The 71654-nt window shown below is 43.2% G+C and overlaps 2 protein-coding genes across 3 annotated transcripts in view; both read right to left on the minus strand.

Moving 5' to 3' along the window:
- RAB29 (RAB29, member RAS oncogene family) overlaps positions 1 to 8066 on the minus strand; it is a 9043-nt gene extending 977 nt beyond the window's left edge. Inside the window, exons 1-6 of one of the 2 annotated variants that reach the window (XM_074308963.1) lie at positions 7858 to 8066; positions 7468 to 7704; positions 2605 to 2676; positions 1972 to 2153; positions 877 to 998; positions 1 to 574 (exon numbers count right to left, since the gene is read on the minus strand). The exon at positions 1 to 574 is cut by the window's left edge and continues 977 nt beyond it. In XM_074308963.1, the coding sequence (XP_074165064.1) occupies positions 460 to 574; positions 877 to 998; positions 1972 to 2153; positions 2605 to 2676; positions 7468 to 7591 (615 nt within the window). In that variant the 5' untranslated portion in view covers positions 7592 to 7704; positions 7858 to 8066 and the 3' untranslated portion in view covers positions 1 to 459. Of the gene's footprint in view, positions 575 to 876; positions 999 to 1971; positions 2154 to 2604; positions 2677 to 6803; positions 6929 to 7467; positions 7705 to 7857 lie in introns of those variants that run through there. The other variant, XM_074308964.1, reaches the window with a different exon arrangement.
- Positions 8067 to 19478: 11412 nt separating this feature from the next.
- On the minus strand, positions 19479 to 54986 carry SLC41A1 (solute carrier family 41 member 1). The gene is made up of 11 exons (XM_074308972.1): positions 54759 to 54986; positions 52420 to 53498; positions 38302 to 38409; positions 36082 to 36153; positions 32383 to 32527; positions 32153 to 32299; positions 30994 to 31141; positions 30572 to 30651; positions 29588 to 29722; positions 28962 to 29110; positions 19479 to 21909 (listed from the first exon to the last, which is right to left on the minus strand). The coding sequence occupies exons 2-11, from the start codon at positions 52792 to 52794 to the stop codon at positions 21724 to 21726; spliced, it is 1545 nt and encodes a 514-aa protein (XP_074165073.1). The 5' UTR covers positions 52795 to 53498; positions 54759 to 54986; the 3' UTR covers positions 19479 to 21723.
- Between the last annotated feature and the right edge of the window lie 16668 nt (positions 54987 to 71654).

The raw sequence follows: 71654 nt of genomic DNA on the forward strand, positions 1-71654 counted from the left end.
AGAACAACAACAGTAATTATCCACAGAAGAGGTCAGCAGGAGAGTATCTTGATCTTTGTTCTCTTGGTCTGAAGTCAGGATTGCCATCATGGAATGAGAGTTTGAAGAACAGTTGGGATTATAATGAAAAGTGCGCTGTCTGCCATCTACACTTACTCCAATAACATTCCAGCCAAGTCTTAGGAGAAGGAGAGCAGAGGGCCCTATGGGCCCCACAGCCTGTGCCACGGGAGTAACTCAGACATCCATCAGCAAAAATATACACAAAAACTTACAGGTGCTGTCTGAGAATGGGAGACCCCCTGCTGGCCAGAAGAAAGTGCTCTAACGGAACAAGGCTGCTGTTTTTGGTAGAAGATGGATCACAAGTTCTTAGTCAGGTAGCCCTGTGGGTCGGGAAGGAAAATCAAGACTCGGTCTGACCTTCCTTGTCCAAAGTAAGGAGAAAGCTGCACACCACTAACAGCAGGTCCAGCCAGGCGTGGAGACTGTTTGCAGGTTGATGTAGTCACCTTGCGTGGACAGAGATGTGCTGCCTTCCCTGGTATTGGCCATCATCTGTTCAATAAGGACTCTAGGAAATAAAGTAGAAATCAGACTAAGGAGCAGAATGAAGCAGAAAAGGAGAAAAATCATCCAAATCATTTTTTTAAAATCATCATGACTGTCCAGAAAAAAAGGCAAGATGTCTTCTAGGTGATAGGAACCCTATGGAAAAAAGACAGAGACCCTGATCTTGAGAAGCTATTTTTCTAATGTGTTCCTCTCATCCCTGTCTTGCAGAGTACCCTGGCACAAGGGAAGCACAGAGCTGGTGGGGATGAGGGGAAACAGCATGCCTAAGTAAGAAATGGGAAAGAATTGGTATCCACTTACCTCATAGCTTCATTAACGTTTTTGTTCTCTTTGACTGACGTTTCAGTCCAGCCAGTGAAACCGTTCTCTTTGCTGAACCGGTCAATCTGGTCCCTAGTAACTGCCCACGGGGATAAGTCACTCTGTGGAAGGGAAGGAAGACATGGGGTTTAGTTAGAAAAACATTACTCAAATGATGACATTAATTCCGCCATGGACTCAACACTCAGAATGCACCTACATCTTCTAGGGAAACTCTCTTCTTCACTTGAAAGGTTCCTAGGACCAGAATAGCAAATTTTAGAATCAGGATTACAGAAGCCATCTAATCTGACCTGTGTGGGGGAAGGAGCATCCCCTAGAATACGCCTGACAGTCACTTGCCCTTTCTTTCCCCAAGAGACTTCCTCAAAGCCTCCCAAGACAGCCCATTCTGGTCAGATCTAACCATGAGGGAAATGTCTGGACAGCAGTGACCTAAATTTGCCTCTGTGACTGCTATCCCTTCCTCCTGATTTCTGCCTCCAGATAAAAAGAGCAGATGTCATCTGTCGCCTATATGACAATCTTTCAAACACTTGAAGGCAGCTTTCTCCAGGCTAAGTAGTCCCAATTTCTTCTCTATTCCTCACATGGATTCAAGGCCCTTTATGTCACTGGCATTTCCTCTGAACATTCCCACTATCAACATCCTTCCTAAATTGTTATCTAGAACAGAATATGGGAGGGTATTAGGTGGCACCAGAGTGCCCAGAGTGCTGGGCCTGGAGTCAGGGAGACTCATCTTCATGGGTTCAAATATGGCCTCAGATACTGACTAGGTAGGTGACCCTGGGCAAGTCACCTAACATGATTATTTCCAAAAAATAAAGAGATAATGTAAACTTCTCTTTCTGTCTCTCTTCTCTCTGTGTGTGTCTCTCTCTGTTTGTCTGTCTCTTTTTCTTTGTGTGTGTGTCTCTGTGCCTCTCTCTCCTTTCTCTCACCTCTCTCTCTTCCTCCCTCCCTTCCCTCTCTGTCTGTCTCTCTGTCTCTGTCTCTATCTCTCTGTGTCTTTCTTTCTGCCTCTGTCTCTCTCTGTTTCTCTCTGTCTCTCTCTCTCTCACACACACACACCTTGTTGGCTAATAACAGGCAGGGCACAGGCTCCCCACTGGGCAGTGTGAGCTTACAATCCAAGTCTTGTTTCCACCTCTGGCTGTTGCTAAAGGTGGTGGCGTTGGTGACATCAAACATGATGACACAGGCTGAGGCATCCCGATAATACAGACGGGTCATGGAGGTGAAGCGCTCCTGGCCTAGTAGGAAGCAAGAGAATCATGGTTATCAAAGGAGCGGTGCTTGAGACCATCTTGGGGCCTCTACTTCCCCTCCTAAATCCATTTCCACTGGGGCACACAGCTGCTCATAGCAATTCTGCCTTGTTTTTCCCCTCTGACAGATGAAAAACCAGGAGAGGGAGTATTTCCTTCATTACTGCAGAGGCAGCCAGACTGCTGTGATAAGGATACTCACTTGCCTAATTGGATCTTACTTAGTCACAGAAATAAAGGTCAGCGCAGTCATTTCAGAGATAAAGTCTCCAATTTCACAAGTCTTTGAGTTTCTAAAAATTCTCCTCCACTGCTTTTCAGTTTTAAAAAATTGTTCCTGGTTTTTGCCATCAGGCTCATTCCCAATGAAGATACCCAAGTAAAACAGATTTCTTCCTCAATCCCTACTCTCAACGGTACTGTTTTCCTTACTCACCTGCAATATCCCATAGTTGGAGTCGCACCATTTCTGAATCAGACCACTGGACAACCTTCAGAGCAAAGTCCACTGCAAAATCCCAATAAAAAATTAAAATCTCAGGGACTAGGGGGTGTTTGTGTGTGTATGTGTGTAATGTAAAAGAGAGAACATGTGTGAGAGAGAAGTATAGAAATATATACACAAAGAAGTATACACACACACACACACACACACACACACACACACACACACACACACATATATATATGTATATATATATACATAAACACACACACACACACACACACACACAGAGACAGAGAGAGGAAGGAATCAGGCCTTCAAAAATATATGAGATTATTGGATAATAAGAGAGGAGAGGGGAAATGTGGGATAATTACTGAGTGGTATTCAGTCAGATGCCACCAACTGCCCCCTGGGCATCTGTACCTGAATTTCCCATAAGCACCCCAAACTCATTATCTTTCATATACAAAACTCACCCTTCTCCAATCTCCTCCATTTGTGTTGTGGGTGCTGCCATCCTTCTAACCCCCCAGGTTCACAACCTTGGGGTCATTTCCATCTCTTCCTTCTCCCATGCCCCTCTGGTCAATCAGTAACCAAGCCCCATCCCCTTTCCCAGCGTCCCTTGTCCCTGCCCTCTTCTCCCCACTCAGTCACCGTCCCTTTACCACTTTTGGCCAGGACCACCGGCAGAGCTTTCTTTAGCCTGATCAGTCTCTTTTCTAATCAGTCTTTTGCACAGAAGCCAAACTGAGATACCCAGAAGTAGAGGTTTCATCATATCCCTTCCTTGGTGAGAAGATTCAATGGCTCCCAGTTTCCTCTCAGATTACAAACTCCTCTCACTGGCATTTTAAACCTTCAGAAAATGACTCCATCCTCTCCTTACAGATTGATGTTATTTACCCTGCTCTCTAGGGCCAAACTGGCCTCAATCCTGCTGCCTGTCCAGGATCTTTTGTTCCCCCCCACTTCTACTTCTAAGATCCCCAACTTCCCTTCAATAATTGGCCCTCATTGCTTCTTACAAAAGACATTTCCTAATGCCCTCCTGGTAACCCACCAAAAATCACTTTCTGTCTTCTAATCTGTTTACACTTTGGTCCCCTGCTCCAGAAAGGAAGCTCCCAGACGGCAGTGTTATGTGTTTGTAATCCCAGCACATAGCAGGTGTCTAATAAGTGCTTACTGAATTGAATTGCTGAATATGGATAGTGTAGTGCAGTGGAAAGAGAGCCAGATTTGAAGTCTGAGACCTGGGTTTGAACACCAAACTTCTGTTGCTTACTTTTCTTATGCTCTTGGGCATTACTTCTCTCTTGACCTCGGTTTTCTCATCTGTAAATTTAGGGGATTAAATGGTGTCTGAGGTCCCTTCCGGCTCTCTAAATATATGAACTATATTTTCTGGTTGAGTAAAAATTGGAGCAACCACTAATTATTATTATCTGTATTCTTCAATTAAGAACCAGGAAACCTAGGACTGGAACTATAATGGGATGGGAAAAATGTCCATGGGATTGCCAAAAATTGATGCAGATGAAACTTGTTTGGCCCCTGGCTTGCTTTTCTTTGCCATCCCTTTAAAGCAGGCACTTCGGGCAATGATACCTAATCAATCAAAATTAAAATACTCAAATACTTCATATTAGAAATAGATCAGTACAGGGCAGCTGAGTGGCTCAATGGCTAACTATATGACCCTGGATAGGTTACTTAACCCTGCTTCAGAAGAGCTGTTTGGTTCAGAATCAGAGTAAGAAAATTTGCACAGGCTTTCTCTCTCTCTCCTCTCCTCCTCTCTTTTCTTCTTCTACTTTCTTTCTTTCTCTCTCGCTGCTTTCTTCTTCTCCCTCTCGTCTCTCCCTCTCCCTCTCCCTCTCCCTCTCCCTCTCCCTCTCCTCTCCTCTCCTCTCCTCTCCTCTCCTCTCTCTCTCTCTCTCTCTCTCTCTCTCTCTCTCTCTCTCTCTCTCTCTCTCTCTCTCTCTCTCTCTCTCTCTCTCTCTCTCTCTCTCTCTCTCTCTCTCACAATTGAGGTTCAGTGGCTTGCCCAGGGTCACACAGCTAGGAAATGGTAAGTGTTTGAGACCAGATTTGAACTCAGAGGGGCTTTAAGTCAAAGCTTTATTTCACCAAAGTGGCAGTCCAAATAACATGGGTAACTAACTGGCAATTAGAATCAGAAGGAAGAAAGCTTTATATACCATCATTTTGGCTCTAAGCGGCAAAAAACAAAACAAAACAAAAAAAAACTTTTCTTTTTTTAAGACAATAGTTTAGCCACAGAGTCTGTTTATTTTAGTGTTTTATGTTAGTACTTTTCATAAACAAGGCTAAGGTCCAGGGTTAGGGCCTGTTCTCTACAACCCCAATTTTAAAAGAAAGAAAAAAGCCAGCTAAGTGAGATTGGCAGAACCAGAATCCTGTACATATTGACAACAATATATATGGAAGAGACATCATGAAATAGAGGATAAAAATCCAGCCTTGTCAGAAATCTTCTCTGGCAGTTTCAGTTCAGTTTCTGACATCCTCTACCTGTTATTTCATGCTCTAGGCAATCTTCTGCAAAATGACAGGTAAGAATTCAAATTCTTTCCAAGTAGGGACTATTTCATCCAGAAAGTCACTAAATAAATGTTTGTTGATTGGTTAGTTAGTAGCTGATATGCACTGGGAAGAAACCCCTGTCCAGAAATGTGTATTTGTTTTAATGTGATTAAAATTAAATTATATTTTAATAATAATATGAGGTAATATGATATAGTGTAGAAGTGTCAAACTCAGAGGCTGCAAGACTCCCAGTGCATTAAAACTAGATTAAAATGTAATTGGGAAATGTTTAAAAAATACAATATAGATCATGTTAATTTTTTTTATTTTCTAAGACAATATGCAGCTCACAGGATCAGTTTCTATTTGAAGTTGATAACTATAATGGATAAAGAGCTAGTATAGTAGCTAGAAAGCTGGTCTCAAATCCAGGAAAATCTGGGTTCAAGATCTATTTCTGATATATACTGTCTATGCTACAGTGGGCAGGTCACTTAGCCTTGAGTTTCCTGACCTGAAAGTTTCTTATCCCAGTGAAACCACAGGTTTGCTTCCTGTCCCAAATAACAATATGTGACCACTCCAATTTTACTTGATAACTGTGTTTATCTTCAGAGCAGTTAGAGGCTGCGGTGGATAAAGCGGTGGCCCTGGAATCATAAGTCCTGAGTTCAAATCCAGCCTCAGACACTTAAAACTAGCTTGTGACTCTGGGCAAGTCACTGAACCCCAATTATCTCTGAGAGAGACACAGACATAGGGTCAGAAACTAAGACTGCGTGGTTATTTTCAAACTGGGGTTCATCAGGGAACTCATGTACACTTTTGGTATGGAAACTCCTTTAAAAATGTATTATTTCACACATGTAAGTAAATGTTTAACAAACAAAGCTAAGGGCAGCTGGATTTCAAGGTTCTAGAGTCAGGGAGACTTCTCTTCCCAAGTTCAAATCCAGCCTCAGACACTTAGGAGCTCTGTGACCCTGGGCAACTCACTTTACCCTGTTTCTCTCACTTTCCTCATCTGTAAAATGAGCTGGAGAAGGAAATGGACAACCAGTCCAGTATCTCTGCCAAGAAAACCCCAAAGGGGGTCACGAGGAGTCAGACACAACTAAACAACAAGAAGAAGCAAAGCTAAGAGACACTTGCTAAGCTAGAAAATCACCCAGAGCAAATGAAAATTTATGCTCAGTTTGCTTGCTTCTACTTTGAAAACATACAAAGTTCTACCAAGATTTTATTCTGAATGATTTATTCATGATTTTTTAAAATTAGTGTAAAAAAGTCCCTCAACAGAAACAACATTCTAAGAAATGCCTCCTTTTCTGCCTGTTCCATACACGTATTTTTTCCCATTAAAAAAAAAAAAAAAGACTGACATCAGTGTCACAACTCGAGTCCACAGGCTCTAGGGAGAAGGAGATTAACCGCCTGGGAGTGTTCACTCTATTCCTGTCCTCCTCTTCTGAGAGTTGTATCTCTCTCCAACAAGCCCTGTCCTATATCCTGGACAATACCCGGCTAAACCCCACTTGCCAAATTGTGACTGGAATTGGAGGCTCCGTGGGGGGGGGGAAGGGTGGTTCATTACGTCATGACTGATCCCTATAGCAAAGGCACTGGTCCCTCACCTCTTGAGAGCCTTTCTAGGAATGCTACACGTCTGCTCGGTCTCCTTGGCTCCCTCCAGTTCTCTGACCGTCCCCATTTCCGCGGGAGATTCTCTCCGATGCTCCCGGAGGACCAGAGACGGCAGCCCGGGCTGGGAAAAGACGTTTCGGGGAAGTGGAAAGAATATACTGGCTTTGGAATCGAGTTTTGGTCCTAACTTCAGGACATGGATAAGCATTTGACCTCCGTCTTCCTTGTCGGTAAAACGGGGATACCACTATGTATATTACCTACTCTTATGTATATTACCTTCTAGTGCGAGAAAGACGCTATCTAAAAGTATGCTGCTCTTGCTATTAGTTTGCCAGTCTTTCCCAAAGCAGCTCGGCGGTCCTGTTCATTCCCTGATAGAAATTAATAAAGCGGTCTGGCCCCGAAAACTGGAGAGGACCCCAGGAAAAGCCTGGGCCCGGAGGTAAAGTCAGACGCAAAAAGGTAGCCTCTGCTCTGAGCCGCCCCCCCTCCCCCCTCCAATTTCTCCTCGGAGGTTCACCTTCATCAGCCGAGCTGAGGGGAGCAGTCTCCCCCCCCCCATCCCCACCTCGGTCCTGGGACCCTGCCCTTCCCCCGCCCCGGCGCGGAGCCGGGGGCTGCGGCGGCTGGCCCCGCCCGGCCGGCTCTCACCTCCCACGGTGGACTTGTAGTGTTTGCTGAAGCTGTCCTGGGAGTACCTCTGCACCAGAGACGTCTTGCCCACGGCGGCGTCGCCCACCACCAGCACCTTGAACAGGTAGTCGCGGCTGCCCATGGCCGGCCCGAGGGAAAGATGTGACGGGAAATCACGGGGGTGAGGGCGGGAGGGAAAGTCCGCAAGTTACGCGATCTCCTCGGACTTGGCCGCTCACCGCGCCGGGGCTCCCACTGAGGGGAAAGCGAAAAAAGGGAAACTTTCAGTCATTCACAGACGCTTCCTGGGTGGGGCGCGGAGGGCAGAGGCTCCCCGGCTGACCCCTCCTTTCTACACCATCCCGCCCCCGACCCGGCCCGCGGGCCAAGGAGGATGCTCCGACTCACCCCACCCCCGCGGGGCTTCCCCGGAGTCCCCCAAGTCAAGGGCCGAACCCTGGCTAACTCCGGGTCCCCACGGAAGCGCGGGGCATGGATTTCCCGTGACCCGCGGTGATCCGAACGCAGAAGGGAAGTGACCAGCTTCCAGAAACCCAAGTCCCAATCCAAGTCTTAAGTTTTACAAACCCTTTCTCCTGCCCCCCCGCCCGTCACGTGCGAGAGAGCTCTTAGGACTATATTTCCCAGCACCCCCGTGGCATAGAAAATAAGCAACAAAGGAGCTGCTGGCCCGAATGGCCTCTTGGGAAATGTAGTCTTGTGCTGAAGGTTCCTAGCGGCCTGGGTCACTAAATTCCTACACTGTGCTTCTCCGGGAACGCCGGAGCGTTTGTGCAAAATTACATTCCAGAGTGTTTGGATGTTAAGTGCAAAATAACGTAGCGAAAGTGAAGAGAGCATCGGTCCCCACGCCGTTAAGTTCTCGTTTACTCCCATACGCTCGTAGAACTTCTTTGGGGTCTGTATGTCTAGTACCAAAGCCTGGAGCTTTTAATGAGAGCCGGGGAGGGTCCGTAAACTCGAATGGGGGCGGGGAAGATGGAGCTTTTATTTTCACTGAACTCAGCCGAAATGACCACTTCCTTTAACACGGATTTTCTGAGGAGTCAGTAGTCAGAGAGGGGACAGACCAGGGAGTTCTGTCACCCCCACGGTCTCTATTCTAATGAAAGCGCAGCGTCTCTCCTGGAAAGGGCTTGCACCTCGTGAGACACACTTCTGTCCATCCCAGACCTCTGAGAAGAGAAAGCGCATGACTGAACGGATTCTGCTTAGAGGATGCGAGCCCCAAAGCCGCGGTGAAACCGACTCTAAAGATAATCATTGTTTTTTACAGCCTACTAAATTACTATTTACTCTGGATAAGTCCGTCCTGAGTCAGCTCCCTAAATTAGACAGACTGTGTCATCTCCTTCCCTTTCAAACGGCCCTTTTCCCGTGCTCACTCTCCTTGACCTTTCTTAGATACTCGATACCTTGACCGTCCTCCCTGGAAACCTTTTCCTCTCGCCTTTCATGACTCCATCCTTTTTGCCTTCCAGTTGTTCCTTTTCTTCGTTTCCTCTTGCTTATCCAATCTCCTAACTATGAGTATCCCCAGAGTCCTTAGTGAAGGAGTCCCGCGCTTTCCACAGTCACCTCTGTGTGAATCGGTTTCCTTGTGGAGATGCCCTAGGGCCTCGCTGCTGTTGCTTGTCCTCCATCCTCAAAGATGGCCTTCGAATAAGGGAGGCGACAAGCAAGGGAATGGGATGTAAGTGAGGGCGAGTCACCTGCCTCCTTTCCTTCCAGAGCCATCTGGGGCCAGGGGCCAGAAAGGAAGGAAAAAAGAAAAAAAGAGAAAGAGCAGAGTGAAGAATACTGGTTATGGGTCAGAAAGCTTACTAACTCTGTGGGCATGATATCACCTGATCTTTGAGTTACTATTTGTTAATAAAGCATTCTAATAACATTTCATTGTTAAAAAACTTTATTAACAGCAGACATGGAAATAATGTTAAAGGTTTAAAAATTCATCCCCGAATAAATACATTTTCCCTTTCTCATTCTCTCTGGCCCACTAATATGGAAACTACACATAACATCTGCCTTGACAGTTTCTTGCATTCATCACATTAAATCCCAAGCTAATGCAACCTCTTTAGCCACCTCTGTCCCTGGTCCAAAGCTGAGGAACCCAATTTTGTCTTTGGCCCAGGCTAAATGTGTTCATTCATTTGTTTATTAAGCCTTTATTACATATGATCAGTGTATAGATAACAGGGGTTCTCAAACTATGAACCTGCTGAGGATGTTTATACACCTGCAGGGGTTCTGGAAAATGGGCTGAGGGGCGGAGACAGAGTGTGAGGTTTTGTTTTTACTGTAGTCCCGCCCTCCCACAGTCTGAGGGACTGTGAACTGGCCCCCTGTTTAAAAAGTCTGAGGACCACTGTAATAGAATATTGTGCCAAGCATGAGAAAAAAGCACAAAAATTAGATAATATAATTTTTATTTTCAAGGAGCATACATCTAGTAGGAGAATAAATCATAATCCTTAATAGATAAAATACACGTTCTATAAGTAGAATTTTCTCTGGGGCCCACTACCACACCAGCTCCTTATTTCTCAAATCCAATCTGATCTGCTTCCTTTCCATTATTCAGTGCTAGATCCAGTTCATGGTTGTTCTGTTGGGGGAAGTCAATATATAAAAGGTAGCTGAAAAGCAGAGGGAAACAATGTAACCACAAGGGTTACATGGAAGGTGATGAAATCCAAAGAATAAGAAGTATAGCCAAGAGAGCAATGGAGCATGACCAGTCTGAGAGAGACCCTATGACATTAAGAGAGCAGTGATGGATTTCAGTGGCATCTCTGATTTTTGCTACTTACTTGGTCATGATCAAGACTTAAGTTTTGAATGGATTTTGATCATTAGTGGAAGGAGTTCTTATTATTAAATATAAATCTATATCTCCAACTGTCTATGGGATAGCTCCACTTGAATGTTCTACCATAAACTAAAACTTAACATTTCCCAAATGGAATTCATAATATCCCTTCCAGCTAACTCTTGTCACTGGTAAGAGTGCGCTCCCTTTAGATTGGAGCAGAATTGAGGATCATAAAGGATAAAGATAGGAACAATGAAAGGTGATTTTCCTTACCTCCTCTTTTTCTATTCATCTTTGTACATGGGAATGGTCTGTGTAATTTGTCAAGTTCAGAATAATAATAAAAAGTTTTTAATTACTGACAAAAATAAATATTAGCATGATGCCATTTTGGTATAAATCAGATATGTGTATCTGAGTCTTTGATGAGCTCATAAAAAAAAAGGCAGCAACTTTTTTCTCAGGGCAAAGAACTGGAAATTGAGGGATACCCATCAATTGGGGAATGGCTGAATAAATTGTGATATGTGATTGTGATGGAATATTGTTGTTCTTTGGGAAATAATGAGCAGGATGCTCTCAGAAAAACCTGGAAAATTCTCCATGACCTCAAGCAAAGTGAAATGTATTATGTACCAAGTAATAATAATGTTGTTTAATGAGTCAAGATTACTCTGAAGGATTTATGATGAAAAATTTTTCTGCATATCCTGAGAAAGAACTCTTTGTATCTGAATACAGATTGAAGCATAGTTAAAAACAAAAAACAAACAACAAAAAAAAAACCACCTTTATTTTTCTTGAGTTTTTTTTGGGGGAGGGGAGAAAAGCTATGTTTTCTTTCATAATATGACTTTTATAGAACTGTTTTGTATAATTTCACATGTGCCTTATCAGTGGGGAGTGGGAGTAGGGGGAAGAGAGAGAATTTGGAACTCAAAGTTTTAAAAACAAATGTGAAAAAATTGTTTTACATGTAACTGGGGAAAATAAAAATGTTAAATAAATAAACAGAAATTTCTTTTTTTAAAAAGAGCACTACAGACAATGAACTTAGTCTCCTCTTCTCCAAGAAACGCTCATTACCTTTGTCTTCAGCCAACTTACTTATGTAAGAACAGACAGGAATGGGAGAGATGTGCTGGTATAATTACCTTCAGTGAGGATGAGTTCCCTCCCCAGCCCTGAATCAGGAAGAATTGTTAAGAAGATGAAAAGCTCTCTATCTCTTACCCCCTGTCTGGGAGATGTCAAATCGTCAGAGCTGAGGCCCTTAGGGAGCAAGCCTGGAAAGGCTTCTGACAGTCCTACACAAAGAATTCCTGCTCTTTCTGAAAGAACACAGTAGGACTCCAGCTGAGCCTGAGGCTGGATGTGATGGGATATAACAGTTTTTATCAAAGAGTGAGTCTGTGGAGTCCAATTGAATCAACATGCCACCGATGTCACACTGTGTAAGGAGCCAGCTCAGGAGTGGTAAGAGTTTTCTGGTTCAGCCCAACAGCAGACTCATCCTGCAGGAATGCTATGCCCTGTGAGGAACAGGCCCAGATAAATCACAGTCCATCTCATGTCCCAAACTTTGTGAGCATTCTCTGGAGGGAGAAAGGACTACATAGTCCCATAATTCCATAATTATGAATTGTGTTCCACATATATTCCCCATGCAGGTATCTTGCTACCACTGTAAATTTGTTCCCCCTGCCCAAGGATTCTGTGGCTATTTGTAAAATATGCCCCAGGTGGTCTTTGTATCCTTTTCTTCTTTTCATTTTTATTAAATTCATTTTCTAAGAGCTAATTGTATTTACTAATTGTTAATAGGAAAATACATTGTTGAGAATTTGTCAGCTATGTTGTTTGGGTTGTGCTTGGTAGTTTTTGGTGTCAAAAAGTACCAAGCATAATCACACACGGAGTTATCACTAGCACTTGAGATGATAGCATTTGCCCCTTTAGAAACTTGACTTTCCAGAGCTGCAGGAGTAAGTGTGGTGAGATCCACAATTTCATTCTAGTGAATACTCCTTTCACCAGTACAAAATGAATTCTTTAGGGTAGTACATTCTTGTTCTGCCTTTCGGTAAATCACTCACCAATAAGTTTTTCATTAATTCTAGCCAGCTTCTTGGCTTTTCCTTCATTGTTTGTCTTGACTACAACCACATCCATGCCAGATAAATGTTTGGACAGAGTTCCAACCCCGAGTGAATTAATTCTCCTAGGGAGCAGGGGATGGTCTCAGGAAGCCCTTTGGACTCATCCTTCCTGCCTTATCCCATCCTACTCCATCCCTTCAGTGAAATACTAATTATAAAGCACACAAAATCTTTTAGAAATGATTGACAAGGGACCTCGTGGCTTTCTGTTAGCCAACTTTGCAGCTTAGACAGAAGTAGGAGCAAGAAGGGAGGGCACCAGAGCAGAACCAGGCTGACTCAGGCCCTTCCAAGAGTTGGTAACCAAGCCCTGGAATATGTGGGACTTCTGGGGAGGGGAAGGCAGCTTGGTGAAGTGTCAAGGGCCTAGTGGTGCAGTTTCCAGCAAGAAGCCCAAGAAACCTTCCTTAGAGGGAGGCTGGCAGATTCATAGAGCTTTCAGCCAAGGACTTTCCTCCTGACTAATGCCTCAAGCCAAGTGACAGGCCTAGGCCTGCAGATGAATGTGGTAGGGCCTAGGCCAAGTCTAGTCTGCATATTTTACTGGCTTTGGTCAGTGTGGAGAGAGGGCAAGTCTAGAGCACAACATCTCGGAAGAATGAGAGATTTTACAGGTCATCCAGCACAAAACCTTAATCTAAGAGTGACAAGTGAGTCACTTACTTTGGAAAAAAAAATCTGCAAGATGCAGAAAAAAATGTACTATGTACAAATATGCCTTTATTTCTCAAGCACAGGACAGGGTTTGCAATGTATGATTTGGTATTCTTCTTTCAGACTCCAAATAAACTCTCTATGCCTTTGTCTAAATCAATGACAAAAACCACAGATCATTCATTTAAAGTTGGAAGGAACCTTAGAAATAATCTAATCCAATCTGCTTATTTTATAGATGGGGAAACTGAAACCTAGAGAGATTAAAAGATTGTCCAGAGTTACATAGTATTAAGTAACAAAGTTAGAATTTGAATCTAGATCCTCTGAATATGAATCTAATATTCTTTTCATTATACCACTAATACCACATAGTGTCAAGAAAAGACTTTTAAGATCTTACAACATTAATGGCCAAGCTCTTCATCTTGTTTGTAGTTAGTTATTTAACCATGTTATCTTCAGCACCCAATTTTTTTATGTCCCATCTTTTCCATAAAAATAGCATAAAAGTATTTTATGTCAGAGCATAAAATGCTCTGACAAGATCCAGGTAAAGATGAATGACATGGGCTATTATTTCAGTCAAAAAATCATTAATATGAAGTATTCCAAGAAGCATGGAAAGACTTACATTAATTGACACAAAGCGAAGAAAGCAGAACCAGTAAAACAATGTATAAAATGACTACAACAATGTAAATGGAAAGACGACCAATCATTCCACCAACCCTGAATACCATATAAATGTGATGATCAAGTTTAGCCCCTAAGAAGAAATGGAAAAAAAGTACTTTTTCTTTTGAAAAGATAGACACTATGGGTATGAAATATTGTATATGCTATCAGAAATGGCTAATATATTGATTAACTTTGCTGAATTACTTTTTTTTTCTATTAAAAACATTTGTCAAAAGTGCTAGGTCACTGGGTAGGAGAAGAGAGAAAGATGTATTGAGAAATGATGTAATAAAAGCAAAATATAGAAATGAAAATTTGTTTTAAAAAAATCAATGTAAATTATACTCCTAGTATTTCTCTTGTCTAACAATTTAGTGACCTTATAAAAAGAGGGAAATTAGGTTGGTCTGACATTATTTGCTCCTGAGGTAGATATGTTAGTTCTTAGTAATCAATGCTTTTTTTTCCCAGATATTCACTATTTTTTTTACAATAACGTTAAAAAAATTGTGTTATTAGAAAGTAAGCTCTTTGAGAGTGGGTATTGTTTGTCTTTCCTAGTCTTCCCAGCTGCTACTGTCTTTCTCTCTGAGATTGCCTTCCATATACTTTTTATTTATGTTCCCATTAGAAAGTATACTCCTTAAGAATATATTGCCTAATAGAATGGTTTCTGGATCAAAGGGTATGAACAGTTTAATTATTTTTTTTGCATAATTCCAAATTGAAATTCAAAATAGTTGAGTCATTCCACAGATCCACCAACTAGAGTGAGAGAATATGTCTTCCCATAGTTTCACCATCATTAACTGTTGCCATTTTTTTTTTTGCCAAAGATGAATGAAATGAGGTAAAATCTTCAGTTATTTTAATTTGTACTTCTCTTATTATTAATTATTTGAAGCAAGTGTTTTCATGAGGTCATTTACAAATAATTTCCAAATAATAAATGCTAATCTTTTAAAAACTGTTGATTATCCTTTGAGCATTTATGTACTGGAGAATTCTTGGCCTTATATATGTCAATTCCACATTAGTTATATTAGATTTTCATCAGTGATATGGATGCAAATTATTTTCCCTCATTCTACCATTTCTTTGAATCTAACTAAAGAAGTAGTCTTTTTAGACAATTCCCCCTCTCCATTCTTTTTGTAATTGTCTATTTTTGTATCTTTAGAATGAAAATTCTTGAGAGCTTCCCATTTACTGGACTGACTTCCCCAGAAGAATGTTAGGCTGTGGGAATGTATAATTCTTTGTAATGCTCTGAAGGCTGCTTGTTGCTTTCCCCAAAATTTACAGTGCATATCAGCCTATACTTTCCTTTCTTTTTAGATCACAATTTTTTTATTAAAGTTTTTTATTTTCAAAATATATGTATGGATAATTTTTTAACATTAACCCTTGAAAAACCTTGTGTTCCAAAATTTCCCCCTTCTTCCCATCTCCTCCCCTAGATGGCAAGTAATTCAATATATGTCAAACATGATAAAATATATGTATAAATCCAATATATACATACATATTTATACAATATTTTGGTGCACAAGAAAAATCAAATCAAAAAGGAAAAAAGTGAGAAAGAAAACAAAAGGCAAGCAAACCACCACAAAAAGAGTAAAAATGCTATGTTGTGATCCACGCTCAGTTTCCATAGTCCTCTCTGTGGGTATAGATGGCTCTCCTCAACACAAGATCATTGGAACTAGCCTGAATCATCTCATTGTTGAAAAGAGCCACATCCATCAGAATTGATCATTATATAATCTTGTAGTTGCCATCTACAATGTTAGATCACAAATTCTAAGATGGCATACTAACTTATTCCCAGGGTTCTTATTATTTCACTCTAGTAAAGGACTTTGTTGATGAGAATTAGATCCATACTAGAAATTGGAAGATTTATAGATAGCAAGCTTATCAAAGGTGGAAGGGAATGGTGCAGAATCCAAAAAAAAGTTCTGTAAGCTAGAATATTTTGCTAACATCTAATAAATGAAAATTTAACACCTGGGTTGAATAACCAACTTGAAAAATACAAGCTGGGGGAAGCATGGCTAGAAATAAATTTGTCTCCAGAAGTTCTGTAGTTTTTGGTGCACTACAAACTCAGAATAGTCCAGTGTGTGATATAGTTGACAAAGAAACTAATGTGATCTCAGGCTTTGTTAAGACAGACATTCATTGACTAAGCTTGTCCCCCCCTCCAAAAAAAAATAAAAGATGAAAAATGTATTTTCCTTCCTTCTTTGCGTATGTAGAAGACTCTAGGTGTCATACTTGACTGATGTATGGTTAGTTTTGTTGATTTTCCTTTCTTTCCTTCCCTCCTTTTCTTCTTTGTTATAAGAGATAGTTCACAGAGTAGGATATGTTTTGAAATAAAAGTGATGTAAAGACAAAAGAAATCCTTTAACATTTTTTTTTAACAGAAAGTGTTAATATTGAAATCTAAAAGGGGACCATATCCCATTCTACTGTGCTCTGGCTAGATGATGTCTAAAGTACTGTGGTCATTTCTGAGTGTCATGTTGTAGGAAGGATAATGAATGATAAGCCTAGAAGTATCATCAGAATGGAGAAGGGATTGAGTTTATGTTTTATGAGGATCAATTACAAGAACTGAGAAGGTTTATCCTTAGGGAGCCTATAATTGCTGTCTTCAAGTATCTGAAGAGATGTCATGTGGAAGGATTAGGCTTATTCTTCTTGGTCCTAAAGGGAATTACAAAGATATGAATTTGAGTTCCAGGGAGAAAATCTTCTGATTATCAGATATCCCAAAGTGGGATGGGCTACTTAGGAGGAGGTCCTTCCTCAGTAGGGGTCTTCAAGCAAAGCCTGGGGCTTGAATGTTGGTGATAGATTCTTGTTCAGGATAATAGGGACTAGCAATAATAAAAATAACCACTATGTAAATAATGCCTTAACATTTACAAAGCACTTTATGTATATTATTTGATCTTTATAACTTGGGGAGGTAGGTGCTATTATTTTCTCTTTACAAATGAAGAAACTGAGGGAGAGATCAGATTAGATGACCTCTGTTCTTCCAACCCTAAAGTTCTTTGAAATTCCTTCTATTATTCCTTTCATCTTTTAAAGAAGAAATTATCATTAAGACATGTTAAGGGGTTATTAATTTATTTGCTTTGGGCAGAGAGACAGTTCTATCCTATGCTTGCTTGATTGCATACCCCATCACTGACACAGCTCCTTGATGGGAAGGGGAATTCTCATTCCTTAACTTATTCTCTATTTCCAGGTGTTCTCTAAGACAAAGTTTCTTAAACTGTGGCTCGTGACCTCCTATGGGGTCACATAACTGAATGCGGGGGTTGTGAAATTATGATTTATTATCAGAAAATGTTTGATTCACATACCTATTTTACATAACTATATATACCTGGAATCGTGTTAAAACTTTTGGGGCAAAAAAGGGTTGTCAGTGGGAAAACTTTGGAAGTCCTGCTCTAGAACATGCTAAAAATCATGTGAATACTATTTCTGGCTCTGATGCTTTTCCCTTAAATATTCTTCCTTCTGGCTCCTGTATTTCCTCATGGGTATCACTTCTTAATATACAATGATACTCAGCCATCTCGCCACCTTACTCTTTTTATTTAGTACCCCTCACCCATTTTTTTGAATAAGATGCACATTTCCAGTCTCAGCAACACCTGCCAAGTTCTTTTTTTTTTTTTTTTTTGTCCTTGAACTGGGTCTTTAGTTCTTGTTTTGTGTTGTTTTTTTAAACTCATGGTACTAATACCAGGTCAGAAGGGGAGCTATTAAGTGTTAGCCAATGGAGATAGAGACTGGATATGTGATTTCTTTAGTATAGGAACTCTTGGGTGAGGAAACTTCCTTTACCAATGCAGGCTGGCATCTTAGCATTTCAAGAGTTGTTTAGGGCAGTGAAAGTTCAAGTGCAAGTTCACACAGCTAGGTATGGGTCAGGGATAGGAGTCAAATCTTAGTGGCTCTGAGGCTGTTAACTCATTGACTATCACTTCCTATAAATGCTATTTTTAATGGCAGAAAACCTGACTCTTCAGAGAATATGATGATTCAGTTCCAGAAAGGGTTGCAATGTTTATATCTTGTCTTAGGTATTTTTTTTTTGGTATATTTATTGTTTTGGGTTTTTTTCCTGCTCTGGCAAGACCAACTTAGCCTGGCCAGTACCACTGTTAGTCTCCCAACTATAACTTGTCGAGCCTTCCTTGGACAGAATGAGATTCTATGTCCAGCAGTCATGTTAAATTCTAATAGAAATAGGGGTCACTAATCTATACATAAAGATCTGTGGGCTACACATTGACTTAGTTTTAAAATGTAACATTAATATTTTATTGTAATTTTACTTTATAAAATATTTCCCAATTACATTTGACCCTGTTTGGATAGCACTTAGCAGTGATATGAGTTGCATGAGGGTATCTCATGATGGCCATTTTTTAGTATACAGCATACTAAGAAGTCAATAGAAGCAGGAAATCTCATCCTTATCTCAGAGAAGGAAACTGGGGGCAGACAGGTTAGCTGACACAATGGAAAGGCAGGAGAAGGATGTGTTTGATTCCTAATTCATTGCTTTATTCTCACCAGTATTTTCTTTTTTTCCTCCCTCTGCAGTGCAAGAGTTGTGAAATTATGATTATCAGCAAATGTTTGATTCACATACATACATATATATCTGGGGTTGTATTAAAATTTCTTGGGGCAAAAAGGGTTGCAAATGGGAAAATTCCTCCCGTTGAAGAGGAAATGGGGAGAATTTCTAGCAGCAGCATCATGGCTCAACTTAAATTTCTGAGACTCAAGACAGCCACAGAGAACTCTTTAATCTGACAAAACAGTGATCACCCCATCTCTCCAAGATAACAAATGACGGTGTCTTAAAATAAAGGAGCATACTGATGTACTTGGATTTAGGGAGGAGGTGGCCTCTCCTGGGCCAGGGGAGTCAGATAATCTGCTCTGGCCCTTACAGATTAGCTCTCCGGCCATTTAACTGGAAGGGGCTGGGGAGTGCGGAAGGCCAGACGTGAGTGGTTTCTAACTCAGAAGGTGATTTCCTCCTTCAGGGGGACAAGGTGACAACTCTCACTCCACTCCTTATACCTCCAAGGCTCTGACATCAGGATTCCCTGGTTTTCATCTCCATTCTGCCATCATGGATTTGCTCCTTGGGGCGTTTCCTGGGGGCAAATCATTTAGTTCCTCTGAGTGCTAGCTTCTGGACCCAGATTTCCAGCTTCTAAAAAGCAGGGCTGAAACACTCTACAGAGTCCAAGTTAACAGCTTTAGGAGATCCCATCAACCAGTTATGTTCTTTCCTTACTAACAGAGTTCTTTGAATTCCTGGTGTCCAGTGAACTTTAGGTTCTGCTGATTTGCATTACAAAGACCACTTCCACTTGGCAGTCTTTAGACTTGACGTCAAATCTCTACCTTAACATTTTTTAACCGTATGCCTGTAGGCAAGTCACTTTTCTGGATATTTTTCCACATCTGTAAAATGGAGAAAATGATTCCTTCTTGCTATCTGTGTTAGCAGTGCAGGCCCCCTCCCTGAATTTCTGGTCTATTATTTGACATTTCATCAACTCGATGCTGATTTTGTCTCTTTCCTACTCAGAACAAAAGTCCCCTTTACTGGTTAAGACACAAGTAAATCACTCACAACCTAAATAAATGTTCTCTTTATTTTACCAAATATAATTTATCAGTTAAGTTGACATTTGTCAATTCAGTTATAGCAACTATAAATAATTCTCTTAAGACACAATTCTGGAACTTTTTAAGAATACAAGAGTAAACCAACATTGCTCCTTTGCAGCCAGGTCTAAAGTACATGCACAGTTGGGGAAACAAATCTTGGATGCATTTGCACTTTCAGTGATATTCTCTCTCTCCACAGTCCCTCTTTCTTCCCCTCTCATAGGAGGCCACATATCCAGGACCTGAGGGGACAAGGGGTTCACTCACTGGCCCAAACAGGACTCTGTGGATGAAGGAAAGAGGAGTTGGGCCAACTGGCTAAACTGGGAAGGGAGGCGCTCTGGAGAGGGTTTGTCTTGCTGTCTGTGTGGAGAAGAGAGGAAGAGGATAGCAAAAGAGTGATAGGGGTCAGGCAGGGGAAGCAGAGCAGACAAGTCCAAGCAGTGATGAATTAGCTTTGCTGGACACAGCCCAGGGGAGACAGATGACCATGAAATCACTAGGAGTCTGATTTTAGGATGAAAGATTTGGAGTAAAGAGAGAGGCTTGCTCCAGAAGATTCAGTGGAAGGTCCCAGTGACAAGTGGTATCAGTAAGAGATTGGGGCTGCAGCCTGAGCAGCCCCTAAGAGAAAAACCCAGGAGATGAGGGTAGAAGTTGGGAGTGGAGATGAGACTCGTCTCTCCCTTACCCACTATTCTCTTGGCTAGGAAGATTTTGTGGAGTGTCCCTAGAGCAAAGCAGCTGAGCAATACCTGCATCCAAATGCCCAGATCCAGACATGCATGAGTAGTGTATATTGTGTTTTCCCCGGATTCCTGATCTGGTCCAGAGCAATACATGGTGGAGATGCTGAGAAACCCAGTTTCCTTCCAGAGAAAAACAGCAGCAAGTGGGGAAGGTCCAGACTAGCAATCCTGGGTACTCACTCTAGGAGCCCAGTGGGCGGGATCCCAAGAATCAAGGGATGGGAGCCTGAGGAGGGACAGGTAGGCTCTTGCTGGCCACCATGGGCATTCACCCAGGAGAAAGTCAAGAAACCCTGATGGAGGAAGCAGTTGGGCACCGGGGTTGTGGTCAGGGCTCGGAGGAGGTAGGAGCCAAACGCCAAAAAAAGGGGAAGACTAAGTTTGGTGAAGAAGCCATCTCTCAACACCAAGTTCAAAGGCAGGTGCTGTCTGTGAGACCACAGGAAGTGGCAAAGCAAGTAGCAAAGAGATGATGATGTGGGGGGGAAAAATCAACTTCCAGGGGGGGTCTTGGAGGAAGTGAATCTTCCAGGATTTGTACACAGTAAGTACTCAATAAATATTTGTTGGATAAATGAATAAATGAAGGAATGCTCTAAGACAGAAGCTGAGAAGTAAAATGACTGGGAATGGAATGGGGCAGGGGGGAGGAGATGCTTAGGAAACCACAGAGCCATTAGTTGACTCCATGAGATTTTAAGCACAGAGGGGAAGTAGAACTTTCTCTCCAGCCACAGAACCAGATCCTGGCCCAGCCCCGGGCTCACTCAGGGACAGGGGGCGAGGGAGGGAGGGGCGTGCTGCCTGTTGTTTGAGCCCTGAGAGGATGTGGGTATTTGTGGAAGAATGTGTGGCAAAGGGTGTCCAGCCACTGTCTGCTTCTTCCAGGGAGTGTTAGGCAATTAGAGAACAGTGGGAGAGCTTACTGGTGGTAACTAACGTGAGGGACAGGCCGGAACGGGAACTTAACCCATGTCACTCTCTTTAGGGGCCGGCTAGATTTCAGCAGAAGAAAAGAGGGCTAGGGACCGGCTGTGTCCCCGCTCAGCTCCTTTTTTATGACCCATTTTCAAGGAAATAAGGGGATAATTTTATTATCCCCACCAGTCAACCAAAAAAAAAAATACAAAAAAACCCAGCGCCTACCCACAAAGGGTTCCCCTATTAGTCAAATACATAGGTTGCTGAGGTCAGACTCCCCTGTCCCTATTTCCTGTTCTGCTTGGAGGCACCCACCATGAAATTGCACTTGGTGATTGTCTCAAAATTGACTCATGCTGTTTTGTTTCAGTCAATCTAGCCTTCCTAAATACTCACTGTACAAACTCGGCTCGAAGTATTAAAAATTCCCATTTAAAATAATGAGAATTCAATATCAAAGTGAAGTCCTAGAAAGGAGGATAGGGAGAAAACCAAAAAGAAAAAAATCAAATACAAGGCAATGGAGGTGGCGAGGTGGAAGCTAGTCCCCGACATCTGTGTCTCGGTCCCCGATGAGCCAGAGCACGTGGAAGCTGAGGGCCAGGAGTCCGGTGCCCAGCAGGTCACCCAAGGCTGTCAAGTATGGGATGGAGAAGTTGTCTGGGTCCAGGCCCCGGCCCCACATCCAGTGCACCATCCAGTCTGCGATGTATAGGAGGATCAGCACCTGGAAAGAGAAGAAAGGCCCAGCTGCATGACACCTTGAGATGGTGGAATAAAGGCCGGGCCCACAACTGAGGGGGCCTTGGAGAGTCTTTAGCCACCGACCATCTGGTCCAATCCTTTGCCTCTCCAGACCCCTTCCCCCAACCCCGCTCCCTTTCCCCAATACTACGAACAAAAAGCACTTGGCAACTAGTCTAAAACAGAGATGTCAGAGGCATCTTATGTTAAAAAAGGCAGCTGTTTAGGTCACTGTCCTGAGGGAGGAAGGAAGAAGTTGAGTATTGGGACCCAGCTGTTATGGAAAAAATTAACAGGGGCTAATCAATCAATGAATCCTACTTAAATAATCCTCCTCAGCTTAGCCTTTCCCTTCGCAACATACCATTGTGCCCAAATCTCCCCCGAAACCTAGAAATCTCAGGAAATAGTCTCATTCCCTCCAACTATCATCCTTTGTCCTTTCTCTCTGAAAACAGCTGTCTACACCTGTTGCTGCACTCACTCCCTTCTCAGCCCTCTGCAGCCTGGCTCCTGACCTCATCACTCAACTGATACTGCCCCCTCCACCATTACCCAGTGATCCCCTCACTGCCAAACCTCCTGGGCCCCTTTCAGTCCTCCCCCTCCCGAGTCTTCACCGAATTCTGCTGACCACCTTCTCGGGATAGTGTCTCCTCTCCCAGCTTTCCCTGACGCTCATCTCTCCTCGTTCTCTACCTCGGAGGCCGGCCAGTCTTTTGCTAGATCAAAACGCCCCTTGACTGTAGTGTGCCCAAAGGCCTGGTCCCCTCTGCATTCTGCCATGCGTTCCATGACCATTTCTGCATAGGCTATTCAGAGCTTCCTATATCCTGCAGCTTTATATAGCTTTCTCCTAAGCTGCAGACCTGCTTTACCAATTAGATACTGGATGTTATGAACCGAATGTCCTAAAGGCATCTCAAAATCCACCTGTCCAAAATAGAACATATTCTTTTCTCTAGCATGACATCCTTCCTGTTATTCTATTCGGGTTCATAACCTTGGTTTTCTCCCTCCATATATCCAGTAAGTTTCCTAATCTTGTTATTTCTACTTCTACAATAACTTTCTCCTCCCCCTCCACTTTTTAGTGTACAGAGCTAGGTTTTTTTTAAAAATACATTTCAGTTCTCTTTACAGCACAAAGTCACTCAGCAGCATTCTGAGGCAATTTAGAATAAATAACATCTTTCACAGCAGAAAGAAGGGCTGATAGGCAAGGAAAAAAAGCGAGGACTTCATATTTGCCATGCCATTTGTTTGTTACTGGTCTGAAAAGACCATTCCTGTTCAAGGACAGGAGACAAGGGGAGGTGACAAACTACTTTTGCAATTATGAAAGTCTTACCTAAATGTAACTACAATAAAAATATTAGCTAATATTTCTATAGTGCTCACTGCATGCCAGGTACTGTACTAAGTGCTTTTAAATGACTATTTAATTTGATCTTCACAACTAGGCTGGGAGGTAGGAACTATTATTATCACAAAACAAAATTCTGGCTATCCTTCAAGATCTAGCTCAGATGTTACTTACTTCAAGGTCCCTTCCCTGATGACCTCAGCTGGAAAAATCCCTCCTTACTTTGCACTCCAATAATGGAATTCAATTCACGCACAGGAGCCTTCTAACATACTGCCTTGTATTATAGATATCTGCATTTGTTTCTTAGCTTTTCCACTTGACTATAAATAACTAAAAAGTAGGAGCTGTGTCTCAGGCAAATGAAAATTATCTTTCTCTTCAAATTTCTCACATTTTGCCTAGGCTTTGAAACAAATTACTGTACATCCCTTTATTCCTACCTCTCACCACAGTGACTTGCACATTGCTAATGATTAATATGAGGAATTTAATAAGATACCTTTGTTTAACTGAATTATTTGTGAAAACTTGCTGTTTTACATTCATCACATTTGCAAGTTTCTGCCTAGAATGAATTCAGTGATGATTACTAAATTGGGAGCTCTGACTGAAAGTTTTTTCACATCCCCGACACTTAAACTGTCTCTGCTCAGTGTGAGTTCTAGTCTGTAGAATAAGTAATGAGCTCTGATTGAAGCTTTTCCCACATTCAATGCACTTGTATGGTTTCTTTCCCCTGTGAATTTTCTGATGCTGCCTAAGGATGAGCACAGACTGAAAGATTGCTCTTATTTTTCACATCCATAGGGTTTTTCTCCTGTATGAATTTTCTGATGCTAACTAAATTGGGAGCTCCAAATGCAATTCTTTCATATTCATTACATTTATAGGACTTTTCTCTAATATGGAGTCTGATGTTGGCTAAATAGTTAATTGCATCTAAAGCTTTTCCCACGTTTTATATATATACATGTTTTTTTCCATTGTGAGTTGTCTATTTCCATATAAACTTCATTGTTCAGGGAGTTTTTGGCATAGATAGCATGCTTGGGATCTCTTCTTCCTTTACCCTCTCTGATGCACTACAAGACTTGAGGCCATACCCAAGTTTCTCCTGTATTTGCTATAATCCGGGCCCCTTTTCCCTCTGGCAAGTTTCTTTTGCCAATTTTCAGTCACTTGGGTGGGATGTTTCTTTTGGGAAGGGGATTTCTCCAAAATCACTTTTTCTAGGCTTCACTGATAATTCTTTACTTTTCTTTCACCTTCACAATCCATTCTTTAAGAGGATTTCCTAAGTTGCCCCATGTGAGACTCTATCTTCCCAAGAGTCCATTTCTTCATTTGAATGATTGTCCCTAGTTAATTCCCTGGGATTTGAGCAGGAACCTCTTGAGGTCTCTTCTCAATTCCCTGCAAATCTAGGACCATACAACTTTCCCATGCTACAATTGAAAGACAATGGTTTGGAGGCTGGAAAACCCAGGAAGATCTTTGTTGTATATCCATCATGTCTGACACTTCATGACCCCATTTTGGGGTTTTCTTGGCAAAGACCCTGGAGTGGCTTGCCATTTCTCCAGCTCATTTGCGGATGAGGAAACTGAGGCAAACTGAGTTAAGCGATTTGCCCAGCATCATTCAGCTAGCATCTAAGACTGGATCTGAACTCATGAAGATGAACCTTCTTGATTCCAAGCTCAGTGCTCTATCCATTGTACCACCTGCCTGCTTAGAGAGACCAGTTTTCTACAGCATCACATTCCTGGTAAAGATCCCTTTGAAAAAATGTTTATTTTTCTTTTCTTGTGAAGTACATAGCCAAGTACTAGAATGTCACTAACCCCCCATAATGGGTCTTCCTAAGGTTCCCTTCAAGCAGGTACTTCTGCTGGGCAGCCACGCCAGGCCGCGGCAGGGCCAGCCTGGACCACCTCAACCCATGCCCTTAAAGCCCGTTCAAGGACTACCAAACAGCCCCCCCTTCTTTCCCCTCACAAAGGCATGCTTCTACTTCGGGCCCTATCATCCTAGGATCAAAAACAGGATCACAGCCTCAGTTTGCCACCTGCCGCTCCTCACAACCTGGCTCCCGATGAACCTGTCCCGCCTCGTTACACATGACTCCCCTTTGTGGAGGCTTTGCTGCCCTCCAGTCGCTTTCCATCTCTGGATGCTCCCTTCCTCAGGCTTTATCCGTCCCCACCGCCTAGAAGGCACTTCCTCCTCCTGGCCCTAGTTCCCTTTAAGACTCAGCTTAACTGCCACGCTCCACATGAGGCCTTTTCTGATTCCCCTCTCCTCACATCCTTGCGAATTCCTCCTTCAAAACTTCCAGCTCTTCATTTGTTTTGTACATACCTATAAAAACAGATTTGTTTTGTCGGATAGGTTGTAAACTCCTTGGGACAAAAACTGCTTCACTTTTGGTCTTGTGTCTCTAGTTCCTAGCACATGGTAGATGTCTACCTAATGCTTGCTGGAACTTGTTATTCTTCTGTCCTAGGAAGCTCATATTCAGCGCTAGACTCAGTTTTGATACTCTGGGGGTGGGGCATTCATTCCTCTAAGACCCATGTGCAGTTCTAGAAGGAGTCCGATAAAAACTATGATTTTTATGGGCCCCCTGGGCCTTGGAGCAACAGGGATCCTAGGAATTTTTCGTGATTTTATCCACTTGGGGGAAAGTCCATTCAACAAACTACATGCAAAGCTCCAGGTCATGAGCTGATGATACAGATAGAGAGACCACAAGGACCTTGCTTCTCAAGTCCTCCTGACTTCCCGGCTGTTGCTCTCTCCACTGCCCCTGAGCTTAAACTTTGAAGAGAAGAGCAGGGGCTTAATTGAGGCTCTCATAATTAGTAGTTATGTCATCCTGGGGGGCACTTGCCATTCTGAGCCTCCATTTCCTCCTTAGTAAAACGAGGACCCTGGACAACGCAGACAGCATGGCTTAGTGGCTAGAGTGCTAGCCTTGGAAGGGGAAGACTCCCATGACCCCTTAGATGGTGAGATTCTAGAGCTGGAAGGGATCTCTCAGAAATAAAGCTAAGAGAGATGGAGCGGTCTTTCTGGCAGTAGTTTTAAGTGGCAGATCTTAGATTTCAACCCAGGAACTCTCCTCTGATGCCATCGTGCCTTGAGATCTTAAGGGTTCCTGCCCGCCCTGGTTCTGGTTTTTATGATTGATTAAGGAGAGCTTTTCTGTCCTTCCTTCAGACACTGTTTCTAGTACTCGAAGGTCAATGGCCAGGAAGGGCAGAAGACCATAGCAAGAGGAGCCACCGTGATCAATAACCTATCAGGAAGGACAGAGAAGGAACAAGCAGTACTCCAGACTGGAGGTAGGAGGAGGTGTGAGAAGAGACAGAGAGAGACATAAACCCTCTTCTCTCAAAAGCAGTCAAAGAAGGAATTGTCGTTCCAAAGTCATTTTGAACCTAAACTCTGGGCGTTTTTATTTGCATTATCCATAATATATGTAACGTGCTTTGCAAACTTTAAGGAGCTAAATAAAAGCTGTTCCTATTCAGTCACATCTGACTTTTTTATGACCCCATGTGGGCTTTTCTTGGCAAACATACTGGACTGTTTTGCCATTTCCTTCTCCAGCTCATTTTACAGATAAAGAAACTGAGGCAAATGGTGAAGTGACCTGCCCAGAGTTACAAAGCTAGGAAAGTGCCTGAGTTCAGATGTGAATCTTCCTGACTAGGACCCACACTCTATTTACTGTGCCATCTCCTTGCCCTATATAAATGTGAGCTATTATTTTTTCTCTTTCTCTCTGCAGAGAAAGACGGCTGGAGAGGGTTCAAATCCCTTACTACTCCATATTTAGGCAAATCATTTCACTATTCTGGGCCTGAGGTTCCTCATCTGTAAATCAAGGGGACTGGACTTGATAAACTGCAATCTCCTTCCTAAATCTCTTATTCTAACTTAAATCCCTCTTGCTGTACCTCCCAAGGCCCCAGATTTGTGATTTCTTGTGACTGCCACCTAGAGGAGAGAGGTCTTCTCAGATGGGCTTGGACAGCCCTTTTTTCTCACCAAAAGCCTGAGAGAAGGAGGGAGAGGTCACCAAGCTGCTACTCAAGATTCTCACTAGCAGCAGTGGGAGAACTACCATCTCCAAGTGCTGTGGTCACCACTAAGAGTCATCAACATCTGATTAGTCCAAGCTTCCTTCCCCCAGGGGTTCAGGAAATGAGAACTTATTTTTAACATTTGCTGTAGCAAAATAGGATTAGGAAGTGAAGATAGCTACAGAATTATGGCCTACTGGTAAAAGCAAGTTCAGTCTGGACTACTCGTTGCTCTGGATTGCTGAAGTCCTTTGTGCATCTGTATCTGTTTCCTTTTCAGTGAAATGAGGGGGTGGTCTTGAAGATCCCGCTTAGGTACAAATGCTAAGATTGATGTTCCTTGCCTCCCCCCACCCCCATTCCGTACCTAACTGACAAGGCTTGTATCCCTTTTGTGTTTTGAATTTTGCCCATCTTTTAGATCCTCCAAACAGAACCCGTTGGGCTTTGAGCACCTGGGCTGAAGTTCAGTGGCTAGGGAGAGCTTCACTTTGTAAATACTGTGGCATGGAAATGTCCCCTCGGGGCCCTCAGTGGGAGCTGCTACCTGTTTTAAGGCTAAGCCTGCCCTTGCCCTCTGTCCCTGGATGCCAGGAGGGCAGTCCTGTTGCCGTGCTCGGCCCTCTGTGCTGTCCCTGGCCGCCACTTGTAACCCCACACCCTTCTGGGCAGCTGCTGCAGAGGAAACCCATATAAAGCGAGGGGCTGGACAGCTGGAGGACCGTGTCCTGGGGCAGGGAAGGCAGCTGTTCCTACATTGCAGCCAGGACTCGTGTCCCTTCAAGAGCACAGGGCCAGTCACCAGGAAGGAGCCGCCCAGAGAAGGCAACAAGGGCCCTGGGGAGTCAGCACCCTGTCCACTCTCCCCTGCGGCTGCTGCTGCTCCATCATCTGTCCCGTCCAACTCCATGTGACCCCGTGGGCTTTTGCTCATGAGATTTTCTTGGCAAAGAAACTGCCCTTTCCTTTTTTCAGGGTGTCCCCATTTTACAGTTGAGGGACTGAACCAAATAGAGTTATTAAATGGCTTGGCCAGGATCACACAGAGAATAAGTGTCTGAGGCTGGATTTGAACTCAGGTTCAAATGTTCCACCCTCCACAGCACCTAGTTGCCCAACTTCCTACTGAGATAAAAAGAGGTCAGTCTCCTCAGGAGGGTCCCAACAGAGTAGGGGCTCATTACCCAGCCCAGGTGAAAGGAAGTAGAGAATGAAAATGTTATAGGAGTCAGGATCCCCAGCTTACTTTTGCCTCTTTTCCATCTCTCCCTCCCTCCCTTCTCTTTCCCTCTGTCTCTCTTTCTCCTTCTCTCTCTCCCTCCCCCCTCCTTCACTTTGTCTCTGTCTCTCTTTCTCCTGTTTCTTTCCCTCCCTCCTACCTTCCTTCCTTTTCTCTCTCTCCCCCCCCCTCTCTCTGTATATCTGTGTGGTTCTGTGCAGGGCTTTTAGGGAGTAGCACACTCTAGGAAGGAGAGCTCTTCAGCCCTCAGAGAAGGCCCAGGGCCAGCGGGGAAGCAGGGGGCAGCCTGCACTTTGTCCCACCCTGTAAAGCCCCTCTCCCGCCTCCCCCCTTACCTGAAGCAGGGCAGCCGTCATGTAGAAGATGATGAAGATGAGGGTGAGGGTGGTGTGCCCACCTTGCATGCAGCTGATGGTATAGAGGAACACCAGGTGTCCAGGTACCACAAGGAGGAAAAGGACCCGGGCCGAGCGTGAATTCACTTCTGGGGAAACAAGGGAGAAGACGAAGCTGGATGGGCAGGAAACCTTCCTGTGAGGTCCCTCCCCCGAAGAAGGGCGAGCCTGAGCTGGGGCCAGCCCCGGCCCCACCAGGTGAGCGGCTCTCAGCCAGAGGAGACCTTAGCATCTCTTTCTCTACACTCTGTCAGCCTCAGATCCTCAGGTATTCCAGGGCACACAATGTGGGCTCCTCCTAACCCTCTGGGCACCGTGGCTCAACCTGCTCCCCCAAGAGAGGTGTCTACCAATAAACTAGTTCTCTCAGGACTAAAGACTGTCCTTATCATAAGGGAAAACTTCCTGACACTGAGAGAGGTAGGAAAACAGCATGGCTGCCTTCAGAACGGTGAGTTCCCCATCACTGTAAGGAGGGTCTTCTAACAGGCTGGACGAGCACTTGTGGGGGGTACAAGTCGATGAGATTCATCATTTGGGAGGGAAGCCGGAGGAATGAGCTTTACCAGGACTAAAGAAAGTGGTGCAAGGGCTAGGACAGCGCCGGGGCGCTGGCTCTGAGCTTTCCCCCGGCATCCCGTTCATGTGCAGGTAAGTGGAGATTCGGCTGGCCTGGACCGCCACCAGATTGCCGCCCACACCTGCAGAGACAGAGAGGGATTGGGGGGTCAGGGAGGCAAAGACTTCTCAGCATCCCATACCCAGGGCATCCTTCACACGGGGCCTGGGTAGCACCCTAGACTAATCCTCAGACAATAAGATAATCAGAAAAAAAGTAATTATGAAAGGAAATGGAGACCTTGTCCCTCACTTCCAGGAAGACTTCAAGGCTGATCCATTCCCCAAGTAATCCCCCCCACCTTCTGTGTCTTTGGCCATACACTACATGTCTGCATGCTCACATGCCCCCATGCAGACAGGCAAGTTTCCAAAGGACACAGACACACTTGCAAATTTCCCTATTAGTGTGTCCATCAGCACAAGACCCATGAATAGGTCCTGTAAGATCTCAGAATGAGGACTCTGATCTTCTATAGCTTAAAAGTAGTATAAAGAGAAACAGAAAAAATAGTGTTCTGAGAGATACCAGGAAAAGAGCCAGGCCCTGTGTCTATGTCCCAAACCAGGAGTCAACAACCTTATGGCTCCAGGGCCAAATCTCTGTTCCTAAGAGCTATGTATGGTTTTTACATTTTTAAATTAATTTATGTTTCTTGATATGTAACTGGGGAAAATTATTGAATTAAAACTAAAATTAAATTTAAAAAATTGTTTTAAATGTAAAAACCATTTTTAGCTCAAGAGACATATGAAAGTGGGAGGCTGGTGTGAGGGCCATAGTTTCCCATCACAGTATCAGTCTGAGATCTAGAACTGGGAACTAAGGCTCTCTTCTAGGAAACAAACCTTGATAAGCTTATCTAAATCATCAGGTTTTTTCTTAAACCATGTGGCCCTTTCCCTCAAAGCAGTTGACGTTAGGAGCTCACCATTAATCACTGGAGTGAAGACGGCCATACCAGCAAAGTTGGGGTCCGACACAGTCTTGTCTAGGATGAGGCCTCCAACACTGGGGACACGGGAGATGCACGTTTCAGACACTTACTCTGGCCTCTGGGCAGTGCTCCCTTACTTTCAGAAGACTGGAAGTTCCCTAGGGCCCCTCCTTTTTCAGTCACCACCTCCAGCTGGGACAAAGCTTCCTTCCTCCAGATCTTGTTTCATCAGGCACCCAAGGAACAAGGGGATCATACCTCGGCCGGGCTGCCATTTCCTACATCCCCTTCCTTTCCCCACCCCTCCCACCTCCCTCAGCAGCCTTAGGGGAAGCACTCCCCCAGAGTACCGGTAGTCTCACGGCCTTCCCCCCACTTTCTAGGGCTTAAGCAGAAAGGCACCGGAGGGGCCCTACCTGCTGATGGCCATGGCGATGATGACCGGCTCCCAGCCGGAGTACAGCACCTCCCGAGTGGCTGGGCTCCTCTTGGCCAGCACCACCCACACCGGCAGCAGAGCCACAAAGAAGGCACACACCAGGGGGTTGATGTATGGCCGGCCCTCTGGAAGAAGCACAAAGTCATCCCACCCTCACTCAATGTCCCACCTCCTTCCTCCTCCTACAGAACAAGAGCCGTTTTGGAGAGAGGGCCCAAAGACCTCAGAAGAATGATGCATTTCTTGGTTTTCTTTTTTAGTTTGAAGTCAACCGTCATCATAATAGTATTCTATGTCTCTCTGGCCTTTTATACTTTTTAGGGCACTTCTGAGTAAGTTTCTTCCTTGAATCCTATGATCATTATCACCCCATGGCGCTCAAAGCTTACCTACATTCTCTCATTAGAGCAAGACCTCAGGAAGGCAGGCAGGACTGCCTCCACTTTACAAATAAGCGAACCATGGAGGAGGAGGAGAGGCGAGGGTTGGCCGAGATCGCCCTGATCTCTGCCTCCTGCGGCCTACAAGGCCTGCTCCTCCCCCTGCTCTAAGAACATCCTCTTTTTGTTCCTCTATTCAAGGGCAGTGATAAACTTCCTTCTTCTATCCCTGGCTCAGGCTCAACTCTAAGCCTTCCTAGGCCTGCAGCAAGATCACAGAGTCAGGGTCCAACTGAAGCTTCCTCCTGTTTTACAAGAGGAGACTGAGACCTCCCAAAGTGAGGGGCCGTGAGCACAATCAGACCCTGCTTCTCTAGGGATCGAGTGTCTTCTCCGTGCTCCGCTCATCCACAGAGTCCTCCTCCCAGGACCTCGGGCCACGGGAGGCCTCTAGCTCTTGTTCCCCAGCCACCTTCCATCTCACCTTTGCCTGGCCCCCTCGCCCTCAAACACCTTCTTTGCTTAAGTCGGCTCTGGTCTCCTTTAGGGCCCAACCCGGGCGCTCCTGTCTGCAGGAGACCCCTCCTGGGTGCCCCACCGAGGGGCCTCTGGCTTATCGCTGCCCTCTCCCCAGGGGAACGGGAGAAGTACGCGCCATTCCCAGAACCTCTGGCCCGGTGCCGGTTCCTAGCGCAGGGAAGCTCGCCAACCGGCCCCCCGGACAGCCCCGACTCCTTCCTGTTCCCAGTCCCTCACCCAGTTCCAGGTAGAGCCCCCAGCTGATGCCCGAGAGCAGGGCCAGGGTGATGAGGTCCCCCAGACTGGCGGCGATGGGCGTGGCCACGTTGTCGGGGTTGATCCCAATCTTCCTGGAGCCGATGATGACTCCGATCATAATCATACCTGGGGGCGGGAGAGGAGAGACTAAGGCCCGGACCGAAGGGCTAGGGGTGAGTTCTGGGGCCCAGGCCCGGGAGGCTCCTTACCCAGCACCAGGGAAGCGATGAAGGCTGTGGACACGCTGCTGGCGCACAGCAGAACGGCGTGGCTGATGCTGAAGTGACCGTCGGGGATCCAGCCGAAGATGACCGCCGCGATGGAGGCCAGGAAGCCCACTACAGTGGCCTGCACCTGCAGGTCGGGAGCACAGGTGAGTGCGTGCAGGAGAGAAGCAGCTTCTCGCGTCTGCCTGCACCTCTCAACGGACCTCCCAGGAGCCCCCTTTTACTTCTCACCACACTGTGCTATTTCTTTTCACCCTCGCTCAATCTCTAACCATCTGCCGCTCGAACTCCCCCCTTCAGAAGATTTAACCTCTCTTTTTGTTAAAGCTTTTTATTTTCAAACCATATGCATGGATAATTTTCAACACTGACCCTTACTAAACCTTGTGCTCCAAATTTCCTCCCACCCTCTCCCCTAGACGGCAAGTTATCCAATACATGCTAAGCATGGATTTAACTTTTCTTCATGACATTGAGGTAATTTTGACGTAAGCTCCTTCTTCATCCTTTCCTTTGGTTCCAGAAGTGCCCCCGGCAATCTGCCTCCTGCACCTGCTTTACTACAACTTCTCTCTCAAATGCCATTCTTGACCAATCTTCAACGCGGCTAATTTCTCGACCAGTGCCCAAGATACCATTCCTTCTTCCTTCCTTCCAGAAATCATTCCCTCAGTTGGCTCTATTGTGTGCTACAGGTGCACAGAATTCTTTCTTACTCTTCTTACTCTGGCTCTCTTCTTACCCCTATCTCATCATACCCTAACCTTCAGGTGCTCTGCCCAAGGGAATGTAATTTTTTTTAATTGTTGAAACCTCTCAAGAAATCTTGGGGTTTACCGTTTAATTTCTTTCTTAAGAACCATGCCTTAAATCCAAATTACTCTGACTCTTCTGGACTGGCCAAAAATAGATCCTAATGGGCCCTTATTGACTCCCAGGAAAAGTAAACAGTGATTGTTTCAGTTTTAGCCAGAAACCCTGAGGGTTTTCTCCTTCCAGAGAGGATTTATTTTTGGCTGGGTAAATCTTAATTCTTACCTATTCTTAATCACTAAATGGTTAGTTGCCTCAGTTTAAGATCAGTTAAAGACCTTAGTTTAAAAGGCCAAAGTCTCCCACAGCATCCAGGGCCATCTCTAGGTATCTTGGCCCAGATAGCTCTAGGGGAAAAAGTGAAGCTGGTGACTTTGCACTTAAATCTAATATATTTGCATGGTACCGCATGCATCACCTCCCTGATGTCATGGTCTTTTTTGGGGACAAAAGATAAATCCCAACGTCCTCCAAATGCAATTCCTTGCTTTTGTCATGGCTTAGCACAAGGCCCAATTTCTCCTGACATTCCCGAGTCCTCCAATTGCTAGAGTAGTACTTAACTAAGCAGTCTAAGGTAGCATTTATTCTTGTTAGACATACATACACATATATGTACAATGACGAATACATACATGTGTAGATAAAAAGGAAAGAGAACCATGCTATTGTGGACAGATGGTTCTAGGTCTGTCTCTGACACATACCATTTGGAGTACTCTGGGACAGTCATTGACTGCTCTCAGAAGCTTTCTAACACACCTGGGAATAACATGACTTCTTTATTTCAATATAGCAGATGTTCTTTGCAATTGTATGGATTTTTAAGAACGTGATTCTGAGAAGGGATCCATGGCACACACAAAAATGTTAAAATCCCCTCTAAGACTAGGTTGCTGAGAAATTGCCAACCTGCAGTCATAGAAGGATCTTCTTCATGTCAGAGTTCGATAATCCCAAGTCCAGGCCCTCTCTCTGAACTGAAATACGTGCACGCTGTCTCCTGAGAGAATGGAAGCTCATGGCACTTTTTGGTTACTGTTTTCCTGGCTCAATGACTTGGCACCTTGTAAGGGCCTAAGAAATGAGTGTCATCTTATAAACATGCCCAGGAACTGTCCACTGGTCTTTCCACCCTAAGCCAGGGAGCGGTCCATCTCTCCTCTTCCCTTCATTCTCTCAACCGCTTTACCAGCACAGGCTATTGCCACTCACCTGGCTTTTGCCGCAGCCTCCTAATTGGTCTTTGCCCATACTTCATAAGGCCATCGGAATAAATTCCTTATGCATAAATCTTTTCAGTTTCACTCCCCTTTTACTTCCCAAGGACTAAAGCTCGACTCCTTTGTGTGAGATTCAAGGTCTTCCAAGATGTGGTACATCCTTATCTTTCCAAATGTATTCTCACTGCTCTCTCTCTGTTCTAGACAAATGGGGTTGCACTGTGGACAAGAAAAAACCTCCATTTTCCTGACACTACTTGTGTTTGTGCCTGATGTTTTCTTCCTCCTTCTGGCCTGTTGTATTATTTCCTAGCCTTTAAAATTTAACTATTGCTTCCTCAAGAAAGTGTCCCCTTATCCCATATGCTGGTATCAATGGCCCATTCATAAAATTTTTTTTTCTTGGACTTTTTTTCCCCCCTGAGGCTGGGGTTAAGTGTCTTGCCCAGGGACGCACAGCCAGGAAGTGTTAAGTGTCTGAGATCAGATTTGAACTCGGGTCCTTCTGAATTCAGGACTGGTGCTCTATCCACTGCGCCACCTAGCTGCCCCTCTAATGGACTTAAAAAATTTTTTTTTCATTATAATTATTTATAATGATAACTTCCTGATGAGGCTGAAAATTTTTTGAGGGTAGGGAATGGATCTTTGCTGAACTCTGGTTGTCTCTCCATATTCATAGAAGGGCTAAACAGAAGGTGTTTAATAAAAGTTTAACAGACTGAATTAAATTAGTTCCTCATGAGGAGGAGATGTTCTTTTAAAAAAACAAACACACACAAAAAACAACTAGTTCCCTGCTGGCAACTAACCCAAAGCTCCTCCCTTAGCAGACGCCTAAGACATGGCACTGAATTGTAGTCTTCTATCTCCTCTATGAATTTGGGGGGTGACCTAGAGGATCAGGGGTGGGAAATGTCCAGCCCACGGAAGCTGTCTAAGTTTGGCGAAGTCATCTGCTAAGGCAACTGCAGCTGGTGTTGAGGTGAAAGCTAGGTATGACAACCTCCCACCGTGTGAACGCTCCAGGTTGGTAATTTTGTACGGCCCACAATGAAACGCTAAATATCCAAAGGGCCCTTCCTACCCCTGGCCTAGATGATCACCAAGGTTCTTTCGGTAGTCACTTAGGCCCTATGACTAACGGAGTCTCTCTCTTGGATGCAGCTGAGACCCTCGGAGGGGAAGCTGGGCAGGGTACTCAGGTGTGTGGCGTCCAGCCCCACGTCCACAAGGCTCTTGGCTTGGCAATGACACACAAGCAGAGGCTGTCTGAGCAGTCCCAGCCCCTCTCCTGCAGCTCCTTGTTATCAAACTGTCCTCCTGCCAGCAGCAGGGCCCTGGGGAACAGACGCCCCTGGGGAAAGGCTGCCATCCCTCAAGCTCTCCTGCTTTGGCTGTTTTCCTGAGTAACCTGGTTACCATCCAATGCTGTTTTGGGTGGAAGCCAAGTCAGCGAGGCAATGGAAGTCACTCCAGGATCCATGTCCTTCTCTAGAGACCCTCGATTATGTCCAGGTCCTCTTGTTCTGGGCCGAGGCACTCCCTCTCAAAGGGCCCAGCGTTTCCTCAGGGAGTGCTTCCCGGAGGGAAAAGGGGGGGGGTGTCCGTGTGCTGCTCTCCCTCCAGGCCTCCGCACACTCACCTGGATAAGGGCCATGTTTCCAGTGATCATCTTCCAAAGCTCCTTTGGCGTGTCCATGTGCCCGATGTTGGCCTGGCAGGGGAAAGGGCAGAGGTTCAGAGGGAGGCAAAGAACTGTCATCCAGGAGAAGGGGAGAGTCCCATTACAAGCTTCTGAGAGACCTTCCGGGTCTGTCAGAAACCCTTCAGTTCCAGGCCAAAGGGCACTGGGCAGAGGAGGGGAACCCACAGCTAGAACTTCTGTTGCCAGAGCTTGGTGACGGTGGGGGAGACACTCTTTAATCTTCAGTAAGAGAACCTGGGTTTGGAGAAGGCAAAACTGTGCAAAAAGGCTGGGCTTGAGCCCTTTTCCCCACCTACTTTCTACTAAATGACCTCAGGCAACTAACTTACTCTCTCTGAACCTCTATAAACGGGGGACAATCATACCCCAATGACCTATTTTACAGGGTTACAAGGAGGCCCAAATGAGATAACAGATCTCAAGAGCTTTAAAAGTCAACAAATATTCATTCAACACCTACAACGTACCAGGTGCTGCGCTATATTGGGAAATTATAATATCTATTATGTAATAAATGGCAAGCTATACAAATATAGTTATTATTTTCAATATGATTTTAGCAGAAAGTGTTTAGTGTCAAAGTTAATAACTGAACTACCTACTTCATAGGTTGCTATAAAGCCCAAATGAAAAAACAGGTCAAAATTTTTATTAATAGTTATTAAACAACCACAATGTGCCAAATACTGTGCTATAACGGCAAATTATAACACTTATTATCATCTAAAAGGTAAGCTACATAAATATAGGCTATTTTCAATATTGTAGCAGAAAGTGCTCATCTACCTACTTCACAGGATTCTAATAAGGTTCAAATGAGATAGTAGATTTAAAATGCTTTACAAGTGAGGACAACAGATATTTATTTTCCCTGAGGCTGGGGTTCAGTGACCAGGGTCACACAGCCAGGACGGGTGAAGTGTCTGAGATCAGATTTGAACTCGGGTCCTCCTGACTCCAGGGCTGGTGCTCTACTCCACTGCGCCCCCTAGCTGTCCCTAACAAGTATTTATTAAACACCTATAATATACCGGGTATACTGTATTAAGCTCTAGGTAATATGAGGGGTAAATTATATATAATATCTATTACATCACAAGATCAATGCAAACTATATAAACCAAAGTTATTATTTTCAATGCTATAGCTAAAGTGCCCTTGGGTCCTTAAGGTGAAGGCGTTTCCATTGTCCTCCTGCTCTGGAGATTCAGGGAGCCCAGAGGAGCTGACTCACCTTCCCTTGGGCTCTGGCCCAGTGCCCCCAGACTGGGTTGGGATGGCCTCCGTGTTTGCCTTTGAAGTCCCCCCCCAGCCCTTGATAAGAGAGGGGTAGGCATCCAGAGCCCAGCAGGAGGCGAGTTCCCACTGTCCTGGCAGAGTGCCCGATAAGGAGGAGTAACACTGGACCAGAAGCAGAGAGAGGCGGCTCCGGGCTAGATTTAAGATAGGTCAGCCTAGTCTCTCTCCTTTTTGTGCAAAGGGAACGTGGCCCTTTTGGTGATCCAGGAGGCAGTGCCAGTCCTTCCTGTCTCCCACCACCCTCATCAGAAACGTCAACAGTGCAGTTCTTGTCCTCTGAGCCCGTCCCAGGAGACAGAGAGCCCCTGGAACTCTCGTGCAGATTGAGTTGGGAGCCCCCTCCCCTCAGTTCATCCTTCTTCCTGTGTCTTAATAAACAGTCAGAAGAACTCATTCAGGGGAGGGGGAGGGAAGGAGAAGGGGGCTGGGAATGGGGCTGGACAGAACTGGCTCTCCTCCAGTCCCAGCTGCAGAGTGGGGCTGGAGATCAGAGGAGGCCCCCATCTGTGCAGGGCAGGAGGGGAGGGGAAGGAATCAGCACGGTGCCATCCAGGCAAAGCTGCACAAACAGTCATAAGGTGGCCCCAGAGAGGGGGGGAGGGGGAGAGACAGGAGCAGAACTGGACTGGGCTGTCTGAAGACAGGCCATGCTTGGGAGCAGGGATCTCCCCACAGGAAAGCCCTCCAACATCAAATCTCCTTCCACTGTGATGTTTCCCTTCCCTCTTCTTTCCCCGAGCAGCAGCCCAGACTGAAACAGCCACCCTCCAGTCTGGGACACTGTTCGGGGCCTTCCCGAAGCCTTGCCTGGAGTCAGGGCCGCCCTGGAGCGTCCTCACCCCCACCCTTGGTACTCACAGCTGTTGACAGTCTTGATGCCAGGGTCATCTCCAGGTTCCCCTTGAGCCCCAGGAGTGCAGGGACCAGGATAAAGACTTCAGTTACATCCTTGAAGACTTCCCAGTGCTGCGAGACGGGAAGAAGGTCCAGGTACAAGGGCAGAGCAAGAGGAGGAGGGGAGAAGTCAGCATGGCAGAGGACGCGTTCTCCCCACAATCCCAAGACCAGCCCCCAACCCGGCCAATGTTCCTTCTGACCTGTCTCCCGCCCACCTCCAACAAGCTTGCAGTAGGGCCAGCCTGTGCTCAATTCAACTCACATCAAGAGCCCACTTTGTATAAGCCAGCACGCTACAAAGGCAAAGAAGAAACCCCAGTCCTTGAGCACAAAGGAGATTTTCCTGGGTAGCTGAGCCACTGGACAAGTAAATACAAATGCCAAAGAAAAGCATCTGAAGTCACTGCAAGAGGAATTTGGCCCAGGGAGGCCGGGAAGGCGTCTGGGGAGACGTGTTCCAGTCACAACTCTTGGAATGGGCGCTCCATGAAGTGGCTCTAAGGGCATGAGGCAGCCCCAGGCGAGGGGGACCCTTGCCCAAAGTCAGGGGGCGAGAACTGCGGTTTGGCGCGTGGGGAACGGGGCAAGGGCAGGAGGGGAGAGACCGTGAAAGTTGCAGGTCGCTGTTTGGTGCAGGCCAGACTAGTTTTCCAAGACTTAGACCATGTCTTTCCTGCTTAGAGATCCTGAGTGACTCAACCTGCTGTGGCTGTGGGAGAAGAGAGTATCACTGGACTCAGCACAGCCTTCCACAATCTGGCCTTTCTGGCCTTAGTGGCACCTGGCTCTGGCCAAACCAGCCCATCAGGCCCTGTGTCCCAGCCTCACCTCCTACTTCCTGGGACCTTCTCAGTCACCTCCCAAGCTTGGTGTGCACGCCCGCTTCGCACCGTCTCTTACAATTTTTAACTTCAAGGCACCTCTCAAAGTAAATGTTTCCTCTGAGGGACTTTTCCTGCTCCCTTCTCACACCCAGCAGAAAGAACACTCCCTGAGGGCAAGGCTCTGGGTACCCAGGGCAAGTGCATCATAAATGTCTGTGGAATTTGTGAGGATCCCCCTCAGCCGCCAATTGCCCCTGCCCTGGCTTAACTTTAGTCCCATTTCTCTGCAGCCCTGTCCCTGAACATTATTGTTTCAGCTGTTCTGTTCTGGGCCCCTCGGATCTGGCGCTGAGCAGATTACAGGCTTTGTTTGGTTTCTTTCTACTCTGTGGCAGAAACACCCCTTCAGGACCAGCGGCCCTCCCTCCACCTGGCTCAGAATCAGGGGGAAGGCCTCAGACCACCAAGGATCACTCTTCAAAGGGCCTTCCTTTCCCTCCTTCCGCTCTCACTAAGAAAGGCAGCCTGGGATAGAGGAAAGAACAATGGGTTTGGGAATAAGGAATCCTGGGTTCATGGGATGAGGGGTTTGAAGGTCAACCCCCGCGCATTACAGGTGAGGACACAGTCCACAAGTGTCTTGGTCAAGGCTCCGGCCATTCCTGATGTTCTCTCAGGCTTACTGCATTCCCTTCTCTCTTGACATTCCTTATCCTCTCGCCTATTTCCCTGTGTATTTGAAATATGTGGGAGCTCAAGACTTCAGAGATGGAGCTGGCTAGCTGATTCAGGAAGCCACTAGAAGTTAGAGCCCTTGCACATTAAGCCAAAGCTACCCACTACCACAGAATGGTGCCCAGGGGAGAACAGCACTTTCCTTAATTAGTATTTCCACTGGCCAGGCCCTGGGGCGAGGGCTGGATTCTAAACTTCAGTTAGGCCACTAACCAGTCCTTTATCTTAACTGCCTCACCTATAAAAGGTGGAGGATTAAGATTAAACATCAATCTGGATCTCTCTTCTCAGTACGGTTCGGCTGACTTCCATATACCTCCTTTCCTCTCAGAGCCCTCTGAATTAAGGATGGGAGTCTGGATGCAAGAAGACTGAGGGAGTGGTGAGCGAAGCAGATCCCTTCCCCATTTTGAGGCACCCTCTTCCCCCATAGGAAAACATGACCAGGAACTTAAAAGATTAAAGGGGGATGGGACTAATTTCATTAGTGTTAGATCTCACTCATTTCCTGGTCACCCTTAACACAGGCATTCAGGGGAATGTGCACATACCCTAGCTTCCCATCCCCATTGCCCACTCTTACTGCATCCTAATTAGAACACCTTTCCCAAAGTGGAGAAACACGAGCCCCTCTTTAGCTAAAAGACCTATGTCAGAGAGAAAAAAAGGGCTAATCATGGTCTGCCTCAGTTGGAGAGGCTTCACCACCTGCCTAGGAGGAACTATTGCTCTTGGACACAATCAGTGCATACCATTGGTGTTCTAGTTTCCTGCCACCGGGCCTCTAGTTCCCCTCCTCCTACGGCTTCCAGAGTAGATAAGCCAGTTCTGGTGAGGGTGGGGGAGAAACACCTCCCATCATTCTTCCCCCTTCTATTCCGCCTCCCCCTCACGGGGAATGATGTCAGCCTTACTTTTCCACAGTGAACTCCTTCCTGACATTAGGAACTATCAATCAAAGGATCATAGGTGCAGAACAGGAAGGAAAAGAGGCCATCTGGTTGAGCTTTTCTATTTTACAGATAAAGAAATTGAGGCTCAGAGAATCTAAATAATCTGCTCGAGGTCACACGAGTTATAAGTGTTACTGATAAGATTCACACATGAGTCTTCTGTTCCTAAATCCAGCACTTTCCCATCATAATATGCTGCCTTTCTGGATTCAAAACTTTGCTTTAACCTAAACGCCTTTTCATTCTAAAAGATCTATTCCCCCTCCTTTAAGATAGTTTATTTCCAGTTCCGTCTCTACTGTCAAAGACATCCAAAGACAGATGGAACCTCCCCCCCTCTCCCCCCTTGCCCCTGCCTTAAATATCCTGCTGGGGGATATTTAAGGCTTATCAGGGGGTAGCAAGCCCAGGAGTAGGACCCAAATTCACTCAGAGGGAAATTTTTGCTCTAGCACTCAAGGCTCTTCAAACCCTGGTCCCAGCCAATCTTCTCAGCCTTAGATAAGGCTGAATGCTTTTATTTGGTTACCCTGTGCTCTAACCAATTTGCAGTTTCTTAAACAATTCTCTATTCTTTTCTACTTTCACACCTTTGCTTATATTAGTTCTTATTCCTTAAATGCTCTCACAGGTTTTCTTTTCTAACTGTTGAAACACTATGTTATTTTGCAAGGCCTCAGCACAAATCACACATTTATCAACCTTTTCTTAATCCTTTCAACCAGAAATAAGTTCTTCCTCCTTTGAACTGTCATGAGGGTGTACCAAAAAGAACCCTGTCCTTTGATTTGGGAAGACCTGTATTTGTATCACACATACTAGTGTGACTCTGAGTACATCACTTTTCCTTAATCTGCCTGTTTGTAAAACCGTAATAACAGCACATACCTACCTCCTAGTGTTGTTTTGAGGATGAAATGAGATGTTATGCATAAAGTACATTGCAAATTTTAAGTGTTTTAAAGTTAACTATTATTACAGGGGTGTTGTGAGACTCAATGTATGGATACAGCCTTGCCAATCTTAAAATGCTAAATTCATGTCAACTATTTTGTACCTCACATGCACATAAATTTGTTCACCTAAGAAGATGCCTTAACTCTACATTCACTATTATTTACATTGTATTTTACATATATTATATTCTCATTGGATTGTCCAAACAACCAGCAGCATAATACAGGCTACCCAATCCGTTTTAGTAAAGTTTTGGTCACATCGCTAACAAAGGCAGAATTGGACTTTGTTTCTCTTGACTCAATCTCTATTCTTTCACTAGACCATGCTGCTTTTTCAAATCAGTAACTCCCAGTGGTGAATATCCAACACTTAATACAGACTCAAGTTCAGACTTTTGGGTCAGAATAGACATGTTTCCTCGGTGTCCCGATTCCTTGGGAACAGTCTGGCCCCCCAAAGACAGAAATTCTTTCAGCCTCCGCCCAACAATGTACACCCCTCTGTTCCTCCTCCCACCCTAAGTATACATTTATCCTCCAGGTACCAATGTTCTTCCACTACTCCCAGCCTGGCAGTTCAGAAGGCAGTCAATCACCTGAGGCCAAAAAACTTTAGCTTCTAAGGGAAAAGGGAAGAAACAGGGAGCTTAGACTTAAGCTAGAAGTGGTGGGGCTCTAGAACTAAAGAATGAGCTGGAAAATTGCAAAAGCCAGATAGTGGCTTTTCTTTCCCCGGAGGTCTATTTCAGATCCACCCTGCCCAGCTAGGAAAAAATGGTTCAAATGCCAGCTGCTGCCCACGAATTGGAGCCAGGAAGCCAAGCCACCTCACCATGTCTTCCTGCTCTTTCTATAGATGGAAACGTGTAAGTTCTAGGAAGGCTTGCTCTGTTCCTGGAACATGGACACCCGTGTGCTGCCTCTGGCACAACTGAAGAGTCCTTTTCATCCATGTGGGTAATGTACACATTTCCCCATTCCTCTCTGACAACTTTCTAAGCCTTAAACCTTTGAGTCCTTCAGAGGTAGGGGAGGGAGGGACACTGAGTCTCTCTCTGGGAGAAAATTTTAATCAGCAGCTTCCCTCACTTCCCACACCCTCCCTTTCTTCCTTCCAGCCATAGTCTGTATTTCCCCACCACAACCCCTAAATATCTTTCTGACCCTCAGCTTTTCCAACGTCTGAACGTTCCACCGCTCTAGGAGGAGACGGCCCAAGAGCCAAGGAGAAAAAAAGCAGTTCCCTATCATTCATGGCAGGGGAAGGGAAGAGCTGGGGGGCAGCAGAGGTCCCAGGATTTCCACTCTAAGCTCGGATGATCAGATAGGGAGGGTGAGGAGTAATGAGCCCTCTACCCTCTTCCCTCAGGAGCTCACTCTCCGGCTCAGATCGGAGTGTTCTCTCCTCAGCCTGGAGTTCTCCACCCCCTGAGGAATTCTCTAGGAGCTGGGGTAAGGGGCCAGGCAGCACAAGCACAGCTTGAGTCCCACAGCTGAGGGGAGAAGGCAAGAGGTAAGCCCAAAACAAACAAAGCCCTTAACAGCAGGCTCGCCCCAAAGGGAGGAGGAGCGCAAGGGTGCAGCCAAATGAGACTGAGCCTCTGCTTTGGGGGGACAAAAGCCTCAGTAGAATTCCACTACCTGTGGGTCAGGGATGCTCCTTCCTGGATCCACCTTCTCAAGTTCTGTTACCATCTTTCACCTTTCTTTGGGGCGACAGTTGGACAGACATGTAGGCCACTCTCCCCTTCTCTCCATCAGAGCCAGGGAAATGGGGATTAACTTGAGGTAGCAGCATCCAGTGAAAAGAATGCTGCATTGGGAATTAGGGGACCTGGATTTGAATCCAGGTTGTCACCTGTTTTCCTGTGTGATGATAGACAAATTACTTAACCCTTTTTGTCTTCAATTTCCTTATCTGTAAAATGAGGAAGGTGGGAGGAATAAAGTGACCTTCAGATTCTTTAAAGTTCTCATTACTATGGTCCAATGGTCCTGCTAGAATGGGGACACTGGAGCTCTTTACTCTCCTCCACAGGATTCCACCAGTTTTAATTCATCTGGGTAGTCCTCATCAAGAGGCAGAGGAAGGATAGGAGGAGTAAGGAATTTTCTCTTCTCTCCTTTTCATCTTTTCCCATTTTGTAGAATATTGAACTTGGAAATCAAGATTTTGATCACAACCAACATTTAGTAGATAGGTGACTAAAAGAAAAATCAATTAACATCCCAGACGCTGCTAAATGGAAGACCTCTTCCCATTTTTCCATCTTACATGGCCTTTCTGTAGCATTTAGAATTGCTGACCCTGCTAAACTCTTCCCTTCTATATAATTTCTCCCTGGGTTTTTGTGATACTATCTCCCTTTCCTAACTTTCCTCCCACTCTACTGCTTCTTGGTCCACGTCCCCCCTCTTGAGTGTGGTTGAGCCCCAGGGATTGGTCACTGAGCAGTGGCCCTCTTTGATCATTATTCCCTCTCTTGGTGATCTCATCTGCTCCGATAGGGTTATCCCTCATCTCTATGACTTATAAATATACCCATCAAGTTCTCATTTCTCTCCTGAGAGCTAGCTCCATATCATCAACTGACTACTGATGACCTCTGACTGGATTCCCCAAGTCATTTCAGACTCAACATATCCAAAACCAAACTCATTATCTTTCCCCATGATTTTCCTCTTCCTAAATTCTATCTTTCTGAAAAGGTCACCAGGAGAAGGGATACGGAATAAGCATTTATATCAGTGTCTACTATATGTGAGTTATTGAACTATGGTTTTATTGTAGTTTTTAACAAATATTATCTCATCTGATTCCCACTACAAACCTGAGAAGCAGGTAGGATTATATCCTCATTTTTCAGCTGGGGAAACTGAGGCAAAGAGAATTCAGTGACCTACCCAGCGTTATACAGCTAGTAAGTGTCTGAAGCAATATTTGCACTCAGGTCTTCCTAACTTTAGTTCCAGCTCTAACTACTGTACTATCTGGTTGCCTTAAGGCAGGCTTCCTCCTGTCTCTATGCAAACTTCTATGTTCAGTGCCTAAGCCCTTTTCACATTCTGGATCCCATCCATCTTCTCTGGCTAATTTCACATTTTCTACCATTCACAAATTTCACCTCCCATCTCCCCCCACTCTGATCAAACTGACTTGACTGTTGTTCTCTATATAAGTACATGATATTAAATTTCTTATGTCCATGCCTTTGGACAGATTCTCATCTATGGTGGCAAGATACTCTTTCTGACCTCCTCACACATGATTTACACACAAGGCTTTAGTTGATAGGAATCCAATATAGAATTCTGAACCCATGATTGGTACAACAAAGGAAATATTTAAGAAAAATGTATTGGATTTCCCTTCTCTGTCAATCAGCATGTGATTATGTGTGCATGGACACACACATGTGTGTTCACAACTTGAGGAAGGGAGGACTTTATCTATGGAACAAGTTATATAATGCCAGACACAGTGGTTTGTTTGATTAGCTGAACTCAGTCGAAGAGAAAGCTCTGTTGGGTGGGTATTAACAGTTAAATTAAAAAAAAACAAAACAGTAACAACTCTTCAAAAATATCAATAAAATATTGACACACACACACACAAAAGGGTTATATTCTTTTCTCAATAGATCAGACTGGGGTGAAGAGAGAGAGTGCCTCCAGTTGGAGAGGTCAGCTGGAAGAGTAGTGAAATAATTGAAAAATAAGGTTAAAAGAACCAGGATTAAGATCATGGATGAAGATAGGAACTAGGCCTAATCTAATTTTTTTTATCTTCTCCCAAGTCTGGCACAAAAGACTGCTCTCAATGAGCACTTGGTAAATGCTGACAGAGAACTTCAGAGGAAGAAACTGGTAGTATGTTACCTCCCCCTCCCCTAGTTATCATACGTATACCCCCATGTACCCGTTGTTTCTAGAGGGCAGGGACCCTCATTTTTCTTTGGGAACCCACCCTAGCCTTTTGCTTAATTGAAATCAATCAGACTCATTCTTATGTAAAATAGGCTAACTATCCACAAGTCCTTATCTATATAAGGATGCCATAAAGTTTAAATGAGATAAAGCCTTTCAATAAATGAGATCAAGACATTTTGCAAGCCTCAAACACATACAAAAGATAAATATATATACCCATCACATCTCCTGGGGGCTGCCAGGACCAAAGATCATCACCAAATGATCAGTCTACCGTGACAGAACTCCAGACTAAGTCAGGCTGGACCATAGGAGCATGACAGAACCTGCCAGAGCTTGTAGCCTTTGGCAGTGGAGGGTGGTTATTCCCATAATAAGTAAAGTACCAGAGTGGGACTTGATCGAGGCCCAGAAGAGGCAGGCATGGGTCAACTGTGATGTGTATCTTCAGAGATTAGAATGCCCATATAGGCTACTTCCTTTCTTCCTACAAACACATTCACATTTCCCCCATCCCACAGTTCCATCTCTTCTGCTCTCCATCCCTGCTTACATCTTTCTTCCCTTTTGTTGCTAAACTTGTAGGTCATCTACTATATATGTCTCCACTTTTTCTTTCTTATTTTCTTAACTTCTGGCAGTCTAACTTTCAACCTCTTCAACTGAAAACTGCTCTCTCAAAATCAATCCTCATCCTTCTTGACCTTTCTGCAGTGTCTGATGGTCAATCCCCTTCTCTTTAGTTTTCTTGACACTGCTCTATCCTGATTCTCTTCCTATTCTGATTACGTCTCCCTTCCTGGAACTTCACCCAGGTCATACCCACTAGTCATGGCTATTTCTCAAAGTTTTGTTTTTGGGGAAACCTTTTCTTCTCTCTGGTTATTTTTCATTTGGTGATCTTGTAAAGCTTCCCATGGAGTTAATTATAATCTCTATGATTACATAATGATTCCCAAATCCACTTGTCTATTTCTGACTTGTTTCTTATCCTACAGATTCAGATCTCCAACTGCCTGTTGTATACCTGGGACTGAATGATCCAGAGATATCAGAAACTCACTGTCTTAACAGAGCTCATTATCAGTCTAATGAGATAAAATCTGTAAGTGCTTAGCTGGTATCTAGCACAGAATAGGTGCTTAATAAATGCTAGTTCAATTTCCTTTTCTTTTTCTAGTCCTCCCTCTTCAAACTATCCCTTTTTTTCTAACTTTCCTTTTCCTGAGGAGTGCATCATATCCTTCCAGTTACTCAGATTAGCAACCTAGATGATATCTTCAGCTTTTCAATCTTTTTCGCCCATCATAGCCAATCTGATATTTTAAAATCCCCCCTTAATATTTGTGATATCTTAATATTCTCCCCTTTTCTTCTCCAATACTACTACCATTCTGGTTCAAGCCTTCATCACCTCGTGCTTGGACTAATACAAGTCTCCTGGTTAGTTTCCTTGCTTCAAGGAGGTTCTGGTTCATGTCCACTGTCCACTCAGCTGTTAAACTGATCTTCCTAAAATGCAGGTCTGACCATGACACCTCTCTATTCAATAAACTCTAGTGGTTTCTCTATCACTTCCTGGATCAAGTATAAAATCCTCAATTTACCATTCAATACACTGCTCCTCCTTCCTTTCTAGGCTTCTTACACCTTACTTCCTAACCATGTATTCTGGGTTTAATGACTCTGACTTCCTTGTTGTCTTTTGAACGTGACATTCCATTTCCCATCTTATGCATTTTCAGTGGTTGTGCCCTATGCCTGGAATTTTCTCCTTTCTCTTCTCCCTCTGGGCTTCCTCCTAGTCCCAGATGGAGAACCATCTTCTATAAAAACCTTCCCCCATTCTCTCCTAATACTAGTTAGTGCTTTGTCTCTGTTGATGATCTCCTGTCTATTCTGTAATAATAATAAAAATAATAATAATAGTTGACATTTATAAAACTTTTTAGATTTGCAAAGCGTTTTATAATTTTTTTCTAATTTTATCCTCACAATTATTCTGAGAGGAGGTACTGTTTTTATCTTATATAGAAGGCAACTGAGGTTGAGAGATTAGTGACTTGCCTAGAATCACACAGATATTAAGTTTCAGAGCAAGGATTTGAATTCAAGTATAATTTAAGGCCCAATGCTCTAACAACCAAACCACCTAACTGCTTGTAATGTATGTATGGGTGTATATATTTATATATCTCCATATAGATATATACAGGAGACAATATGCAAGCAACTATGTACAAATTATATACCAACATGCAACAACTATGTAGCAATATGTACACGACTATATAACTGAAATGCCTATTTTAAATGAAATTTATGCTTTATTTAAGCTATAAAATAAACATATAGTATGTCATATATGTCTTATGTAGTATATCTTACTTATATACCTAATTTTAAGATTATGGATCATTTATAAGCTTACATGTGTATTTGCATTATTTGTTATATATGTGAGGGTGTTTATCTCTCTTATTTGTATCTACTTGTTTGTTTCATTAGACTGGGAGCACTTTAAGAAGACGGCTGATTTTTATTTTTGCTTTCTTTGTATCCCCAGGGTTTAGAACAGAGCTTGGTACAAAGCTGGTGCTTAATAAATGCTTGCCTGCTGACTAACAGGTACTGATGAGAGATCACAGCTCCTGAACAGTAGCTGCAGCAGCAGTAGGACCACCTTGGCCGGCAGGAGAGGAGAACTAATGTCTGGCGGGGTCATTTCCAGGGGGAACTGTAGCCAGGCAGTGTTTACAGGATCCAAGGTTTCTCACAGAACACCTCCCCTGCTTCCTGCCCACCCCCAGGATTCAGTCAGCCTTGGCTCCTCAGCACCAAGGAGGCTCAGGGCACATAGCTCCCTTGTTTGTTCCTTCCCTTTCTGACAGCCAGCCTTCAGGCCTTATCCTTATCTCACTCCAGCTGCTAGACTGGAGCAGCTGAGTGAAGAGGGTGACAGATAAGAGGGAATTACAAGTACCCCCTTGGCGGGAGTACAGGCAACCCGTTCAGTAGCTGGGAAGTTCAAGCTATGGAAAGCTTGGTTTCCCAGGGGCAAATCCACCTTTCCCCATCTTCCATCACACCTACCAAATACTCAGGGGCTGCTCTAGACTAGTACCCGCTTGTGCAAAGCCCCCAGGGGTGCTATGTCTAATTGTCTAGCTCCCCCAGCCCTGGCCCAGAAAAAATTCTTCCATTCTCCAATTTCTCAAACCAGGAGAAATAAAGAGGAAGGCTAGTTCTGTTTTAGAAGGAAGGGAGGACAAAGAAGAGAGACCCAAATCAAGAATAAGATTTTTTTTTTATTCTGCCCTCGTCAGACTATATTTGAAGATACTGTCTTTAGTTTGGGGTGTAACAGTTTTAAAAGGATATTGAAAATTAACTGGAGAGCAGTCAGAAAAGTCTTGAGTAATGTCATAAAAGGAATGGCTGGAGGCATTGGGAATGTTTAGCCTAGAGAGGAGGAGGCTTCAGGAAAACAGGAAGACACAAAGTTTTTTAAGCATCTGGAAGGCTTCCTATGGAAAAGACATTCAATTTGTCAGTTTGGGTCCGGTGGTAATGGGTGTTTGCTACAAGAGACAGATTTGGGCTTGATGTGTCGGGAAAACATTTGTAACAATGAGAGTTCTCCAAAAGGGAATCAGTGACCTCCAGAGAGAGAAAGCATTCCTCCTTCCAAGCAGAGGCTGGCCAGTGGTAACATGGTATGTTACTATGAGGACTCACTGGGGGTAGGAGGAAGGATCCTACTAGACCGGCCACTGAGGTCCCTTCCACCTCTCTCTGTGATTCCAAAATCCTTAGAAATCTGTCACAGTCCCCATGGCCCCAAATGAAGTCATAGCATCCCTTGTCTTCCACATGTTCCTACCTTCCCCTTTATCACACATCACCAAGTCTTTCTTGTGACAGTTGTGACTATCTGGCTAAGTCAGCTTAGCTCCCCATGTAGAGGTGGGTAGAAGGCAGCAGGGACAATGAAGCCTCCATCCTGAGGTGGTTTATTCTCTTTGGTTAAAAAGTTTTTTTTTTTTTTCCCCCTGAACCACCTTCATCCACAGAAAATACATGAAGTTATCAAAGTAGAGAAAATTACACTTTTACAGATATTCTTTCATTCTCTAGCAGGGCTAATACCCCTCACTTCCTACCTCTCCACAGTTCAATTATCTTATTCTCATGGGTTCTGAAGTATATGGCAGAGTTAAACCAGAGGCCTCTTCTAGCTTTAGAATCCTCTGAATTTGGGGGGATTGCAAAAAGGAAGACAGAAAATGCTTTGAAAATCCCACACCACAATATTTAGGTGGCTCTATTCTCCTAAATTCAAAGAATTGATGGTAACTCTTGCTCTGAGAATGCCAAAAGTTTCATCAGCTTCATGCTTCAAACCAATGGTGTCAAATTCAAATAGATATGGGGGCCATTAAATCATACAGAAGGATCCCTGCCACTCACATACTGACTTAGAAAGCCACATATCCACATTATGCTTCACAGCATTTTTATTTATTCTAATAAGTGTTTCCCAATTATGTTTTACTCTGATTAGGGCCATAAAGAAGAATACTGTGGGTTTCTCTGAAGAGAAGACAAGTTGGGGCAGGCCTCAAATTAGGGCCGAGAACTGGATGGCCATTCTTGTAAAGTCCTAGGGACATGGTACAAAGGAAACATCAACAGATACCCTACCTACAGAATGCCCACCTAAAGGAGGTTGTGGGGCTAGTGATAGATAACTAGCAAACTGCAATAGGATAAAATATAATCATGGAGAAAGCATGTGGACCAGTGGTGATCAGACTCTCGGGACTTCACAAACCAGTGCCATTGCTTCTTTCTCTGTCCTTGGATCTCTGCAGCTTAGGACAGGGCCTGGCCCAATGCAGGGCAGGGAGCATAACTGCTCTAGGTGAAACCCACTGCTCAGTTCTCCTACCTTCAAAAAGTTGGCTTTCCCTTTCCGGTAACAAATCCCAGGATGGTGGGGGTGGGGAGAACACATGGCTTCTTTGTAAACACCCAGCTATGGAGCAGCAGCTGCAGAGTTCCTTATGAAGGGCACGAGTCAAGGTGGTAGGGGGTGGGCAGTGGGCATGCTGGCTGGATTTAGCCAGAACTATCTGGAACTGTCGGCTCCATGGTCCCAATGGTCCCAGTGGGGTATGAGCCAAAGGAGATGCCAGTGGGCATTGCTTGAGGGACGAGCAATGTCCCCGGGGCAAGTAGGAACCAGTTTTTTATTTCCCATGTCCTCTATGGGACTAAGGGGGCAAAGAGGATGCCCTCTATTTGCTGCAGATCAACTCAATCTAATGATGTTCAGTATTCCCAGAATCCCTTCCTCTGGGATTTGCAAACAGATATTTCATGATCAAAATCATACAGATTGAGAACTCCCTAAAGGTAGAAACCATGCCTGCCCCAATAGGCTGGCAGTTTTTCCAGAGTGGGGACTATGTCTCTCCCTCCATCAGCCCAAGAGGTTTTGGGGGAGGGCTGATATCTCCACTAGGAGACTCTAAGCTTCCAGGAACACAGCCTGGATTCCTTCCTTTGTACCTTCTTATAGTACAGGAGCTCAGCACACAGCAGGAACTTGATATGTGCTGTTGATTAACTTAGATCTTAGTTCCTTCAAGCTCAGAATATATCCTACCCTTTGAGGACACCCGTAGTACAGTCTCCCTGACACGTCCTGTACCACATTACTGTGACATACACTGAAAAAGTTCCAAGCTTGTTCAGGCTTTCTACAATGAAACGGATACTAGATTTAGGCAGAGATCTGGTGTCTGAATCACTGCTCTACCCCTTTCCTTACCCAGAACAAAATTACTTACTCTCTCTGGGTCTGAGTTTCTTCATCTAGAAAACGAGGGACCTGTACTGGATAGTTCCTAAAGACCTTTTCTGTTCTAAATCTGTGACTCCAGTTCCCACCCCAATGACAAGTCACGGAACCAAGGCAAGTATAAGAGTCACTTCTCTTGACATTTGTTGTCTTAGTGCTACTCAGGTCTGGCCATCTTTTGTTTTCATATGCTTCAAAATAATAAGTGCTGATAATTGTCCTATCACAATGAATACCCCAGCCCATATTGCATAATATTAAATAGGCTGTGCCTAGATGACAGGCAGGTAAGAAAGAATTTCAGGACCCTTCCTAGGCACTTCAAACAAAGTCTCCTCCCCACCTTGTCAGCTGGCCAAATCCCTGCCCAGCAAGGAGGGCTTAAGACTGAGCTCTCTGCTGAGACCCCCTGAAGGCCCAGATGAATGGATAAGAAGGTTGGTAGAATAGGCCAAACATAACCAGCCAAGTTGGGGCCTGTACAGGGATCCCCTGAGGGGTAGCAACAGCCCCTCAACTTCTTTCCACACCAGGGCACTAGCCCATAGCCTCTGCAGGCTAGGCAATTATTACTCTCACCCTGGTTCCACACAGCCACCTCCCTTCCCAGAGTCTTCTCAAGAAAATGATTTGGAGCCAAGAATGGGTTTGAGAGTGAAGAATCCCGTCCAAGGGGGAAACAATCTTTCTGGGAAGACGCTGCTTCTGGGTGTGAATGCCCTGCCATGAAAGCTGGAAGGCAAACTAGAATGGCCAGCTTTTCCCCTAAAAGCACGAGGTAAACCAGTCCCTGTATTCCCCAACATGCCTACCTGTACAATGTCCAGCACCATCCCTGCAGCAACGGTCCCAAAGCCAGCCAGGAGAAATGGGAAAAGCACCTGCAGCCCAATGGAGAAGGAGGTCTCCTTGAGGGGAGAGGCCGGCTCGGGGCCACGGTCGGTGCTGACATCGTCACTCTCATTGCTCTGGCTCCCATTCTCTAGAAGGGCGTCCTCCTCTCGAACCCCTTTGGCGTTGGCCCGTGACTCAATCACAACCACCTCTACTCCTGCCCCATCTGGACCCAGGAACTCTGTGGTGCTAGCTAGTGGCTCCCGTCCAGGGAGATCTGCTGGGCAGGGCACCTCGGGAGGGCCAGTCCCATTCAGCTGGTGGACGTCTTTTGGCTCTGGCTTGGAGGACATGACAGGGGAGAGTGGGGATTTCTCTCTCTCTCTCTCTCTCTTTCTCTCTCCCTTTTAACTCCGGAGAGACCTCAGTCTCAGGGAGAGCCCAGGCTCATTGGCCGTCTCCCACAGTTCTTTGCTCCCGCCAGATGCTGTTAAGATTGTTCCACCAACAGGCAGCCCCATCAAGCACTGAGGCCACAATCGGGAAGGAAAACAAGGAACACACCCCACTGGACTGAGCAGCCAACCACTAGGGGTGTGAATGCCTTATTTCCAAACTGGAAGAGAGATCTAGTCCCCTCCTTGCCCGGGGGTGGGGGACAACCACTGTTCCTTATCTCCTTTGGTTCTCAGCAGGTGCACTTCCCCCACATCACTTGATTCACCAGAACTAGCCACACATCGGCACCAGGAGAACCTAACCAGATTGGAGGCTGCCCTGCAAGGGAATCCCAGCAGATATTCTTTTAGGAAAGCAGCTTGGATGGCAGTCTTTTAAAACACAGGCTCAGCCTGGGACCCGGCTCCTCCAATCTCTTCTTGCTGATGGCCTGTTCAGATCTCTGAAGTTGTTGAAGTTATACCGTCCCCGGGCAGGATCACAGCTTCCCCCTGGCTCTGCTCTGTCTTCTGGCTGTCCCCTTACTTTCGCAGGAAGACTTTGCACCTTTCCAAATCTCTGATTATTATTTAAAGTCACAGGAACCTATGCTGAACACCTTAAGGGGGAAGAAGAGGGGAAAAAAAAACATTCATGGGAATTTTCTCTCCAAAGGAGGTTCAGTGGCTAGGTTATTTCCCTCCCTCTGGTTGTTTAAGTACCCTAACTCTGCACTTCTTCTGAACAGAAATTTGGGGATGCACCCTTTTCACCTCCCCAAAGAGTAGCTAAGGGGGCCTGCTGGGCTCCGGGCCCTGACCTGGGGAGCTGAAGTCTTTGGCTGTGTGGACAGCTCAGAATCCTCTGAACTGCCTTCTATGCAACCAAGCAGAGGTGGGCTGGAGCAAATCCACACAGCCCCTCACTGTTTGCTGGTACTAGAAATCTTTACTCTCAAATGTTTTGCGCACCCAATACCATGGCTGCCCAAGGGTGGGAAGGGGCAGCCGCTTCCCCCACCCACATGGCAGTGAGATAACTTGGCTTCCATGAGACATTTAAGACAAAAGGACAGGAAGACTTCAGTAACGGAGGGCACTGTGCTCCCCTCAGGAGTTCCAAAGGGACTCCGGGCCCCTCCAGGACCCTGGCCACAGACATAGCAAAGGTCAGAGGAGGCCATGAGAGAAAGGGCAAGGCTGTCAGCGGCAAAGCCAGGCGGCAGGCTCTGTGAACAGGTCCGATGCCCACTCTTGTCCTTGAGAATCCACAGAGTTGCAAAAAGTACAACCCTCTCTCCAGCGTGAGATTCTCTGTAGTGCGGATTCTCGCCCGGACCCCCCACTTTTTTTATTTTGTAGCATCTAAGAGAAGCAGCTCCAGGGGGTCCATGCTGATTACTGGAAACTGATCAAGCTCAGAGAAATGTACACAAAACCCACACGCGTGCACAAGCGGAGCGCCTCTGTAACTCCTGGGCTATCTGGTCTTAGGAGAGGGCTCCAGCAAAGCTAGCTCCAGAAGAGCGCCAAGTCTGGTGTGCGTGGGGGTGTGAGGCAGTTCTAATAGTCCCTAACAACCCCAAACAGAAGCACCGCCGAGTTTGGGGGGGACGGATGGAGCAACCTCGGACCAGCGGCTCACGGCGCTGCCTTCCGGCCCAGGGGAGAAGAGGGGCCTGACATGGGGGCAAGGATGCGGACCCCCGCTCGGGGCCCAGAGCTAAGAAGGGAGGAAGCGAACAGTGAAGCCCTCCTTCCTCACTTAAACTCGCCAGCGAGCTGGATACATTGTTGCAGATCGCCCTCCCGCCCCAGACCCAGACTTTACAGTTGCTATCTGCCCCCCACCCTCGGCCCTGGAAGAAGAGGATGGGCACCTGGGGCTGGCGGTCTCGGGGGGGTGCAGGGTACCCCCTCTTCTCATCACTCCTCCTCCTTCGTGGTCGTTGTCCTCCGCGGGCCCCCCGCGCCCCCCACCCGCCCGCCAAGGCGAGTGTCCAGCCACGGCGCCGGGCTCGCTACATCTCGCCCCCGCGTTACACGGAGGCCGCCGCTCCGCTTCCACGCCGGGGAGGTGGAGCAGGCAGGATATACCTCCCCGAGCCGGGCGTGGGGGGATGGGGGACCCAGGCTGGAAGGCTGGGAGAGGGGGGGCTGAGCTCGCTGGCCCCCAATAGCAGCTCCACCCGCAGTCCCGGCCCAGACTGGTTGGCTGCCGGTGGCAAACGTGATCTAGGGCGGCCCGGCCTCCCCACCCCACCAAAAATAGAAAACGGACGGACAGTTGTAACAGCCAACCCGAGGCCGGGGAGGGGGCGGGGCGGAGGGCAGCCCCGCCCCTCCCCTAGCTTTTGTGCTTTATGAGACGCGGCCCGGGAGGAGGGACCGGAGCTGCGGGAGGCGGAGAGGGGAAATCGGGACTTGGTGGCGGTGCCCGCTGGGGTCCCCTCGCCCCATCTTCCCGTTCGCGCCCCAGGCCTTCCAGAAAATCAGTGGCCCGGCCCCGGCCCTCGCGTCCTACTGGCGTGCGAGTTCGGCTGCTCCGGGCCCAGCTCGGCCCTTCCCTAGTCCGTCTGCGTACGCTGCTAGAGGCGGCCCAGAGCCGTCCGAACGGAGCCCTCGGAGCCAGCCCGGGAGGAGAGGCGCGGTTCTGGCCGCCGCCCCCGTTCCCCACCGCCCCGGAGCCAGGGAAGATACCTGGTCCTCTGCCATCCTCGTCCTCTGCCCCGCTGCGCCGTCCCCTTGTCTCCGGCGAGTGGCTCGGGGCGGGCTTGCGCCGCCTTAATAAAGCCCCGGGCTGGGAGCAGAAGGCATGGCAGCAGGAATGGAGTGGAAGGCCAGGTCAAACTCGTGGCCCGGGTCCCGGACGCTGCACCTGAGCGGGAAGGGGGAGGGGCGGGGACGGGCAGGGACGCCCGTCTGTCTGCACCGGGCTGGCTCTCTACTGGTCTTGGCGGGGGTGCTCCTGCCAGGGATAAATTTTATATCACTTTCCCTGACGCACCTTTTTAGTAGCATCGTGATCCCGGGGGGCCTCTCGGTTTTCCGTGCTCCAATCCCTTCTCTTCCGCCCACACCCCCAAACCCACCACTGCCCCTTCTGCTTTAGGATGTTTTTGGCCCACCCTTATCCCCCCCAGCTTCCACCGCTGGCTTTCTCTATTTTCCTCAATGGAACTTCTGGTGGGCACTTCCTTCCTCCCTTTTTCCCTTTACTCCTGGGAAGTGGCTCTGGGAGGGCTACAGCCATGACGTCACTAGCGCTGTGGGGCCAGGGCCTAGCTTGTGTGCATGGGCGCACAGCGAGAGAAGCAGTTCGGACCTGGTAAACGCTGCTGGACGAGGCTGGAGAGGATTGAGCACCTGTGGAAATACCCACGGGAACAAGAACCATAAAATAGCGTAAACGCAGGCTCAAGGTTTGCAAAGCACTTTTCCCATATCTCACTATATCATACAAACAAATGGCACACCCCGGGATTTCAGCACAACGACCCCCAGTGTCACCTGTAGCTCCCAAGCACTGTGGATGGAAATGGCAGTAACCCAGCAGAGATGCGCGGACGGGAGATACTATCCCCATATTTCCACTCCCAAACCAGTTACAATCCCAGTAAGGTATGAGTGGAAAAACAAAATAAATGTTTTTATAAAGTTTTGTAAGACCTGAATGCAAATCCTGCTTGTGTCACTAGATACCCATTAGTGCAAATCACTCCTCAAAACCTCATTACTTACCTGTAAAATGGGAATAATAAACTGTGCACTACTGACTCATAGTGAAGTAATCACTTTCTAAACATTTGAAGCACTATATAAACTTAATTATCTTTTACCTATTTAGAGGTGCTGAGCTAGTAGTTTCTTCCCATTGTTATCTCTGGGGACAAAGGCAGTAATCTTTTCTGGAGGAAGATTGAGCACATTAAATCTCTGACCCACTGAGACTCCCCTGGAATCAGATACTAAGAAGAGTGGATGGGACCTTTCTTGTTAGCCCATTCAGTCATGACTTCAGAAAGAAGTTTTCCCCTTCCAATCTCCCACCCTCCACTTTTCAGAAATAACTTTACTTCAGAGAGTAATAGCAAAAGTGTGTGTGTGTGTGTGTGTGTGTGTGTGTGTGTGTGTGTGTGTGTGTGTGTGTGTGTGTATTCTTTGGGTATCACTGATAAAATCTGAAGAATCTGGGAATGCCAGTGTGGAACATGGGCTATGGAATCCTCAAAGGGGACAGCACTCTCCAAGCTCAGCTAGACCGGCTGTAAGAGGTCTCCTTAGTTACTAGTGCCTTTCCTTCAAAGATTACCTTTCAGCTACTCTGTATATATATATATATATATATATATATATATATATATATATATATATATATATATCTTTTATATTCCTTATTTCCATGTTGCTTTCCCCTATTGGATAGTGAGTTCCTTAAAGCAGGGTCTGGGGGTTTTCCTTTTGGAGGGTTTTTTTTTTTCCTTTCTAAAATTTTCAGTACTTAACAAGTGACTGACATATGGTAAGCACTTGACTGCTATGACCTTGATTCTAAATACATACTAAAAGATCTAAACCAGAAAATAATTTCTCCTATATTTAAATATTTTTCTTTCTCCCTGAGAGAGAGAGAGACAGAGACAGAGAGACAGAGAGAGAGAGAGACAGAGAGAGAGAGAGAGAGAGAGAGAGAGAGAGAGAGAGAGAGAGACAGAGAGACAGAGAGAGAGAGACAGAGACAGAGACAGAGAAAAGAGAGACAGAGACACAGAGAGAGAAACAGAGACAGAGAGAGAGAGAGAGACAGAGAGAGACAGAGAGAAGAGAGACAGAGACAGAGAAACAGAGAGAGAGACAGAGAGACAGATGTTCTGGTGGCTTACTCTTTCATCCAAAAAAATACTTGAATACCTACTATATATCAGGTACCATGCATATATCCTTGTGTGTCAAAGTACTTTGCAGTTAACCTAAATCCTTCATAATTGCTTTCCTCTCGTTCTGCCCTTAGTAAAGATGGAGAATAACATGTCACAATCTTTTTTGAGATAGGAAGACTGTCGTGTCACTCTAGCCTTCAATTTTCTGGGATGAATTATTTTTATCTTTGTTTTTCATGCAGGCTGTGTAATTCTTTAGAACGTTCCTCTGTCATGGTGTTTCTCCTCTGCATCCTCTCATTCTTCCTGTTTAACTTCAGAGCTCAGAAAAGGCCTTAGAATGTGAATTTAAGTCTGAACTGGGAAGCATACAGTTTTCTGGTTCTTACTGAGGAGTGAGTCCCTTCAGCCAAAATCTTCAGAAAACTCAGTGAGAGCCCCTACCCTGTCTGGACTTCTCCAGAAGGAAAGGGAAATGCAAAGTTCTTTGTGCTCTTCACTGCCTTCTTAGATATCCAGTTGCTGCCCAGCAATGCCCATTCTTATGGCTGAGCCTTGGAAATGAATATAAAAAAAGCTAAATGCTTTGAAGATGAGTCCCTATCCCTTGATCAGCATGTCATTATAGGACAGTCTTGATACCAGGGGAAAATATCCTATCTTTTGTTTATATGGAGGAGAAATGATGCCCCCTTTTATTTTTCCCCTTACAGTGAACCCTCCCATACTATCACCCTCCCAAAGGTCAACTTCCTTCCTGCTGGCCAGAGTTGAGGGGACATCCTCTCCCTGCTGTGTATGGCCATGATTCATTCTGTTTGGGGAGTGGGGGAGGGGAGTGTCTATACTGGAAACTCTCCTCTCTTCTGCCACAGGAACACCAAGCCAGAGGCTACCCTCTCCCTCAACACCTGGACCATCCATCCTAGCACCCTTGGGGATAACAGTTTCCGAAGGGCCATTTCCTGCTTTTCAGGCTGTGGGCATTTTAGATTCTCTAGGTCTAGGATTACTAAGGACAGCTGAGACATCTATCTACTGATCAAAAATCAGAAATGGGAAGGTACTTTTGGTACAAAGACTTTGGATCAATCTTGTTTAAGGGTCAGAGTCAGAAATAGAGCCACATTCTGCAGAGTTTAAGCCTCAAATCAAAAATTTGTCTCTCCGAGGACTGAGTTTTAAATCCAGCATTTTTCATTTTTCTACTTCATACAACACAAATGATGCTAAATAATGTAGACACGAGGACAAAAGATAAAAAATTAGCTCCAGCTCTCAAAGCTCTTAAATTTTACTGGGACTTGCATGTGTAAAGATCATAGGATTATGGATTTAGGGCCAGAGGGAACATCAAAAGAAATCCAGCAAAATAACCTCATATTATAGTTGAGGAAATTCCAAGGGAAGATAAAGTATTTATGAATTTCTATAAATTACTTCAAGAGAATTAACAACTGGGCACTAGGAAAGATCTTGTGTAAATTCCCATCTAGATTAAGCTTAACAGTGGATTAGGGAGAAAAGTCTAGCTATGGAAGACTTCTTGGGCAAAAGTATGGAGACAAGAGCTAGAATTCCTGTTAAGTGATGAGTTTAGGAGACAATGGAACTGGAAAGAAGAGTGTGTTGGAAGGTAATATTAAACAAGACTGGAAAGTAATCATGTCGTAGGAGATTTTAAATGCCAGGGATACATGTACATCCCGATTATAGATGGGTTTGAACAAGTACTCTTGTGAAGTTAAAATTATTTGAAGTTATAAAAATATGTAAAATATGGTCAGGAGCAGCTAAGTGGTGCTGTGGATAGAGTGCTAGCTCAGAGTCAGGAAAACTCATTTTCCTGAGCTCAACTCTGACTTCAAAACTTATTAGGTATGTGACCCTGGGCAAGTTACTTAACCTGTTTGCCTCAATTTCCTCATCTGTAAAGTTAATTGGAAAAAGGAAATGGTAAATCACTCTAATATCTTTGCCAAGAAAATCCCAAATGGAGTCACAAAGAGTTGGATAGACCTGAAGCTGACTGGGACAACAGCAACAAAATATAGTCATTAGTTCCAATTGGATGGAAATATAAAAAGCTAATCTTACTAATGCAACCACTTCACAGAACTCACCATACCTATATTTCCTTTATAGAATCATGAGATTTAGAACTGGAACAGATCTTAGAAATTATCTAGTTGCATTTTATAAACAGGTAAACTGAAGATCAGAAATGTCAAATGAACTCATTGTTATAGGGCAGAAAGCACAGTTGGAATTTGAACTTAGATCTCCTGATTCTGAATCTCAGGCTCTATTTCCTTCCTCCTCCATTTATAAAGTCAACACTGACAGCAGCAGGGATCTTCAAAGAAACTAGTTCCTTTTTTCAAGCAAGGGAAGATACAGGGTTCCTTTAGCTATGGGCAGTCAAGTTGTAAAAACCTAAAGCTCTCCCAGGGCTGAGGTTAGTAGGTTGATCTAGTTTGGAAGGAAGAAAGTCAAACTGAATATGAAACTCAGAGTTGTGTTCCAATGACAATTTAGCAAGTCCCAAGCTGAGCTCATCATCCCTCCCAAACAGGTTGCTCCTACTCCTAGCTTCCCTGCTGCTGAAAACACAGAAAAGGAGATACTATCACAGTTACTCAGGCTTGAAACTGTGAAGTCATCATCTACTTATCCCTCTCATCTTTCATATCCAATCTGTTTGTCACACTGTCTTGTGTTAACTGGAAGTGTCTTTTTATGTATTGTCAACCAATCAACATTAAGTTTCTGTTGTGAGTAGAATTCATTCCTTGTGCCAGGCTTTGGAGGAGATAGAAAGTTTAGATAAAACACAACCCATATTCTAACACAACTTTTTAATCTAAGTTCTTATTACTTATTACTAAGTTTTAACCCTTAATCTAAGTTCTTATTACTTAATTTCTACTTTCTCTTAAGTCCTCCTAGAGCAGGGCTTTTAAAATTTTATTTATTTTTATAAAGCTTTTTATTTTCAAAATGTGCATAGATAGTTTTCAACATTCACTCTCGCAAAGCTTTGTGTTCCAATTTTTTTTATCTCCCTATCTTCCCCCACCTCCTCCCCTTGATGGCAAATAATTCAATATATGAAAAATGTACAATTCTTCTATACATTTTTATTCAGTTATCTTGCTACACAAAAAAGTCATATCAAAAAGGAAAAAAATGAGAAAGAAAACAAAATGCAGGCAAATAACAACAAAAAAGTGAAAATACTATGTTGTAACCCATACCCACAGTTTGCTCTCTGGGTGCAGATGGCTCTCTCCATCACAAATCCATTAGAACTGTGGTTCAATCATCTCATTGAAAAGAGCTATGTCCATCAGAACTGATCATTGTATAATCTTTTTTTAAATAAAACTTTTTATTTTCAAAACATATGCATGGATAATTTGACAACATTGACACTTGCATAGCCTTGTGTTTCAGACTTTCTCTTCCTTCCCCCCATCCCACCCCCTTCCCCTAGATGGCAAGCAATCCAATACATGTTAAACATGTTAAAATATATATTAAATGCAGTATGTATTAACATATTTATACAATTTTCTTGCTGCACAAGAAAAATCAGATAAAAAAGTAAAGGAATAAGAAAACAAAATGTAAGTGAACAACAACAAAAAGAGTGAGAATGTTATGTTGTGATCCACATTTAGTTCCCACAGTCCTCTTTTTGGGTGTAGTTGGCTCTTTTCATCACAAGATCATTGGAACTGTCATTAGTCATCTCATTGTTGGAAAGAGCCACGTTCATCAGAATTCATTGTTGTATAAAATTGATGTTGTTGTATCATTGTATAATCTTCTTGCCATTGTATACAATGTTCTCCTGGTTCTGTTCACGTCACTTAGCATCAGTTCATATAAGTCCAGACCTCTCTGAAATCATCCTGCTGATCATTTCTTATAGGACAATAATATTCCACTACATTCATATACTATAACTTATTCAGTCATTCCCCAGCTGATGGGCATCCACTCAGTTTCCAGTTCCTTGCTACTACAAAAAGAGCTGCTACAAACATTTTTGCACATGTGGGTCCTTTTCCTTTTTTTCTGATCTCTTTGGGATACAGGCCCAGTAGAGACACTGCTGGATCAAAAAATATGTAGTTTGATAGCCATTTGGGCATAGTTCCATATTGTAGAGCAGGGCATCTTAAACTTTTTCCACTTGCAACCCCTTTTTCTTTGAGAAATTTTTATGTGACCCTGGATATATAAGTATGTAAAATAGATATACACATCAAACATTACTGATAATAAATCCTAATTTCATGATCCCTGCATTCAGTTACGAGACCTCCTATGGGGTCACAAACTACAGTTTAAAAAATTGGGTCCTAAGGGAACTCCAGAGGATAAATTGTTGTCTCTCTTCCCTCCAATCTGACTAATTTTTTAGGGTAACACACAGACACATAGACACACAGACACACACACTCACACATTCCCTTAAAAACAATTTTGATGTTTTAGAGAATTGAAAAAATTTCAATATTACCAATAGAAACCCAATAGAAATTTCTCTTTTAACAAAAAAGTAAAGTTAAGAAAAATAAAACAATTGACAATGAATACTTCATCTTGCATCAGCAGCCTTCTACTTCTTACTATGATGAAGGAAGTCAGACATCTAGTCCATAAACTCCACTTTCATTTTACAAATCTTTGTTCAACAGTCTATAATGTCTCCTTGTCACTCAAAGGATGAAAGCTAAACTTCTCTGTCACTTTCCTTCTATAATATATCCCTACCCTATCACAGTAATATGTGTTCCATTCACTGGTACAAAGAGCAACCCATCCATATCCACAATCCAACCCATACATAAGTATGATGCTAATTAATATTTTTCCATATATTGTGCAGATGGGGTCTCTCTAGTATTCTAGGTTACTTCCAAAATGTTTTGACATTATGTGAGTATGTCTAATAAGTTTTTCATCTGCTTTATATAATTTTCTATTTCTTTTAAAAATTCACCTTTACAATACATTTTATTCATATCTTTTCTTTTTCTTACCAGAATTTATCCCATTATTCTTCCCCTGTGCAACCTTATTGCCAAATAATGCAAAAATTACTGTTTCTAAGGAAAAAGGAAAAAGAGAAAGAAGAAAAAAGATTGGCAAGATCAATCAATACATTAAAAATTTTGGAAAATATATGTGTACAATGAATCACATTTGTGGACTCGCCTCTTTCGCAAGAGATTACGTAATATTAATAAATATGTAACAATAGCTCCCAAATACACCCACAGAAAACTTCACGGATACATACCACACTTTTAGGTTTAATCTGTATTAACATTTTCTTAACAATTAACAATAAATCAAGCCCTGATTTATAGCGTTTACTGACTGTCAAAGTACAAATCCTCACACTGAAAATTTAACAATACACTGATAAGCTTGTGGGAGGTGGCTCTAACATGCCCCTGACTGGGAATGTCTTCTTATATTCTTTAGAACCATTTCTGCTTTTTGTTAATTTTGCAACATTCACTTTTTAATTGTTTTATAATTCTTTCCATTTATATTTTGTAGTTGTAAATACAGTTTTTTGGTCAAAAATATTTTTGGATCTTATTTCATTCTGAATCATATTGTGTAAATCTATGTTCTTGGTATTTCTTATTTGTCATTTCATATATCATGTAATATTCCATTATAATCATGTATCACAATTTATTTAACCATTCCTCAAAAAAATGAGCTGCTACTTTGCTTTTATATTCAACATTTTCAATACATGACTGGCCCTTTTCCTTTTTTTAGATATATATTTCTTTGATGATATATTTTATGCAACTTCTTGCATGCATTTATAAATTCTATAATATTACTTTAATGAAAACCAGATTTTTCCATACAACAGATTTCTTTTCAATAATATTTCATTTTTCCAATTACATGGATAGTTTTCAGCATTCATTTTTGTAAGATTTTGAATTCTAATTTTTCCCCCACTTCCCATACTTCTCTTCTCACCAAGGCAGCAAGCAATCTGATATAGGTTATACATGTACAATCATTTTAAACACCCCATATATTTTTAAAAATTAAATTAAAAAGCACCACTTTCCAAATGAAATAGAGACCATTCCTCCTGTTTAATTCTTAGTTTAAACAAATAGATTGCTTAGAATATATATATATATATACATATATATATATGTGTATGTATGTATGTATATATTTGTAGATCAGTTTTTTGCTATTCCTTTAATTGTTATAGATTGGATTATATCGTTCTTTATCCACTCGGTGACTCCCATGTGGATTGTTAGGCCAAAGACTTTTGTGGGATTATGGTTCTCATTTAGGAAATTTTACAATATTCCAAAGTTCAATATAATTAGCACAATGTGATTGGCAAAGAGAAGCCTCTGGAGAATTTCACTGTCTATAGGGAATCTCTCTTCCATTTGTACTCTTTACTGGAATTCTCCATGATGGTAGCAAACACCATTTGTAAATATACATCTCCTTATGGACTATAGACTTCCCTGTTTTAAGTCTTATTTGATATTAGTAATTAGAAAGTCATCAAAGTTAGCTCTATTGTTGTGTCTAGCAAAAAATTATGTGTGATCCCCACATATTCATAGGATATGGCTTGCTGGAGGAAAATCTTTAAAATAGTGTTTTGCTCTACCAAATCAAATACTTTTTTATAGTCAACAAATTATAGTCACAATGAGACATTGTATTCTCTATATAACTATTAGTCAATTGGTAGTAAAAAAAATCCTTTCTTAAATTTTCATCAAGAATATCTTTGATGCATATTATCAGTTATTCTCATAAAGATTTGCAGAAATGAAAGCATAGTCCTGTTGGCTAGAAATTATATAGTATCCTCTTGTCTTTTTTGAATACTACTGATGTCCTTTATTTCCCCCCTCCCATAATTCTGTAGATTCACTCTTTCAGTTAACCCTTAACATCCTCAAAAATGTGTTGTTTTGAGCATGTGTATCCCCTAGTCTATACTAGGTCTAGTTCAGCTGGTTTTCCAGTACTTCTTTTTTAGTATCATTTGTATTTCCTCGGGTAGCACATCAGGGGCTGTGACATTAGAATCTACATGTAATAGTTGCATTGTTATTGATGGAAAAAATTAATTTGTTGCATATATCTAATGGATATATCCCCACCCCCATTTTCTCTCTTATCTCTTGTCCTACTTCCAGTTTTGACTTGAAAAAATTTTGGGATGATCCTAAGTGATATCCCAAGAGGATTTCCAAAGAGGAAATAATTTCTCCCCCTCATTTGTCATTGTTTCATGAAGTAATACTACTTTCTTTCAGCTTCTTATTTCATAAGTGAGTTTACATTCTAATCTAGTGATATCTTAGATTGCTATAACACAAATCTGCCAAGGAGTTTTTAAGTATTTGCTGGCTGAAACAGTTTTAAAGTTCTTTCTATCTTCTAATTATGGTGACTTCCTATCATTTAAACTCCTGTTAACACTGTTAATAGTCTGTTAAAATCTGTTATTTTATCCATTTCTAAGTTTTCTATATCAATAGTTTGTCCCATTCGGATTGCTTATCTTGACAAGGAGATGACATTGGATCCTCAAAGGCTATATAGTTATATCATGTTAGAAAGGCTTTGAAAGTGGCTGGGACGACAGTATGTGTCTGATATCCGAGTAGCAGATCAGTTATAGGCCTCACTAGGCTGGTCAATTAATGATGAATTCTTTGTCACATAACCCATGAGTTAAAGAAAAATATAAAATGGTCCTCTATCCTCTGTAGACCCCTCTGTTTCTTCAATAAAGGTGGTAGCATGATGAATAAGGGAACAAAATATATTAAGAATGACTTTTACAATTCTCTATAAGCATTAACTTGGCTATTCTTACTTTAAACATGAGATCATTTCAGTGTCACAGATAAAATACTACTTGAGGAAATGAATCATGTTGACATTGAAATTCTTGCTATGGAGGAAAACAAAGATTAGGAAATTGAAGCTAATTGGAAGAATGGCTCACAAAAAAGTGGTGGTTTATTGCCTGTTGAAAGACAACAAGAAACATAATTTCACGGATCGCTTAAGCATCTCACCTTGAAGTGATCATGATAAATATTTTTTAAATTATTTTTTGAAGAGCCTTTTGGAGTGCATTTACATGCCTAGAGTTATATATAGAGACAGTTATGCTTTAGAGGCAGGACTTGAGCCCAGGTTTTCCTAAATCAATGGAGTGTTCTCTATTCACTATACTACCCTGCTCCCTTTAATAATATTAAAGACACAAAATTAAGCAAAAATTCTTCTGACAACACATACTGCATTTTACTCTTCTTATATCACCTTCTTCCTGATCCCTGATAAAAGAAGATATATTTGATGATCTTTTTTCTAAAACCATTACTAGGTTTTTTAGTTACTTAGAGTTCAGCTTTCTTTCAGAGATCTTCTAATTAATACTGTTGTTATCATTATGTTCTTATTGAATTTCACATCATTTTATACAAGTCTTATGGTTTACCGAGCTCCTTCATAATTTCTTCTTTCACAATAATATTCCATTGCATTCTTATGTCAACATTTATATGGTCACTCCTCAAGTAATGCAACACTGTCGGCTATTAACTGACTTCTCTTGGCCATTGTTGAACTAGCATTATAATTTAGGTTCATGTATAGCACTCCCTCTTGGTCACTACTGTAACTTGCAGTTATCCTTGTTAGTTAAGTCCCATGTTGGGGAGGGAGGACTGGGGGGTAGACAATGACAATGATTATGACTACTACCACAACTACTATGACAACTACAACTATGACTATAATAGTTACTACTGTCATTATTACTATTCTTCTTCCTCCACTTCTCCCTCTTCTTCCTTTTCTTCCTTCTTTTCCTCCCCTTCATCCTACTTTCAGATTCCTCCTACTACTATAGCTTATGAGCCCTCACCAGTGTGCTTTTCTTTAATAATCATCTTAAAGATAATATAGTTCTTAGCACAGACATTTGTTAAATGCCTTTTGGCATAGTGAGAAAAAACAAAATAGAAAATATTTCTCTCATAAGCCTATGGAGAACTCTCTCAAAAATACACATGGTATCCATGGGAAGAGTGGACTGAAATTCGAGTTCAATGGTAGCAAAATGTATATGTAAGCAAAGGCAGTCACAAATCTTGGTACTTGGTACTGAGCCTTGACTTCTTTTTTCTCTTTATATCCATCCAGTTCCATTTGGGTTCATTGCCTCTGCTGGATGTGTTGCTTAGCTGAGTATTTTGAGTCTATTCCTTTTCATAGCTTATTTTTGCTGCCAGGGCTCTGTTTCTCAAAGCTCCTTCCTCTAGTTTGTCTAGTATGCTTGTTTTTTGTTTCCTCAGGTATGTCTTAAATTCTTCCTGAGTTCTTAAACTTCTGGATGAGGGTCTCCCATTCTATTGTTAAACTCCATGACCAATGTGAAGAAAAAAGGAGAGAAAAATCCTGAAATCCTAATCTCTTCTCTTACAGAGGTCTTTTTCATACAATGCTCCTGAGTTTGCAATTTCTTTTGCTCTAAAATTGCTGAAATTCATTCAGAGTTTAGCTATTTAAAACCCATAAAGATGTGGCTAATTTACTTCTTCAGTCAATTGAATTATTCTATTCAACTCAAAGAAGTGTTTGAACTTCATAAAATGATCACAAGGTGTTACAATTTGTTAATACATTAAAATCTCATCCTTTCTGACTGTATAAGTTGAGTTGAATGAATAGGTGAATTCAGGGAAGACTAGCGCTTCTGGTGTGATGGATTGAGGAGCCCTTCTCAGGACTGCTTTCCACCTTTGGTGTCCACCTGATCTACCCATCTCTTACCTGTGATTCAAAGAAGCTGTAGCATGCACAGTGGTCATACTCCATTAAACCTTTTTGACAATCTAAACTGTCTGACAGACTAATTGACAGGCATCAAACCTTAGGTGAGTTAAGGGGTATATATCTCAAGCATTTGAACACTTCGATGGAATGGGCACAATTTATGAGAACAATTTATTCCAATGGCTACAAAGGTGACTGAAGTAGATGCTGTAGAATGCTTAGAACTTGGAAATACCAAGATCATCCACTACAACTTGAGCCATCACCAGTTAACTTTATCTTGCTACTGGACTAACTTTATCTTGCTACTGGATTGTAATGACTCTGGAAGACAGAGTAAGGTCAGTGACTTTGCCCAACTCTCCCTCACTTAAATTCAATTTATGTGCAAATCAGCTGAGTTAGTGGTGTAAATCACATTTCTGTCTTCTGTGTGTCTCTTACACACACACACACACACACACACACACACACACACATATACACACACACTGTTGCCTGTAGGTAAAATACCACCAGTTTGAATATGATTATTGAGCTGCATTTTAAAATTAAATGTTTATTGATATCAAATTTTCTTTATATTTATCTCTCGCCAAGAGAGCAATCCCATATAAGAATATTTTTTAAAAAGAAAAAAGGGCAACAAATCATTATGTTTAAAAAATCTAAAAATATATGCAGTATTCAACACTGGTGGACCTTTTATTTATGCAAAGGAACTGGGGGAAGTATCTTCTCATTTCTCTGGTGCTATGCTTGTTCTTTGTAAGTTTACAATACTCATTTTCATTTGTCTTACGGTTATTGCTCTTTCCATTTACATTGTTGCAGTCACTTCTTAATATTGCTTTCTTGAGTCAGCTTTATTCACTCTGCATCAGTTCATGTCTTTCCAAACTTCTCTATTGATCATATTTATCATTTATTTATAGCTAAGTAATATGCCATTACATTCATATATCACATAGCATATGTATTGTTTAAGTATTTCCCAATTGATGGCACCTATTTATTTCAAATTCTTTCCTATTCCCCAAAATGCTGTTATGAATATTTTAATGAATATTGGGACTTTCTTTTTACCACTGACTTTTGTGACATATAGGACATGGAACTGTCTAGTAGGCTCATTTGCCCTGACTAAATGAAGAAAAATTTACCATTCTATAAATGCAAGATGTCAACACACTTTGAAAGCGGTCTATTAGGAATGCAATTATGGGCCTATTTATATTTATAATACTAATTAAAACAATGAAATAGGTTAATGTGACAGACATATCTAGGCTTTTAGAGCTTGGTTTTGAACAAGAAAAGCAGAGAAAATTAGCTGTTATTTGTGCATATTTTTGTTATTCTTTGTTTCTAAATCTTGCTTTGCTGAAGAATGAAAGTTCTTCAAGGGCAAAGATTATTTCTTTGTATCTCTAGTGACTTGAACATAATATGTGCTTAATAAATATTTGTTAAATTGAAGACAGAGCCTACAATTGCAGTCATTTTAGATATTTCTAAAAGCCTCTTTTAATTTGGGATAATCACGCAATTTGTAAAAGGAAGTAGCTGAATTTAAAAGACCAATTTCTATATGTAAAAAGGATATTTTATGCAGTAGTATCCTGGTAAATGCCAATACGGTGAGGTGGTATGTATGTAGGACACACTTTTAATCTTCATTATTAATACTTTGCTAAGTCTAGACAATCAACATAATAAATCAAGCAGCCTTGATTTGTAGTTGGCTAATTTTCAAAGTGTTAATGCCTATGCTAAAAACTTAACTCTTTTAAAAATGGATCCAATATGCCCCTGGATATATGTAGTATAATAATAATATAATAATGCTTTCTATTTTAACACTATATTCATGTGCATTATCTCATATTATTTACTCTCAAAATTCATATTTTTACATGGTGATTTTTCCTAAGCAGAACACCTTTAACTAATAAGTGGTTTTTCTTTGAAATAAAACTACAAATAAAATTCTAATTACTGAATTTGGTAATGACTTTCCTATTTGGAGGCTTGATATTTTATAAAAATAAGGCATTGTGTAATGTTTAAGTGAGAATTTGAAATGTTAATATAATTTTTCCACAAACAAAAATGATTTTAAATCCTCATCTACCTATTCAAGTAATATTAAGAATCAATAAAGACATTTATTATAAAGAAGCTAAATTTTAGTGCTGATAAGATCTGATTTTTATTTTGTCCAGAGTTGGAATCATTCATCATAATCTGACTTATTGGTCATCTCAAATTGGATTTCCCATAGTCATCTCAAAACTAAACATTTTCAAAACTCATTCTCTTTCTCTCCAAATGTATCTTCCAACCTTCTCTATTTCTGCTAAGGTTATTACCATCTCAGTGTCCACATTCACAGGAATACATATAAACAGCTATGTACATACAAGACTATCTTGACTTTGCACGTGAATTGAATTTAAGATACATACACAGCCGATGGAAGAATACTTTGGAGAGGAAGGCTCTAGCATCTGGGGTGAGGGTGGCTGGGAACCCTCATAGAGGAAACCAGGAAAGATCTCTATGTAAACTTGAGCAGAACTTTGAAGAAAGCAAAATTCTAAGAGGCCATGATGAGGAAGAAGAGGACTATCGGCATGGGGAGGGATAAATAATCCATGCAAAAACACAGACCTTCATATCCTTTGATCATATTTCAGCTGGGGATTAACTATTATTTTTATAAATTTGGCACATTTTCTTTTATGTATTTAAAAAATTAGACCTTCATTACAGAAATTTGGTGTAAAAACACCAGTGTTTGGCTGTATTAGTTTTATTTGTGCAAAAGCCTTTTAATTTTATGTAATCAAAATTTCTCATTACATCTTGTGATGCCCTTTATCTCTTATTTGGTCATCCATAAACTCTAATGTTATCCATCAATCTGACAGTACATTTTTTCTATGCTCCTCTAATTTGCTTATGATATAACTTTTATGTCAAAATAATTTATCTATTTTTATTTTATCTCGGTATATGATATATTTATCTATGCCTCATTTCTGCCAAAATGCTTTCCAGTTTTCCCAGCAATTTTTGTCAAATGTTGAGTTCTTGCCCCCAAAGCCTGGATCTTTGGGTTTTACAAACACTAGATTACTATGGTCATTTATTACTGTGTAATGTGTACTTAAAGGAGCTGGAGAAGAAAATGGTGAACCACTCCTATAATTTTGCCAGGAAAACCCCAAATTGGATCACAAAGAATCTAACATAACTACAATGATTGAATAACAAAAACTATATTGTTTGGATAATTTATACTTTATATTGTTTTTTGAAATCTGGAACTGGGCTGCCCCTCCGTCACATTTCCCTCCCATTGATTGTCTTGATATTCTTGAACTTTTGTTCTTCCAGATGAATTTTGTTACTATTTTTTCTAACTCTAAAAAATAATTATTTCTTAGTTTAATTGGCATGGCACTAAATCAGTAAATTGACTTAAGTAGAATTGTCATTTTTGTCTAGGCCTACTCATGAACAATTAATATTTCTCCAATTGTTTAACTCTGTCTTTATTTTTTTTGTGAAAAATGTTTTGTAATTGTGCTCATTTTTGTGTTCATATGTTTATATGTTCCTTAGGTTTATCTTGACAGATAGATTCCTAATAGTTTGTCATTATTTTAAATGGAATTTCTCTTTCTATATCTTGCTGTTGGGTTTTATTGGTAGTATACAGAAACACAGATGATTATGTGGAAATATTTTATATTGTGCAACTTTGCTGAAGTTGTTTCAATTAATTTTTAGTTGATTCCCTAGGGTTTTCTAAGTATACCATCATATCATTTGCAGAGAGTGATAATTTTATTTTCTCATTGCCTATTTTTATTCCTTCAATTTTTCTTCTTGTTTCATGGCTATAAATAATATTTCTTCTATTTTATTGAATAATAGTAATACTAGATTGCTTCACTCTTGATCTTACTAGAATCCTTCAAATTTATCTTTGTTAAAGAT

Source organism: Sminthopsis crassicaudata, chromosome 4 (assembly GCF_048593235.1).
Source record: "Sminthopsis crassicaudata isolate SCR6 chromosome 4, ASM4859323v1, whole genome shotgun sequence".
NCBI lineage: Eukaryota > Metazoa > Chordata > Mammalia > Dasyuromorphia > Dasyuridae > Sminthopsis > Sminthopsis crassicaudata.

Excerpts from the sequence above, each read along its gene's own strand:
- SLC41A1 (XM_074308972.1), bottom strand. The coding sequence starts at position 52,794 with ATGTCCTCCAAGCCAGAGCCAAAAGACGTCCACCAGCTGAATGGGACT. Across the intron at positions 32,300-32,382 it reads CATCGCTTCCCTGGTGCTGG|GTATGATTATGATCGGAGTC; the intron begins GTAAGGAGCCTC and ends TCCCGCCCCCAG. Across the intron at positions 30,652-30,993 it reads ATCGCCATGGCCATCAGCAG|TGTTGGAGGCCTCATCCTAG; the intron begins GTAGGGCCCCTC and ends CCGTGTCCCCAG.